This window comes from Hydractinia symbiolongicarpus, chromosome 5, assembly GCF_029227915.1.
Source record: "Hydractinia symbiolongicarpus strain clone_291-10 chromosome 5, HSymV2.1, whole genome shotgun sequence".
In the NCBI taxonomy this organism is placed as follows: Eukaryota; Metazoa; Cnidaria; class Hydrozoa; order Anthoathecata; family Hydractiniidae; genus Hydractinia; species Hydractinia symbiolongicarpus.
Genome location: NC_079879.1, coordinates 10,719,084 through 10,791,172, shown reverse-complemented (window position 1 = coordinate 10,791,172; position 72,089 = coordinate 10,719,084). Strand labels below are relative to the sequence as shown.

Here is a 72,089-nt window from a genome sequence, read left to right as displayed (position 1 = left end):
TAGAAATTAAGTGTTTTATTTAAACTTTCAAAGTCGTGGTAGGTAAAACCATACTTTTGACGAACACCACAATTTTTTTTTCAAAAAAACCCCCCAAAACAACACTTTGTGTGAATTTTGCTGATTTCAAGTTATCTTGCTCAAGTCAATATGCATTGACTCCTTTGATGCAGAATGTAAATGAAGGGGAATTGCGCCCTTTGAAATTTGTTTATATCACGCTGAAACTAGACTGATAAACGTATTGCCTATCCGCCTCTCATGTCTGGTTTGTTTAAAAATGTCATGATACAGGTCAAAAATTCAAAGTAGTCTAAGTTCTTATTGATCCTACGTTTTGCTTAAATCCATTACTTATAGTTTACGAATAAAAGTCGATGGTGATGCTTCTTTTTCATAAATGTTAAAAAAAGAATGAATTTTTAATAGAGGGCAAATTTTGAGTTTTTTTTCAGCTAAGATAAGGACGCTTTCATGTTACCAGGACTGCTCAGAGACAAAATAATTTGAATAATGGAAGCCATAATAATAATAATAAATGTTTTTACGAAGTTGATTGGAAAATGCTGAAGTGAAATTGGCATCTGTTTTAATAAAAGCACTATTTTTTTCAACAAGACAACAAGACAACAAGACGGAAGAAAAATATTTTCTTACAGTGCATTCAATGCAAATTACCCAAGCCGACAGATTGCCGCTATGATGTTAAAGTTTCATTCTTTTTTAAACCTGTACTCTCCTAATTTTGGGATCTCTTTTTTCATTCTACCCAACAAAAGTATGAAAGAATTTTTGCCTTCCAATGAATGCAGTGGCTAGTTTACGTATAAGATTAAATATTCTTTCCTAAAATTAAGTTGAATTTATTTAAATGGAATTGCACTGATGAAATGTATTTTTTTGAGCACTGGTATCAAATAATAGACAGATAAGAATCTGACAAGATAATTCGCTCACTTTATTTGTAATTATCAAAATTAAATCTAAATTTCGTACGGGTTTGCTCAAGTAATTTTCTGTCCACACACATTAGCAAATAATTGAAAAAAAAGGCTTCGAATGATTTCTGGCTTCTCACAATTTCGAAATTATCTGTTCTGTCACGAGCTTTATTTTATCGTTAAAGCTTTTCCTAATTGAAATCAACTTTAGTCCTGAAGCATAAAAATTTTGAGGAAAACTTTTCAGAATGCTATTCTACGAGTGACCTTTAGTAAACAAAAACGGGCCATCTTGCAATTTTAGAATCCTCAATTATTTGTAATTGCGTTCAATTGAAAAGGTGTTTGTTTTCTACAATTCATAATAAAAATTTTTAATTTCACAAAGATATATTCCTTCCTATCAAGGTTTCTTCACCATGCACAAGTCTTGCATGGGAGGTCATATTGAAAATGACATTTACCTAAAACCGCACTGGAGAGTGTGTCTGCTCGTCAAATAGTCCGGAAATTATATTATATACTAAATGCAATCATGCTAACTCAATAACAAGTTTTTGATAAACAAACAAATTTTGTATGACGTAGGCTTTCAATGCGATCTGACAGAAGAACAAAGGTGACTCGTTAATAACAAGAAGATGAATTTCCACGGTGAGTAAAAGTTAAGTCAGCGCATCAACATCAAAAGCTAAAATTAGTTTTAGGTCAAACAACCTCGCAGTTAATAAAAAATATCCGCGAAGTTCTTGCCAATCTGTAGAATAGAATGTTGTAATCGATAGTCAAATGAAATTTATTTTCAGAGTAAAAAAGTTTAACGAGTTCTGCAATTTAAATTTCAAGTTTAAATATTTCAATGTGAGCATTCTGGTATAATACTTTTTAATCTTATACGCTAAATTTTTTTAAACCGTAAAAAACTAAATTAAAAAGAAGGTTGTTAAAAAAACAGCCTTCAGAGAACCTCTTGATAGGCACCTCTAATTGAGTACCCAAGTTAAATTTCTAAACAAAACATTAAGGTGTTGGCACGTTCACTACACTAAATATATTCACACCACGAACGAATTGGTAAATGTTTGGTTCAATTCTTGGCTGCGAAGTTATGAAATGGAAATGTTATACGTTAGATCAATTTCTTTTCCCATTTTTTGTTTCTTTGCACACTACATTCGATACTCACTATGATATTTGCATCCAGAAAAAGTCTTTTTTAATTTTAAGATACAATACTGATTTTAAAAGCACTTATGCATTTTTTTGAAGAAAGACATGGAGTTTAAGAACAAAACAACTTTACCAGGTCTATGTTTTGCCACAAACAAGCAGATACAATTTTTTGAATTTAATATCACAGTAGGCAATTTAAAATTTGTAGAATATCAAAAGAACTGCGAACGTCGTGTAACGTGAAGATAATTTCCGCAAAGAATATATAATTTCTTTAAATTCAGTACAAATAAGCAGGATAGGTACAAATTTGATATGAATTCCGTCCTATGGTATCAAATTTTTTATTTTTCTAACATTTAAAAGTACCTTCAAGAAATTTGTTTATTTTCTAGTAATGGATATGACATATCATTTCTTTTCCACAAATGACAATAATTAATATCTTCTCGTGACAATATCAATAGGGGAGGAGTAATGTTGTAGTTAGTTTTAACCACGTATGATTCACACATATAATATTCCGTGTTCAAATTACATCATCATATCAGGTCAATATTTAGCAAAATTAAAAATTGAACATCATAAGAAGTAGTTTATATCTACTTTGCACTAACGATTGAGATAGAGGCGTCTAAAAGACAAGAAGGAGCTGAAGGGACAATATATATCTGTAAAAATTGTGTGTTTGTTCTTATTTAATGCTACATCAATTTTTGCACTTGCAATAAAATATTTTTTGCATTTTTGCATCATATTTTTGCACATCCCTGGAGTTGACCACAACATTACGATAGAAATAATAATAATAATAACATAAATATAAACATAACAACATCTATAACCACAAAAAATAATAATAAAAAATCACTAACAACAGTAACTATGACAACAAAAACAAAATAAACAGTAGAGGAGCAGCAAACAATAACAACAACAAAAAACACTAGGATTTCTTAATCTTTACATATAGGGTGTAGTTCTTAATTTGAAAATGGTTTACTTAAAACAAAATAAACTTTTTCAATCACACTAGAAACTACCGGTGGCCTTCAGTCATGCTAGAGACTTTAAAAGTTTGAATCAATACTTTCTGCTTAACGTTTCAGCATGAGAATAGAATTGATATCTTAGACGATTTAAGCGGCAGTTGTTCTTGCACGCCTTACGTAGCTCTAAAGGAAGCTTTGAATGCACTAGGATTTTCTTCTCTGGACCTTCATTGAAAACACTAGGAACTGAAGAGGATAACCTTGGTAAATAATAGTAATAATAATAAAAAAGGGAAAAGTCATTGTCGTTCAACAAAACAACCACAAAAATGTTACCTTTATATTTAAATGTCTTCACTGTTTCCCTAACCTAAAAGTTAGTTTTCTAATAAACTGTGCATGCCTTAAGTTTTTTAAAGTGAGTATTTTTTTATAGGTCATGAGAGGACAACGTGCACATTGCATATATTATCCTGTTTATAACTTTCACTGTCTCTTCAAGATGTTATTTATGTCCTTTTTTACTTACTTTCTTAAATGTCTCATATAAGTGCCAGCGAAGTTATCTGTTTTAAAGCTGTTCAGGCCGAAGGGGTGCAACGCCCTTAGGCCTGAACAGCTTTTTTTATCACGTCTGTTTTTATTGTGACTTATCGGTTAACAGGTGGTCGGAAATAAAACTTAGCCAACAAAAGTTTTTTTTTGAATATTTCACAAATCATATTAGATTTTTTATGTGACTGACAACTAATTTTATGAATGTTAAATGGTTAAAACAGTTTTTATTATTCAAAGTTTACATTCTGGGCTCGAAAATATGTGATGACTTTATTTTGCAAATTTTTTTAATGCCATTATCGTCCAATGTGCTATTAGTTTTGTTGCAATACGATGTCTACCTTATCACTCTTAAAGGGATGAATGGGGTTGAGAACTAGAGGAAATAATAACAACAAAGAATAATAATAAACAAACCAACATAGGCAGTCTGGAAATAGTTTTCTTTATTTTTTAGAAAAATAACGAGAAAAAAAAGAATTGAGAAATAATTTTTAGAAATGTCTCGACTGATAAGATTGAAAATCTTTCTCTGTAAGTATAAGAAAAAAAGTTAAAAAGTTTAAGGCATCAAACGATTTCTCTTTATATAAAGATATTTTAAGGTTATATAAAGGTAATCATTTCTGAATGACTCCTATAAAAGCTCACCAATGTCTCCTTTAAAGTTCTAATCTCACTTTAACTCCTCTAAAGGAATAAAAAAACTCCTCTAAAATCTTCATTGAAAGTAAGACCGGCAAAAAAATATGAACAGCATGATTTCCTTGAACTAGACACAAGTGTTTCATGTAGTTGTAAAATAAAAGACAAGACATAACAAAAAACAACAACAGCCAGAACAACAAAACAAAACAAACAAAACAAAACAAAACAAAACAAAACCAAACAAAACCGAACAAAACCAAACAAAACCAAACAAAACCAAACAAAACCAAACAAAACAAAACAAAACAAAACAAGGTAAAGCAAACAAAGCAAAACAAAACAAAACAAAACAAAACAAAACAAAACAAAACAAAACAAAACAAAATAAAACAAGGTAAAGCAAACAAAACAAAACACAACAAACCAAACCAAACCAAACCAAACAAAACAAAACAAAACAAAACAAAACAAAACAAAACAAAACAAAACAAAACAAAACAAAAACAAAAACAAAAACAAAAACAAAAACAAAACAAAACAAAACAAAACAAAACAAAACAAAACAAAACAAAACAAAACAAAACGTTTAGAAACATTTTCTGACAATTGCCTTTTTGTTTCCGTACTGCATTCAGACGACTGCAGAATATCCTCTTCTTAGCAAAACTTTCTACGAGAGAAGAGAATTTTTCAAGACAAAAGAATATTTTTCCCAACATATCCTTATAGGTGGCTTCACAATGTTTCAGCAAAAATCACATTAAATTACCTACCTATGGATATAGTTACCAAACACAAATCTTTTCACGAAGCGTCCAGATTCTCCAAAAGTTGACAACATATATGAATAAGAATACAACAAGCGCATTTCGTTTAAATTTTTTATGAGAAAGAATGATGTCAGAACAAGTGGCTTTCTGCCAAAAATTCTTCTAAAATTATAGAACATTCTAGGGTTTAAATGACTTTGTATCTAGGAAAATTAGTCAGTAAAACATAAACTTGCATATATGCTTGCTAATTTTGTTTTTTCCAGAAACATCTTTCGAATCCATTTTAAACTTTTTCAATGCTTTTACTAAGCATCTAAGTAAACGAACTGGTCGATCTTGGCCCCTTAGTATTATAAACGTTAGTAATCCCCTTTTAACAAAATATAAAGAATACCTGAAACATACTGTTTTTACTTTTGTTGTTGTTTCCTTGTTTATTACTTGTTTGTCTTACAATAAATGTGCAGTTATTCCATTGAAATCTAAATTGATTAAAGAAAATAGTTTATAGAAAGAAAAATTAGTTTTTGATTATCTATCTTTATAAAAAGTATTTGGATTGAGCTCGTTGCTTTTTGCTTTAAACAGGAAATAAGCGTTCACAATAACCAAACTCGAGGTGACCTTTGACCTTTACAGGAAAATAACAGAGCTAGTTATCAATCCAAGAATTATTTCATTACCGCGAACTATAAAAGTTAATTAGGAGGTTAAGTGTTATTTTCGTCTTAATATTTTTGTCATGGCATAAATTTCTTGGTGGTCTTATCACATATTTACTTTTGTGTCGTTTTTTACGGCTAACGAAACATCTCAGGAGCTCTTCTTGTGTAGCCTACAATTGTGTTTACTATTTACAATGCTGATATTATTTCCTGCCACTAAAACAAACAAATAAAAAAAACAAATAAATTAGGCATTTCATTTCCACATAAAAAATTATGCACTGAAGAACAGAAAGAAAAAATATCGATAGAATAAAAATATTATTTCCCAAACAACCAGTAAAACATACGTCTCCCACAGTTAGTTAAGGAAACCTTTGAAACGTGTGGACAATTACTGCAAGAATATGATTTTCCTTGGTAATACACTAAAGTTAAAAACAACGCCTATATTAAATACTACCGTAGTGTGAACATACTTGGGTGCAGTGAGATGCTAGTTAGTATTCTATATGCAATATTTATTAGTTGTCAATTGAGTTAAGTCAAAAAGGAATTTGTACCTATGTACTTCAGACGAGAAATTATAGTGTACAATTCTTTTTTAGAGAATTCTTATAGACAGATATCAATAGGTTATTGTTAAGGTTAGTGTTGTCCTCTAAGGTCCAAGAATATTTATTTGCATGTTTAACTAGGTTCACCACAAACAATAAATTTGCACAACCACATCAATTACTTTTCAATGAGCTCTTTGATTAAAACATTTTGTACCGACGTCGAACTTAATAAGAAATTCACCACTAACGGAAATTTGAATTGTTATGTAGTTACTATGTAGCTGGTGTTAGACTGCTATTATGAGTGCTGGAGAGAGATAGAGCGGCCATTTTAAAGTTTAAATTAATGTCAATTTGTGGTCAACATTTTGGATTTGTGTTGCCAATTTTGTGCGTGTTCTTTATTTGCTGCTTAGGTGCTGTAATATTTACCAGATAACTAACAGACTTCTCATTTTCTTTAAAGGTTTTGATTTAGATCAGAAAGTTAAGGTAAGTTCATATAACAACATAGAGATTTCAGACATCTTAATAGGTGATATTTTCAAAAAAAAGCAGGAACTGGGAAGAACAAATTAAATCAATTAACGTGCAACGTGGCAAAAAAGAGTTTGTTGACTTTATTTGGTATTTCCTACTCTTTCTTCAATATTCGTATTTAAAGGCTAAAAGCTACAATCCTAGAAAAAATTAGAGGTCCTACGGCTTGTGTTTCACAATAAATAACATTTCGTAATAAAGAAACGCTTCACAAAAAAAACTTGGTCCGAATCTGTTTTTTTTCCATAAGGCGCAACCCCCAGAGATGGTTTGAAATTCGGGAAATTTAATTGGCCGAAAAACAAACACTGCGCATTATAATTGGTCAGTTATTCTTAATGTAAAGAAAACATGTGGAAATCCCTATCACATAACGCATTGCGCAAAATGTTAGTTGAAGATGTCATTGCTGTGCTTTCTTTGTCATGTATAGCTAATATTAAAATTAAATGGATCAAAGAAAAACTTGTTTTTAAATGTTGCAAAAATGTGTTTCCTATTGACGACATTAGTTTTATATGCCACGCCTACAAAAAGGTTGGTACTTAAAAAAGATAAGGATCTTAAAGAGATTTATTTACATCAGGATATAAGTGGGTAAGTTGCATCGACTTTAGCTGAGGTCATAACTAAAACAGTTATGGAAAAAACGTGATACAAAACCTTTTTCGGAAAATGTAACCAGAACTTTGTCTTATTCCTGTTACCAAATAGCTCCTCCATTACACCAGAACTGAGTTAGTTCGAAATGGTGAGATCTCCATCAATTGATGGATTTCAGTTTCTAGAAGAAATTTTTGGGTTCATATCCACTTTAAGGGCTTTGTGCTTTGCATTTAAAATACCGTCTCGCAAAAATTAGTCAGCCCGTGGTCTGTACACTAGATAGTCATTAATCTGTCTTGGGTTTCAACATTCGCTGGACATTTCTACTGCGCGGTGTATCATGAGTGTTATTTGCTATAAGAAATGGCGATTTTGTTGATTGATGTTTAATTTTGTTTGTTTAACGCTCCCCAACCATCTGGAACACATTTCAAAATTCGCTTATCTTAATCACTTTCTCGGATCTTACATAATAACTTCCCATATAACTCATATCAAATGCACCAGTCTTGCCCAAAAAAATGCAATTAGGAAAGCTATTATGAAAAATAATACAGAAGACCAGTCGCTGTTGTCTGGCCAAACGCGAACACAAGTCAGGAATTAAAGCTGTTAACGAGTTGCAGTGTCACAACAAGGTAATTTTGTTCAAAAAAGAAATAGTTGAGCTCATATATATTTTTTACTCACCAATGGCATTCCGTGCTTTACGTGTCATGCAAATTTCACTGTTGTCTATAGTGCGTCACCCATTCTTGAGTGAGAGTTTCTCTTTTCGATTGAAAATATATAGTTTTTTTATATGGGTTTTCCTCGAAAGAGTTCCTCCTTCAAATGAGCGTTCCATCTCAAAGTTTAAAATGAACGCTCAGGGCAAAGTAAATGAAGTACTTTGTTTTAAACTTTACTTAGTAGGAAGCACCACTTAAACTCATTACCATGGATCGTTAGGAGTTTTCCTGCAAGGAGTCTTGGGGACGAAATATACATCCGTCCACACCCTGCTTGCAAAATCAAAATGCAATCTGCACACGTTTGTATCCTCTCGCATACTGTTGTCATGCCAACTTCACAACGCGTGTTTTTATCTTTTTTCTCAGCCCATCTATTTAAGAACAAAGCGCTTGTTAATTACATAATCTGCGCTGCAATTAACCTGTTAAGGTAATTACAAGTAAAAGTATAAATAAGAAAAAATAAAGCAAACACACATCTTTTATTTCTAAACACATTACAAACGACGTGGTTAGGTCAATTTTAGGAACAGACAAATTGTTGATTGAATTTTGTCATTGATTAATGACCAGTGAGAGAAAAATATAAAGAGGTTGCAGTTGTTGTTAGTCAATCACATTTAATCAAGATTAATACAATGAAGATGTACATTACAGTTATCTTTGTCATGGTTTTTGCTGTTCACAGTTCATATCAGTTAACATGTACCAATAAAAAAACTGGTAAATCGGCATGCGAGAGTGCAGTATGCAAGAAAGACTTAAAATGTGAAGGTAAGAATTCCATTTGGTCAATAATGTAATTTCCTAAACAGCTTCCTTGTTATTAGACGGTTGTTGATGTTTTTCGAAAAGGTTTCATAAGGCTTGCTTGAGAATGGAATTTGTCGAGAATAGTCGTAAAACAAATTGCGTAGGCTCAAAGGATGGGAATCAAGAATAAAAATGAATATTTAATCCCTCGCAATAAGTTTCATCAGACCTTGCAATCTTTTTAATGTAAGAATTGAATTTGAGGAGACAACCCTGAAATTTCTGTGTGTGTGATTCTATTAATGGCGAATACCTTTTGTTATGAAGAGTTAATAAATTATTTGCAATATGTTTTGTTTTCATATAATATAGTGTAATTGATTACTATATGCCAATATCCTTTTCAATTAAATTTGTTTGTCTCCTCAATGAGTTGTTTACTAATTACGTTAATTAATGACGTTTGTGAAATACATTTTTCATCTCTCAAGAACACACAGACTGTTTATTTTTTTTTAAAAAAGTTACTGGTCTAGTCTTTGAGATTTAACACGACTAATGTCGTCGGGATGATGGGGACAACTCATAGCTTATAAAAGCTTAACAGAAATAACATAGTTGAATATTTTATTTTGTAGGAAACGTTCAGAAAGATCCTTGTCAATGCTGTGAAGTTTGTTTGCTTAAGAAACATTCGCATTGCTCAGGATATTTGTATAATAATCCAGTTATACATAATTACTGCGACCATGGTGCACCCATATGTGCGAAAATAAAAGGCTGGTCAAAACCTCGATGTATTACTGTCCAAAAAGGTGAGTCACAAAATTGATTTTTTTGACATTTTCTCTATGGATGTAAAAGATATTGCACGTGTTTTAGGAAACATAATTCCAACCCATTTTATTGTCATAACCTTGTCTCTTTCAGACCTTCCGTTTTGGTTTTGTTACTTGTGATCGTTAATGCGGATAAATAAAATGACATAATTATTGAAATGGGAGGGGAAGGGGGGTGTCCCCTTTGCTTTTCCCCGGTTGTTACTGGCCTGTTTTAACTTAACAACTTATTATTTTAGCTTTAATCCATGATGTTAAAGAAGTGGTGAGAAGATCACTGACTCGATGTAAAAAATCCAAAAATTATAGCACGTATAATGACAAGCATCTGTTCCAATGTTACTTAAAATCAAAAGGACCCGAGTACTTTTGCAGGAAGGAGAAGCACCTAACCTTCAATATAGAGGAAGAGTAAGTAATAATATAGGTACAAGCGAACATGCTTTTGAGGCCCGATTAAAAACAGGTTTCACTTCCCTGATTTATTGAAGTACAGTAAATGTATTGGTAAAAAAAGTTCTCCTTAGTGGAGCTTTTTGCAGTCACCATGTGCATTCCATATGTGCATGGATTTGAAAGAATAACTTGAAGTTATCCTCTATATTTTAATCGCCTATCACTGATCCACTATCAGTTCCATAATTAAATAAAAATATAAAAAATTATAGTAAATCTATATTAGTTTATATATTAAAAAATCATTTTTTATAGGTGTTGTATGCACGTAAATGGCTGCAATCCAAATCCAGAGATCTATGTAAGAGTCCACAAAATAAGTGAATTTATTTACAAAAGACCAAAGAAGCTTATGAGAAGGTAAAACACATTTGTCAGTACCTGACAAAGAAACCATGATTCAAGGGTTTCACCTTCAAGAGAATCATTCTTTAACAGATGTACTTAAAGAAATCAGAGACTTTTCAAAACTATTCGCAGCTTCATTTTAAGAAGTTAACATTTATTAATACAAAAATAGAAAAACCTATTTATTGTGAAAAATATAGATTCGACAAATCCGTAATATCAAGCTACGGAGGATATCATATCAACGACATCTTAATGCAACAATTTAAGTAGTTAAGTTATTGTATGCAATCCACAGTGCAGTATAAACACAGAAGCAGTATCGACAGTGTTGTAAGATGTTAAAGAAGACGAAATAAATTGTAAATACTTTATTAGTTTGTACATTAAAATAGTTTTAGATTTTATGGTAGTTATAGAAGTTAAATATACTTAACATCTAAAATCGTCTTTTTTACCAGGTGCCGTGTCAAAATAAGTAGACGGTTGACAACTCCCTTTTCTACAGTCCCTGCTTTTGTATTATATTGTATACCGTAATGCTTCGAATGAACTCCCCCTTCTATTAAACGCCCCCCATCAAATAGACGCCCCCCTTTTCAGTCTTTTTTTAAATAAACGCCCTCTCGAAAAGACGCCCCCTCGAATAGACACCCCTCCCTCATAAGGGGCATTTATTCGAGGAAATAGTAAAAGTATATAAAAATTAATAACTGTTATTGTTTTGCTCTTTTAATTAAAAGACAATTTTTAAACGCCCCCTCTTTTAAACGCCCCCTCGAATAGACGCCCCCAAAAAATGTTAAAAAATTTAATAAACGCCCCGGGCGTTTATTCGAAGGCTTACGGTAATTAAAGGACTGCAAAACACTGTTTTAATTGAAATTCACTCTCGACAGATCAAATGTCAGTCTACGTCAATCTATAATAGCAGATGGTTAGTCTTGATAATTACTCAAGATGTACACAACTTCTCTGTTATTTCTAAGAGCGGTTGTTGCTATGAAACTTTGTTGCGCAGTCACACTCTTTATTTATTACATACGCAGGCTATATTTGCGCTAGAAGTTTTGTTTATGAGAATTAACAATGTTAGGTAAACAAAGCTTGGATGTGGATAATCCTAAAAACGCCTTACTGGCACCCTAAATTGGACCAACTTCTACCTCAGAGGGTATTTTTTAGTGGATTATAATTTGCTTTACATGCATTAATGAGAATCTTTTTTTCTTTAAGCTTAGAGTTGTTCTTAAACCTTTCTTATAGCGGCATTTTTCGCTGTTAAAGTTACACAGTACAAAAATTAGAAAAAATTTGGCGCAAATATCCTATCCTTTATATTAATAATATTTATATTAACCAAACATTTTAACAATGAAAGTCTCCGGGTAGGTTCAACACCCTTCCCAATGTATTTCAGAGTTTTGGGTCAATTTTAAATCAAATGTCATTGTCATTTATCTATGAACCACATATTGCAACATACTAACTCAAAGGTAATTAGTGTACTCTTTCAACTTAGACTTCTTAATTAGACAAATATTGATCGATCTAATATGTAATTAGTGAAATTTATCCTTGTCTCCATAAAACACATCTGTTTGCATTCATGAATAGCACAGCTTACTTCAAACTTTTTTAAAAAAGCTGGACATAATCTTTTTAATTCCTGCTGATTTCTACCCAGAGGCGTAGCTACAGGTTCTCATTTAGAGATAGGGACCCCATGGTTGTGACCGATCCAAAATATTTGAAGTTTTATTCCTGCAGGTTTATGCTCTTCAAATTTTAGGATTCAATAAGAGATTTTATCACAAAAAAGCAAAAACGAAAACGAACTATGTGTTCGCTACTGAATTTAAACTCTAAGCTTTTTTAATGTACAGCAAATGACGTTCGACTTTGGTCAGTTAATACCAAAGTTTTTAATGTTTCACTGTTGATGGGTGTAGTACAGATATCGATCTTTACGAGTTTTTTTCACCAACAAAAACAAACAAAAAAACAAGTTTAATTGGATTATTTTAAGGAGACAGAGCTAATTTTGGTTCATTAAAAAAGGCTGATTAGTTTTTTTTAAGAACTCACTCACATTGAAATTGAAATTAATTTTCTAAAAAAATCAAATCATAAAATATGCCGTATAAAAACACGATCATGATAGGTTTCCAGGGCTACTTAAGTTCTTTACATTGCCCCGGTATTAGTTGGCTGTGTCATGAAAGTAATTCACTATAATAGTCCGCATATTGTCTCCAATAAACGCCCCCTCTCTTTTAAACGCCCCTCTCTATTTAAATCCTCCTCTAAAAATAAAAGTATTATAAAAATGCCTTTCTTTCTTATTAAGTGCCCCCTTCTCCCTAGTGTGATGAAAGAGGGGCGTTTATTAGAAAAAAATAACTTTTATTAAAAATGAAGTTTGTTGTTATTAATTTTTTGAGCCAAATGATTCGGACGTTTAAGATGCTAATCGAATAGCATTTTATTGACTTAGCATTGCAAAAACTTTTTTTGGTAAATTAACGCCCCTCTCTTTTTAACGCCCTTCTTTAATAAACGCCCCTTTCTTCCCCGACCGAAAAAAAATTACAGCAATTAAAAATCCAACGGAAAATATTCTGCTGCTCACCTAAGTCACGCCACTGACGAAGTAGCACACATCCGTCTGGGACTGCGCGCAATCATTGTGAGCAGAAAGAAGACGGTTGTTATTATAGAGTATAGCTGGTGACTTGGCGTTGAATGCTAAGTTGAGCGCTTAGGGTGGTGCTTATAATAAAAAAATTATAGAATAAGTTATCGTAAAGGTTTCAAAAAATTGATTTTGAAAACCTTTTGCTTAAGTTTATAATACACTTAAGGGTGTAGCTACCTGACTAGGTTTAACGCTGGAAAGACTTAGCTTGCTAAACCATCAATAAATTTTCCACGGGCTAACGACTATTTGTTATATAAATATTTAGAAAAGAAAAAGTTACGACTTCCAAACTAAAATCGTTTTTAAAATTATTTTAGGATGCTTCGTCAGCACGTCTAGGCCACGAAGGACTTGGATTCGTTATTTAGGGAACAATGGGCCTTGTGATTGGTTCAGTACATACGAGCGGTCAAAGCACAGTTGGTAAGACATATCGCTTTTGATTTTTCTAGGTAAAACCTTTCTTAAGCTTAAACAAGATTTCTTTTGCGTGTAGAGGCACACAACGGGTAATAAATGAGGATTTATCTCCTTCTTTCAGGACCTTTGCCTCGTTGTTTCAGCTGTGTTCACATGAAGTGACTGAGGCTACGTACTCCGTTTATCAAGTTTATCAACTCGAAATTTCACCTATAGGCAAGAGAAATGATTAAAATTTTATATACGCCCATATTTTTGAAATCAGAAAATGGGCTTCGCAAACATAAGCAAAAAAAGTTCTCAAAAAACACCACTCAAGCCAGGGTGGTGCTGGATGAATTTAAAAATTCGCTCAATATTAATTACCAACCGAAGACAGATGGTGAGAGACAGGTGAGAGCACCATCGACAAATGTCTGACGATTGCAACTCCGTGTTGATGAAAAAATCTCGGGGTCGGCTATTTGATAATTACTCTCATAATTATTTGCTTAAGATCAAAGAAAAATAAGTTTACACAACATACTATGCAGCCATCTAGTTTCACACGAGTTTATTTATAGAGTTTCACAAATAGCTCGCTTGAAGTGTGCTGCAAATGACTTCCGTCCACATTTCATTTCCTAATCAACACTAGAAGCCGAAGAAGGCTACACTTTTTTATAAGGAACAGGAAATTAACAGGATTAATTAATTGAATAATATAAATATTGTCATGTCACGAACAAGCGAGTTTACTCTAAGCTACGTTTCGTCACCTACAACTATAGCTGTCATCGGACGGGCAATGATCGTAATCATCTTTGGCTATTTAGTATTTGAAGAGATAATTAGAGGAACCAATCAGATCACAGGCAATTAAAGTAGTTAACTTTTCCACGGACCCAGATGGAAGCAATAGATTGATTAAAATCTTTCCTTTTTTTCTAAAAGTTCGCTTTATTTAACGGTTTTTTTTTAAAAATTTCAGTGAAGGTATATTTGGGTTGATAAAAACAGACCCAGGCACTTTCTGAATAAGGGACCAGGGGTTAACATTAAGATTCCCTTTTTTAAAATTTTTCATTTTAGTTCATACCTCATGTGCTTTTGATGCAGTCACAATGTCCTTTCGAAATAAATACCATGCCTGGTTTTCTGATTGCCCACAAGTTAACTCTTCTATTTTTTTTCTGGCTTCTGGTGTCATTTGGCTATCTAGTTTACTTAGAAACGTGACCTTGTTATCACTAGATGAAATCATTTTATTAACATAATATACATTTCTTTGTTTTGGAACAGTTTTAACATTCTCTCTCGTAAAATCTTAGCTGTTGGAACAGATGTAAAAAATATGCTACCTAGTGTCTTTCAGCGCATTAACAATTTTTTGAAGTTCTAAAGGCTTTATTACATGTAGCAAGAGGATTATAATTTCTTTTCAGAGTTGCTACGAGCAGTCTTTTTTGCTTTTTAGATTCTTTCATTTCGTCTCTGTTTAAAACTAAATCTATCATTTTTTGTGGTTTGACTTTTTTTCTGTTAGGTAGCCATTCACAGCAACATGGTTGCATGTATCAGAAATTCCTGCCATGCAGGTACAGTGTGCTGACATAATCCGATTACTGTCTCCTTTCAGAACGCATGCCCATATTTTATGGGTTGGATCATTTTATCATTCTGAAGGCCTACAATCTCCTTTTAAAAAGTCAATCGGATGGTACAGTATTGGTCCTAGCCAACCATTTTTAATATAGCTATATGCTTTGAATGTTTTGTAATCGCTTAGGTCGTCACTCCCCAGTGTAATAGGATTGAAGGTTAAATAATTAAAAATATTTCTATATATAATCATTGGCCAAAACGATACACCGTCTTCCTCCGCTAACCATCCAGAAGTAATGCCCATTGGGTCAGGTATAACACCATCTTCAACTAATAATTTGCTAGCACACTCTTCGTTTAACTGCTTCTCTACCTGCGCTGCAGTTTGTACCACTTTTACATTGTTCTCACTAGCAGCAAGAAATACCCTTTCCACCAACTCACCTTTCCTTCTAGACACCTTTAAACCCCGCATTCTTAAATAATTTTTTAATTCTTTAACTTTCATCTTGCTTATCATATCAAACTCCACTGTAAATGAGCGTGTTTACTTTTTCTTGTCCCTTCAATACTAGTTACTAGTCTTTTCCTCCGACGCGGTTTCATAATGGTAACCGGATGGGGTTGATTGGTGTATTGGCTAAACAATTCTTTACAATTCTCTACAATACAATTCTCTGAATAGAAAAGAACATTTTCTGTCATGTGACGTAAAAATTGCTTGCTCAGAATTTTTTTTGTTTCTTTTCATTTAGTACTTATACTCATACCTGTATTCGGATTAAGGGGGTATTTTAAACAAGAGAAGAATCTACTAACTTTGCAACCAATTAGTTCTCGTAAAAATTCAAAATTAGTCCAAAAAATAGTTCTTGCAAAAAATAATTCTCCAAAACATCCCTAGCTACATCCCTATAGCTAGCCACATAACAGAATGTGTACGGCAAGCTATATTGTTATATCTAAAGCTGTTTACATATATCCAGAGATTAGTCTGACCTTCTCTTCACTACTTTTTCTCATAGGATTCATAATGCCACAAAAATAAAAACTTTCTCCATAAACTGGGGATTTAAAATTTAACAATGAACTATCTGAGTCATCATAGTTCAGTAAAGAACATAGCCTAGTTAACTAAGCTTTCTTCTTCGAGTTGATAAAATGAGTTTCTCTCAAACTAAAGCTTAGACGCGAACGAATTACTCAGCCCGAGTTTAAATCGAACAATGTGACTAATCGCTTCAGAGGACATTTTAATTTATCTGTGAGTTGTTTACCAAACTTGGACAAATCTTACTTTGGTAAAAACTTTGTAGAACACTAATGTTTATTAGGGTGAGTGAAACCACTCGCTGGAATATTCGGGATGAAAATGGCTTTCCCTGATAATAATCACGTGAGCAGAGAACAATAGAATTAGTCAATCAAAAAGCGTGGCCAGATTTTGGCCGCAGAACAATCGTTTGAGACCCGGCGTAATTTTTCCCACTTTAACTACTCCGATTTCCCGGTGGTAAGAAAAATTACGCTGGGTCTCCTGGCTATAAAGAACATCTTTATTCAGGAAAGTTAGCTAAACTATATTAAAGTATTATATAACCTGCTAATAAGACAACACATCTTATCTTAAAGTTGAAAGACGTTATTGCAGTTACCAAGATAATTTTTCTTGTATATTTTAGTCGTGAGACAATACAATATGTTAGTATGTTTTCTGTTGCTGGAACATAAACTTCCCACTTCAGCTCCGCCATTGTCCCATAAATTAACGTATGACGTGTTCGCATAATCTGGCCATATATTGGCCAAAAATCGCTTAAGGCTACCAGAGTATTTTTCGTCGTCTTCTCTCTTATCAAAAAGACAAAAAACCCTGGGAACGAGGGTGTTACCAGACCCTTGCGGACATTATCAAAATTTAAGTGACGGTTCTTTTTTGTTGTTGTGCTGCTTAAGTGGATTTTTTTAGTTCCAAACCGGGTGGACTGACACACCTTCAGGAAATTGGTCCCATTTTGATCCCTGGTAATTGTTGGTTATCCACACAGGAGATGACGTCAATTATTTCATCCAACCTCGTCCCCATGGTATGTTGTATCTTTTCTGAGATCAGGACGGTGATACGAACACGAACCTGGTACAGACCTGTTCACTTAACTATTTTAGAACCCAGGATCTGGTTTGTAATAACCATTTGTAATAAAGATTTCTCTTGATAACCCAGTTTTTTCTAAAAAGGAAGTCGTGATAAGTTGATAAGAATTTTTGAAGAGTTAAAGTTGTCCAGGATTATATTGGTTTTATTTGTTTTGTCATATGATTAAAAGAGATACTTTTAAAAAATGTTTCGGCGAAAATTAGCTTGGCTACATGTTTGACATTGAGGTAAAGCTATTTTTATTGAAAGAATATATTTCTAAAATTCTTGCTGGCTAGATATCTTAGACGGCTTCACAATTTATATTGTTGTCATATTTTTGTCTTGGTAAGTGTTCTGGTGGGATCCTGAGTTTTATGCTTTGGAATTACAAATATTTGACATTAGACTAACCAAACCAAATTTAATTTTTTTACTCAGGCTAAAAAAATAATACAAAAAAAATATTATTGTTTTCTAACTACAACTGAGATAAACTTAGGATTTAATTTCGAGTTCTTTGAATGAGTCAAAACTCATTTTCAAATCAGCTAGCTGTTGCTGACATTAGCATAAGAATTTTCCACACACTTTGGGGCACTTGAGGGACCTGTCGTGGATTATTTCGTAGTGCGGATGTGCTAGAGAAGGCGACTAGGACATTTTAAACACTGTCTGTCTAGCCTACGTGTGTGGAAAAGTAGCGTGTTTACAGCATGATGGCTGCGAAGTATTCACCGTGTAACTTTTTCCTCCATATTTCAAAATATTATCTTTTCATCAAAAATGCTGTCCACAAACAGCAGTAACTTCTGAACATAATTTTATGATTTTATGCTTACCAACTGACGAATTTAATTTTTAGTGCTCAAAGAATAAAATCACATACTTGTGACGCTCACCTAGCGGCAATACGGCGCTGAGCGTCGCACTTATAAAAGTCTTAAATTTTATGGCGTTAAATCTTACGATATCTTATGGTGCACCCACCCTAAGGTCTAAGTTTCGCACCGTCTCTTGCTATTCAAAGCGTACTTATACGAGAAAAATATTTTTGTACATTATGAGAGGGAAACGATCTATTGTAAAACTGTGGCCAAGTTGATACCTTGCTCCAGTTTCCGCAATTTAGAATATCTATATAAATATGCATATATAAAGCGTTAGATAAAGCCGCCGATCCTTCACAATGCCCCTAAAAACCGATGTGTCAAAACTTGTTGCTTGAAGTACCTCTTTTACCACCTTCCTAGGGTAGCTGTTGTAATACCTTTGTGAAGTTTAACAAAACTCAGAACTCATTTGTGCTTCTGAGTTTTCTTTCCTCCATTCTGCTGTCCTGTCTAAATAAGCTTTATTGTGTTGACTGGACATAGCATTTCGCCTGAAGAAATGAAGTCTATAGGATCTGGTTATTGTCCGTTTTGAAGCTAGCAAGATTTCTGAAGTTTTTGTTGATATACTCTATGCTTGCAGGGCCTCCCTGAGATACCAAATGCCGCAAGTTTGAGGTTTACTGATAGAATAAGTGGATGAGAGTGGACTAGTAGCTTTAAAACAGGTTTTGGTAGTAACATTGGATCTCAAATAGCAATTGCATTAAAAGTGGAAATAATGCTTGCCTGGTCCAAAATGAGCAATCAGGATTGCTTTGTTCACTGATTGGTATTGTAAAATGGGGGAAAGAGTCCTAATCCCATCTCTGAAAAAGCGCATTTGTTGCTAGGCAGTTCGGATCTGGATTAAGAGATATGTATCGTGCCAATTTTATATTGGTGTCCCCCATAAGCTTACAATTTTCAAAATCAATGGCTTTGCCAGCTTCTATTTGCTGGATTTCGGCTTTTGCAGGAATATCCAATCGACTATAATGTTCATCCTTATGGAACTAAGGCTGCAGAATCGTGATCCCACGGCGGTTTAGATAATCCAAAAACCTTTATAAAATTTTGATCATGGTAAGGCTTTTGGTCTCACCCATGTTTACTAAATATGCTAGGGCTGGGATATTGTGTAAATGAGATATTTTTAATTCTTTGTGAATGTTTTGATGTCTAACTCTGCTGCCAGGAGTTCCAGTTTGTTGGTGTCGTATTGTGCTTTTACCGGAAGTGTCCAGGTGTCTCCTGTTGACACTACGTTCTCTAAAGCTGCTCTCCACCCTATTTGGGACGTCGCGTTCGAATACATAATTATGTCCGGGTTTGGTTTTCCCTTTCGCAGTTTTATGTTGCTTACCCACCACCTTGGTCCAGCCTTCCTTCCTGAGACAATGGTTTTATTCAGTGGTAATTCTTCTTTGCTCTCTGGCTCCTTATACAGTCCTGTAGCAATAACCTTAGTTGTAGAGGAGCTGATGCTATCGCTGGCTGAGTTACATACAATTTTCCTATGAAACTTGCTAAATCCTTCGAAGTTAGACAACTTTCTAATAAATATTCTTGCACAGAGACTCCAGCTTTTCTTGTTTTCTCCTTAGAAGAACAGTTGTTATCTCCCTCCTGTTGACCATCATTCCTGGAAACTCCACTGTTTGTGTACGTTCCAAAAAGGAGATTTTCCCCAATTTATTGCAAAACCTACAATTGTCAACAGAAAAATTATCAGAGTCTCTGGCCTCAGGGTTTCCTCCCTTGTTTTACCAATCAATGGTATATCGTCTAGAGTTGCAACTATTAAGATCATTAGACGTCTGTTATTGGGATGTTATTATGTAGAAATTCGAGGACCTTGCCCTAGGCCAAAAGCAAGGACCAGTACCTGGCACAATTTTTGTTTCAACAGAAATCTCAGATATTTCGTGGCATGACATTTTTTTGTTTGACTTCTTCAAATTTATTATAGGCGGTCATTTGTTTTGTTTTCATTTTTGGGTTAAACCAAAATTGTTATTAGAAACTATCCTGGTACTGAACATAGACTGAGTCTCTTCGTTGATTATTTCCTGCTCCCTCATTGACATAAAGGTCTGATTTAGCTCCCTCACTTGGTGAGATCTGCCTTTGAGGGGAAGTCTCCACCCCTATACTATTTTCAAAATTAAGAGGTCTGAGGTGAGCAAATTTCAGTTGCTCAGGAAATTTTGAATTTTTCCTACTTTTTTTCTTTTTATTAGTAATAGAGCTAAAGAAAGTTGTTTTAGACTTGGATGAACAAAGTCAGATCTTCTGGACCATGAGTCAACTTTAATAAGTGAAAAAAATTGTTCCCTCTTTTTCCTGTGAAAAGTCCTCCACGATATGGTGGTGAAGCCCCTCCTGAGCCTCGTACTGGACTGCTAGTACTGGAGCCACTAATAAAAGGGGACCCAGAACAGGCTACTTAAATTTCTTGTTCGAATTGGGTTTTGTCAAAATCTTTTCAGCCGATTTCTGTGCTTTCGATACAACTTTCAACTGTTTTTGTAACTCTTCTCCAAACATTTATGTTTTCTCCTTCTCAATTGAGTCCTGGTGGTCCTTATGCCGACATTTCGCTGTTTTAGTATCGCCAGCTGGACCTGCCAGATAGGTCAGCCTTCTTCTGTACGAAATTTTATTCATAGCTTGCCCCAACAGAACCACAGCAAATTCCTCTGGGTCCAAATCTTCATCAGATACCCTAGTAAATTGCTAATTTAGCTATTTTGAGGACGTGTTTCTGCTCACAACTTGGATTGTAGGATATTATTTCGTAAGATAAAGCCTAGAGTTTAAGTGGTGTCGATATCTGTGAACTTATACATCGCTGTGAACAGCAAAAAGCTAAAATGTCCGTGTCTAATATCCAGGCTAATATGGAGTGTAAATTACCAAGTTTGACATTTTTGCATACAATTCAGCCAAGGAAGTCAGCATAATTTTTCTTATCACCAGAAAATCAGAATAGTTAAGGTGGAAGAAATAACGCTGGTTCCTCAAACGAATTTTCTGCAGTCGGACATCTGACCGCGCTTTATGATTTGTTAATTTTATTGTTTTTTGCTCACGCGGTCAATATCGGGAAATGTTTTGTTTTAAGCAAAAATAGCTTCACTCACCTAAACAAATATAATTAATTTTTGTATTGTTTAAGAGGGTAACATGTGACCACGCCGTCTTTGTGTTCAATGATTGATTGTAATTTGGGGTGAGGTGGATTTAGATTTTAGGGGTTTGCTCTGACATTTGTTTACGTCTAAGCTTTCGTTTAAGAGAAACTGAATTAGATATCCTCTAAGAAAGCTTAGTTAACTAGGCTACATACAACTGTAAATTATAATTTCTGTTCAACGAGGTTACAGTTTTAATTACAACAAAATATATATACTACATCCTAAAAGTGTATATTCGTAACAGAAAGGGCTACCACCAATAATGTTCATTCTTCATAAAGCAGTGCATACTACAAGATGTCTTTTTCAGCTCATAGGTCACGTGGGACATACACATCTATATTCTCATAAATATCGGGATCCGGGTTGCACTTATTCGGATGGACACAGCAGCTATAAACGAAATAAAATAGCAAAAGTTCAATGTAAATTAAAATCAGCATGACAACTCAAAAATGGCGTGTGTCAAACAATACCTTTTTTCATCTGGATTATATGTTGGCTTCTTTAAGCAGTAATATTGTGATCCAACCGAGTTTAAAAAGCATTTGAAAATTTTTTCCACATTGTAACCTTTGTATGATTTTGATTTTTTACAACTTGTTCGAATCTCTCTCATGTATAATCGAATGCGATGTTTAAGAACTAGAAAGGAAAACACACAACCAATTTAACGGGATATTTATATTTTTGTATGTTAATTGGAGCCATATTTGGAGCCATATCGACGAGACAAAAACACAATTCCTGGTGACGAGTTTGATTTAGACCTACCTGTTTTCATGGTAACGCATTTCTTGTGTGTACCTGGTAGTTTTGCACAAATTGGCGCCTTATAATCACACTTTCCTTCTATTACGCCACATGTCTCATTTTCTTGTTTTAAACAAACATCACAACAGTCGCAAAAAGTTCTTCCAACATTTCCTGAAAAAAAAAAGATTTTATTTCAGAAGAATAAATTTAAAGAATGATTTCAAAACCTACAACATAATATAAGAATGACACTATCCTCCTAAATGAGAAAAAAAGGAATCCAAGTTTTTTCCAATTTTTCTTTAAAGAAATGTAAGGGCTTCTTAAGCCCCTAAATATTGGGATTTGCAGGCCCCAATTGATATCTACTGCAATATTCTATAATAACGACAGTTTCCAGTTTCGGTTAGATTATCATTTCTTACTGTTTGTAAACTTATTTTTAAGCATGATTTAATTTTCTGTGAATTTTAATCAAAGAAAAAGAAAAAAGGAAGATTTCCAAACTAAAGTCAGCCATTAAATCCTTGAATATGGGAAATTTATAATCCAAAATAAAATGAAACTTGTGACAGCCTTAAAGAAGATGGAGACGAGGTTGCTATCTGCTTCTATGCGTCATTCCGGCTAAATCACTTTTTTTTTCAATGCAGACAAACTATGTGAAAATTTGAATAGCAATTGACATTTGACATCCACTGCTATGCCAAGTCATGGGAATTTACGTTCGCTTTCTCAAATTTCGAAGATATTAAGTTTCAAAGTTATTTTTAAAACTCAAACGTTGCATATTTTCATCAAAACAATGAGTGTTTTAAAATGAAACCATAGTGATACACGTATCTGCTTGTGTGACCGCAAGATGCATCTCTATAATAATAACTAGTCAATGGAATTTTCTATGGGTTAACGACAAGTATTAATAGCTCTGTTTTGTCTGCAATATGACTGCCAAGACCACTTCCTGTTAAACATGGCGGAATGCGTATCACAGTGTAACAAGGTTGTAGCTAGTTGTCACACCAGGGTTAGCTACAACGATGAGTTGCATAACTAGTCTTATATCGATTCATGTTTTTTGGCTATTTGCAACGTCTTACTGGAGTAGCAATAGGTCCTATAATTCTCTTGCTGATTCAACATGAAAACGGAGGTTTTAAACCAAAAAACTGCACTATTTAAGTGCGCTATTTCCAATATGAATCACCCGGATGTAAAACATTGATATTAAAATATTTGCGAACGATGGTCTGCTGTAGCAATAACCATTTTGAAACTTTAGGTTGCCCATTTTTTATTTATAAAGTTTTACTTTTCATATATTTTTCGCTTTATAAAGGAATATTCACCACGTAATTTGGACAAGATTTAAAACTTAATTACCTAAAGTATATTCAGTTTGATAGGAGGTGCTATCCTAGCCAGCCTTTATTTCTTAAGATTTTTACTTAGCATGATCCAAGTACATTTTATTTTAGCAAACATTCTATGCCAATTTGCCTGGAATTTGGTTTCAACAATGCTGCATAATTATGATGGTTATTGAACTTTTATATTTATCTATTAGACACCTGCATGCCAAATGTTTAGGTCCCATATCTCTCAAAACCTTAGCTTTTAGCTATTCATACCTGCAAGACTATAAGGGGGAGGGGATATATTAATTTTCGTTAGGATTATCCTTATAACTTGAAACGTAAACTTTGGAGACGTGATTAATCCGATTTCCAAAATTTTTTGAATTTTACCCAAACATCGGGGGAAATCGGATTATCGGGCAATTTTAGGCAGATTTTTTATCTGAATTATGGAATAATCGAATAATAAATAAATTTTATGTGGTTGTCAGAAATTCTAAATAGAATGTTAAAATTATTTTAAAGCTAAAGCAATTGAATTTCGATTAGTGAATTTCAGACAGTGGTATTTTGGACATATTTTAGGCTTTCTTTGACGTCACAGAAAAAGTAAGCAAAAATATATTGCTACTACTTTGATCCTTTCATGCCGTAGTATAAGTGTGCCAAGTTTGATCCAATTTTAAAAGCTTATCGATAGTTATAGAGGGGACGAAATCAGCTCCCCCCTCCATCCACCCCTGTCATAATACGATTAAAATATAGGGTTAGACTATGTTATGTAGTGAAGACTTCAGGTTAAAAACAATAGTTCTTATGATCAAATTAATCAGAATTTCGGTATTCTTTTCAGAAAAAAGTGTAATGTTAATCATTGCACGTTATGAAGACAATGCTTTATCAAAAGCATAAAAAATCTTCTTATTCATATTCGTGTTACTGAAGTTTAAGTTTGTTGCCTTTTAACAACCGATCCACAAGGAGCTACAAACTTTAAAAATAGTTTTTATACTAGCTAAATCTCCTAATATCTAATGATTGGTTCTTTATAATTCCTGAATAGGTCCAGAATTAAACATTTCGTCCACAGTTGAATTATTTAAAAAGTATATGTGTGTCAGTCTAGAAAAAATATTTACCTTTACATTTCAGATCTTTCACACAAGTTTGAAGTTTACAAAATTCCTTTCCGAAACCACAAGTAATACTTTCTAACGTACCCAGATTCACCAGCAAGAAAGCACCAAATAATACGTACTTCATTATGGTAGACTGCTTGACTGCTATGCAAATGTAAACACACCACTTGAGTTTCCTTTGAAAATGTAATTAGTAATTCCTAGATGTCAGCAGTATATTTATTACTCTTTATGACGTCATCGTACTATTTATTTGCAAATTCCAAAGTATTATGTTTCTAAGCGAAAGTGGAAAGTTTCCAACGATATCTTACGATGAACTGAAGTGTGGCATTGCTTTGAGTGTGATAACATAATAGTGTGATATCATAATTTTTTTGTTTGGCAATCGAATACGAAGTCAACAATCCTCCCTCCCCACCTCCAATTTTGGTCATATATGTTTACTGTATGACTGTTCCAGATCGTGGCACAGACTAGAATAGAATAAAGTTTAAATAGAGCTGCACTGAGTTATAATTTGTTTTTCCTGTTCCTTTGAATTGAATATTGTTATATTTCCATGGGGACTGTCAGACACTATATCCATTTACATATTCACTCGTTTCTTTAAATGCTGAACGGAAATTGGCATAATTTAATGTGGATCTAACTCTTTATTAACAATGTTTATTAAGACTCTGGTAGTAAAAATTAACTTTTAATTAAATTAGTAAAAATTCTTCTGATAGGTGTCTAAATAGTCAGGAGACCCAGCATAACTTTTTTTTACCATCAGGAAATCGTAATAGCTGAGGTGGGAAAAATTACGCTGGGTCTCAAACGATTTTTCTGCGGTCAGAATACTGACCGCGCTTTTTGAACCAATTTTATTTCGTAAATTTTATTTCATTTTTAACCAGTTACAACTTTTTTTTAATAATTTTTGTGTGAAACTTGGGGTGCTTATTTTTTGCTGAAATTGTTCTTATTATGTTTAAGCAAAAAGTGTAAGAAATTGTCAAATTTAGTTTTTTAAACGCTATTTAGAAGTGAAGCCAGCTTTCTTAATCTCAAACAAACCGTAGAATGTGAGAATTATTGTTAAATTAATTATTGTTATATGCATTTTGCGAGAGAGCGGCGTAACACTACTTTCCAAACACTATGGCCCAAAAAAGAGGAATGTGCCTATGAGTGTATTTTCTCAGGGACTGTGGCTGCTACAGTTTATTTTATTACAGATTCGCGATATAATTGCAGCGGCGAATTCCCGTGGATTGTCCCACGGGCTAACGATTAGTCTCTATAAAAATAGACGTCGTCTGTCTGTCTCTGCACGGAACATGGCGTCCTAAGTAGCAAGAACCGCAGAAAATACCCGCGGCCCAGCAGCTTTATTTTACATCCCAGCAGACCCCGTTCTTTTTACCGGCCTTGGACCGCTCACGCGCAATAGACAAATCACAGGGCAGGTTTTTCACTTATGACCAATCCAAGGGCTTCGCGGCCTCAACATACCGACGGAGGGAACATGCTACCTATACGAAGACCATTTTGGTTTGGAAGTGTTGGTGTGAAGTTTGGTAGATCTGCTTTCAATCCTTTTTTCTTCTAAGTGCTTTCTATCCTGGAGGATTATTTAGCTTTTGTATGTTTTCACTTGTAAAGGTGAATATTTTATCACGTTTTCTAGCCAAGTATAAATCTTAAACAAACCAATTTTAAGTTTTTTACTAGCTAGCTATAAACGTAGACTTTGAGAAAGCATCCTGTTTTAAGGCAGCTAGCTATCTTTATTTATTCCAATTCTTTTAAAGTTTTTATTCTGTTTGCTATATTTATTTATTTTTATGTTGAAGTTGGGTCTACCTAGCTAGCTCCTTTTAGCTACCTCTGGATATAAAAGTAAAATACCCAAATGCAGTTGGTTGCAATCCAATTCTTATGCTATACAAATGCAGTTAGGCAGCTACCACTTTTAATACTGTAATGAAAAGTTTTGCTGCCAAATAAAATTGCTGAGTATTTTTGTTAACTAACTTATTTTTTGAAAAATATAGAAATATAGAAAAATACCAGAAACACCATAAAGTTGTGTGCACTACACTTAATATACTACATACTATATATAGCTGTACTAAATCACTTTACCTGAATGTGTGGCACTGTTTTTGACTCTTTCAATGCTGTGTAACACGGTTGGTTGGGGCTTACTGCGCATTTCAATGCCAGGTCCTCCAACAGACTGTTTTCTGTGTTTCTATTTACACCGAAGCTGTTATATTTTTTTTTGAAAAGCGTATTACGCCTGGACTGACTGTTCAGCCCTGTGTTAACAATGGGCTGCTTTTTGTGTTTTTATTTAAACAAATTCTGCGAGAAAGTTTTTTTCAAAAGGGTGTTATCCCTACATGCCTGTGCGACATTGTTTAACTGTACTAAGCGGTCAGCCAGTGTCACAATTAAATTTTTTAACTTTCACAAACTCTTATTCCGCAAAATAAAATAATATTGACCGATTGTTTTTGCTACGATGGAGTAACAACTGTTTGTAAACTCTGTTTTTCTTTCAGCTATCGTTGCGGGAAAGTTATATTTTTTAAAATATGTTACATTCGCAACACTATAATGGTGTATGCGCACAGTTGAAACACTGTAATGGTGTATGCGCTTCATTTGATTTACGACATACACTGCGTACCTGTACTAAAGCGCTCCACCTGATCGTGTGGCACAGTTTACAGCTGTTATTAGGCGCTCCACAGAGTGCTCAACGCTGGGTAACACCTTTACAGTGGCTTAACCCGGTGGTTCGACGCCGGGTTTCCCAGCTATCTCGAAAATAATAACCGTATTCTGTTTGCCTCTAGGGGAAAGAAAGGGGCAAAGAAGGGTTAGCGGCACTAATAATTTTTAAAAATTAATGTAAAAAAAAAAATAAATAATGAGAATATTGTTTTCTTTCCCTCCTGAACATACTATACATATGTCCGAAATTCTAAAATCTTTTCCTCGGATTAAAACTATGGTTTGCCTTCGCGGAGACACAAAATCTGAGCACCCATCCTTCCCCTTCCTACGGCACGGGGATGATTTTGCGTTTCTTATGTTTAAACATATTCACATAGCTGTATAGTCTTGGCAACCTATGTTTCACTCTCGTTAAGTGATATGCAACTATTTTCTTGCTCTACATTCCTTTAAAATTTTTATGGAAAAATCACATAACATATCAACATATTAACTAAATTTTCCAGTTGATATCTTCCTAATATGCTTACATAACAATGTTTCACTACTTATTTTTGGCTTTCACTCAGTGAAATTTATTTTTATTTCGCAAAAAATTTTAGTACGGCATTTTTCTTAATTTTCACTCCTAAAGCACAGAGAACGTTAAAAACAAAAGAACTCAATTAAGAAAATTAATTAAATTTCTTTTAATACCTGCTGTAAAAAATATTTCAAATTCTTGTATTTTATATATAAATATATTTTTATTATATATTTAATATATATATATAAAACAATAAAAGATTGGCAAAATAAGTTAAATGATACAAAAATACAAAAAAAAACATCAAGTTTTAAGTCTTTAAGTATGTTTCGGCTGGGTAAATTCGAACTACCAAAAGAAACATCGCATATGTAAAACAAACAAAAAATAGTTGCTTAATTCAAAACTCCGTCAACAACATGGATGACGCCGTCAATTGCTCGGACGTCATTTTGAGTCACCTTTATCTTCTCGTTTAACGTAACGACGCCGTTATTATTACGCAAAGTGATGTCGTCGCCTGATAATGACTTTAACAGTAATGACTCTCCAACGGGTACCATATTGGTAAAGACCACACCTTTCACTACGTGTCGACGAAGAATCCTTCGCAGCGTCACAACATCGTGTAAGTTTCGTTCGCTTGTGGTTGTATTATCATACGGCAAAAATATCGTATATGGGCTGATAGATAGAAGCTCCTTTTTTAATAGAGTCTCTTCTAATCCCCTCTTCGCGATTAAAAAATTGGGACTAGATGAGATAACTGTTGCAATATAGCGTTCAGGTGGAATCATCAATTTATCGACAACGTGTATAATACCATTTTTACTGATGATGTCGCCGGATAGTATAATTGACCCACCGAGTGATTGAATCTAAAAAGGAAAAACGCATCATTGGGCAACACTAATTTTATAACCACACTATAGAAGACGATTCAACTTTCCGGGGGTGTTTATTATAAATAAAGACTATATGGTGGATTATATTTTTAAAACCTCTTGAAAAATTTTATTTAGGTAAGACAGATAGCACTAACTTGTTACGTAAGTCTTGAACTTTAGGGAACTCTTGATTGTTTAATTATCAATTACAAAATAAAGCTCTGTTCCCCCTTTATAAGAACTCCCGTCTGTATATAACGAACTCTCCCTCTTCGGAACTTTTACTGTGTTCCTTCAGGAGCTTGCATATGCCATATCGGTCAAAAAACTTTTGCATCAAAAATTTAAAACCACAATTTCGGTGTTTGATGACACCAAAAAATGAGAATCCTCTCCCATTAATTAATTTTAGATTTGTTTGCGAAAACAATCAATAAGAATATATACATTTATAATCCCCACAAATGTTTATTTTCGGTTAGGTAGGTTAAGGATGAAACGGTTTTTATGACGTGCCTATAAAATCGACTTTTCGAAATATTTAAACTGGACCAAACTTTTTATCAGCTCCTTGTTTCGTTTACTCCTGAAAATCTCTTTACTACCGAGAAAGCCGAGAACAAATTGCACTTTGGCTAATGGGTGGCATATCTCCCGTTAAAAATGGAATTCATAGCTATTATACTATTAAAAATAGTTTCGATCAAACTTAAATAAGATTATTAATCCATTTTTCCGATGCAAAGTAATCTGCCTAGCAGAACACCAACTTTGGGGTGTGGTAAACTACAATCATCGATAAACTAACCTTGCCAATTGAATTGTATAAGATAGGTTTATTTTTATCCACTGACAAAAGCAGTTGACTGCTTTTCAATTTCCTCAATGTAGTTATTTCTTTCGATATGTGAAACAGGAGCAATTTTCGTAAAAAGCAGGTGTCTTTCATTTGCATTTTCATCGACTTTGGAAGCTGTTTAAATGAGGAATCCGTCGGTACGATTAAAGTAAGCCTGCCAGTGGATGTTAAGATATCATTGGCTAATCCAGTCGCCCATAACAGGTCGACAAAATATCCAGCTCCGTTCTTTCGACTGGTGGCAAATAAATCGTCCTCTTCTAAAATATCAACACAAGATATTATGATCCACTCCTCAAACGTTAGTAACCTTCTTAAATTTTACCACTGAACACAATCACCATACCTTTGTCACTAAACATTCTAGACAGAAGATCATTTACTTGGCCAGATTTACATGTGGTTGTATAACTACTTTCAATAACAGTGTTTTCACCAAGCCTTGAAAAAGCTGGCCCCAATCTGCCCATTATTGTATTTAAGGTACGGTAATATCGTAACAACTCCTAAAATAAAAACACAGTGTTTTTATATATATGTATAATTATGTGTAGGTAGGCATAAATATATATAAACATATGTTTAAAATATTTTGAAATAAAAAATATTCTGATTGTGATGTGTACTTTCAAAAGGATCTAGTTTATTAGAGCGTGGAGACTGAGCTTTTAAACGTACTTATATGAAGAACGTACTCTATCTGGATTCCTTCAGAAATTTCTAAGAACAAAAACACGTAAAATTTTTCCTTTTTACACACACTTATGTACCTGTTTATAATGAGATCATCTACTTTAAAGAAAAAATACTCTCTAACTTTTTTAAGAGCAAATTAATTCGAGGCTAAAAAAGTGAAAAAAAAACGTATCCAGTTTCAGCTTCAATTTAGACGTTCTTGGACAAAGGAAAAACATTATCGAAAGGGTATCTCATACCGAGAGACTTCCAGTTTTGGCAACAAAATTCGCAATCCAGTCAGACTTCATTCCTGAATTCATTAAGCTTGTTATAAGTTGCATATCTTTTTCAATAGGACACATCTAAAAAAAAAGACGTAAAATGACGAAAGAAGCTCCTGATATTCTTAAGAAGACGGTTGTCTAGAAGAATTCTTTTTCCATAAACATCTAAAAAAAATATTAGAGTATATACAGGCAGTGTTTACTCGCATTCATCAAACAGAGGCTTTTGTGAACAATAATCACAAATAATCAATATCAATTTCAAACATTCAATTTTTTTAACTAACAAATTTTATGTTAGAAATTTTGTTTCGCATAATATCACGTAAAATAAAGCGAAATATGCTATAATAAAAAGCGTTTTTAAAAACCTCTACCTTTAAAGGAATAAAATTTCGCGGGTATGTTATTTCAGAATCGCGAAAATCGCGCACTTAAATACCACTTTTGCACTTGTATTCGATTGGCATCCGCATAAGTCTGATACTATTCTTGAAACTGTCAGTACCTCTTTATAGCAATTTACTTAACTGGCCACGCCCTTTTCACACGAGTTTCAGTCTATTTATTTCGCTTTAATGAAAAATGATTAAAAAATAATTCAGATAATATAACTAAATCACGAGAGAAGAACAGACGGCTTACCATTTTCACTTTTAGGCTGTCAGGTATAACATTATCTAAAAATATAAAACCACAACCTGCTTAAACATTGCACTCTGCTAGAGTTTTCAAATTACGCTTTTCGTCACATAATTAAACACCAGATAAAAAGGTCAGCTCGGGTGAAATGTGATTAGTTAAAATGTCTTACCATCTATTCCAGGTAACGTTATTCCAATATCCCCAGAACCTTTTGTGAACGGCTCACTAGCTCCTAGGAAACAAACCAAAACATGCAGAAGATGTGGAAAGAGAAAAAGCAAAGGTAAAAGAGAAAGGAGGGTAAAGGAAAATTAGAAGATGAAAGACAAACATAAAGGAGGATTCCGCCCCACCCCTGACGGTTTTTTTTTAATAACTCCTTATTGCTATGTTATATAGCTATGAAACTTACTGAGTTTCAATATTTATCTATTAGACACATGCATGCCAAATGTCTAGGTCCAAAACCGTTCAGAGGCTTTGATATTGGCCATTACTCGAAACTACCCCTAAAAATCTCTATGAAATCGTTATAATGGGGAAAATTGAATAACTTCTGTTAGGATTATCCTTAGAACTTGAAACTTGCAACACAACTTGCTTTATTAAGAAGAATCATTTTGCATAATTTGGACACGTGATTAACCCGATTTCCCGACTTTGTCGGATTTTACCCGAAAATCTGAAAAAACAGGATTTTTGGACAATTTTTGGCAATTTTTTATGCGTTCCACGTAAAAATCGGAAAATATGTGAAATAACTTTTATTTAGCTTTCAGAAACTTCAAACAGAATGGAAAAATTCGCTCTGGAACAAAAGCAATTAAATTTTAAGCAGATAGTGGCATTTTTAACAAATTTGAAGCTTCTGATGACGTCACAGAAAATGTGCTGACGCAAGCAAAAATTTATTGCTGCTATTTTGTTCCTTTTGTGATGTACTATAAGCGTGCCAAGTTTTATTCAATTTGAACAACCCTAAAAAGTTATTGAGGGGGGGGGGGTTTGGTCATAGTATTATAGTATTATAGGTCATATATAGATCATATATTATAGGTCATAGTATATCATAGTATTCCGATCATAGTATGTTCGAAAAACGCCGGACCGAATAGGGTTAAACTTACGTAAATTTGAGCAGGAATGATTCCATAATTTCTTTATAGTCTCTTCGGATGAAAGCTCGATAAAATTCTTGACAAAAAATACACTGTCATCACTCGAGGCCATAGTTTGTACCTCTTTTTTATTTACTGCTCCACCGACAGCTAACACAATGACGTGAACACCTAACTCATGCAACTCCTCTGCTAAATCAACTGGAGAACTGCCACTAACAAAACTGCTCTGTTGCCCATCTGTTACCACAAACAGTACCTTAGGTACTTTTGATCTACCACCAAATTTAGGGTCAAACAAGGCTAAACGTGATAAATAGAGTCCGCGGTCAAATCTGGTGTCCCCGCCTAAAAAGGGAAGATTTCGGAGCGCCTTAGTAAGTCCTGTCATATTGGCACCATCTTTTAATGTACCTTTCATTTGAGCTGTGTGACTGTAGATCAAAATTGTTGCGTGAGCACCTGCCGGCGAGATGTTGAACTTTTTTGCTAGTTTGCCTACAAACTCAGATTGAAGTTGATAATCATAAAACATGCTCGCAGATGAATCCAGCAAGAAGGCGACATCAACAGGTCCCTCGCAAGTGTAACTCACTTTTTCTAAAAAGATAAAAAACAGAAACATGCAGCTCGGGTTTTCGCTGCAAATGTGTCTAATAAACACACCGCATCAATTTTGCCAAAACAAATTTTTGCGCAAAAAATTTCTCCCAGGATATTTTTGCGAGAAATATAGCCTTTTTTAGCTACACCGTTTTTGGACGGCTTTCCTGCAAGAGACATTAAATATTACTTGAGTTTATATTAAAAACAGAAAAAAAAATTTTGAATAGCGATTTTTTAAATAATTGTCAGAGGAATTAACTCACGCGAAATTGACAAAATCACGCAAAATTCGCGATAATTACTTCCATTAACGTAAAAAGTATTCCATAAAATGCTTCTTACTTTTTGTAAATTTATGACATATGTCGAACCACACATCACTGATGTTGTTGCTTTTATAAAACTCGTGAACGTCCCCTTTATTATAGACTATCTCCCTTACATCTTTGCTTGTTTCATCAAATGCAACAACAACAATTTGAATGCCAAGATCGTGCAGTAATCGAGCAGCATCCCTTGGTAATACATCACCACCATTCTGGAGATGTTTTCCAGCAATGAGCACAACAAATAATTTATTTTTCACATGATTAAATTTATCTTTTCCTGCGAATGGTATTTGACTGTTTGAAAATGTTGAAGGCTGCCCTAATGAGTTGAATAAGTTGTTGGAAACAGACGAATCTATATTGTTTAGACTATTCTTCTTCAAATAAGTCAGGGTTCCAGAATAACGCGGTTTGAATAGATCCTCGTACGCTTTGATGATAGCATTGTCTAATCTTCTACCATTATCAATTGGAGTAATTTTATCAACTGTTTCAGAGAAAAATGTCGCGTTGAATGTATTTTGGAATTGAATTGAAACTTGAGCAATACCCCCGTAAGAAACAAGTGCTATATTATTGGATCGACTAGACGATGCGATAGATTCTGTCAAAACCTTCAGCAATCTCTTCTCATCATTATGATGGCTTAATGAACTTATAGACATATCCACTGCAAACACTGCATCCAAGTTTGAAAGGTCGCATCGAGCTAAAAAAAAAGCATAAAACATGTCAATAATATATAAAATACAAAAAATAGTAATAGACCTTTCCCGATTTTCATAAAATATAATAATTATGACGTCATCCAAAATTTCATAATGGTTCTTTGCTCTTCAAATAAGGATATTCACATAGAAAATTAAATTATCATGACAAAAATGAAGTTTTTAGAGCAATATAATATTTTGAAAACGAGATTATTCTTATGAAACTCGTCTATTTAGAGCGTTTAACCGTAACTTTCAGTTGGAGTTAAGGGACTTAACGAAAAGAAATATTTACGAAATTAGGTAATTTGTTCTACCTTTTGCAAAGGAACCTAGGGATAAGAATCATTTTTAGTATCGAATCACTGACTGTGAAAATATCATCACCTTCTAGTGACTGGTAATAGAAATGTCTTTCGCACACATATGCTGGATAGTGGTACACAAAAGTGTTTTGCAATACGAACCTTTGAAACCAAAACAATCAACTTTGCAAAATATGTGCAAAAATACAACAGTAGCATACTTACGTAAAGAAAGAGGTATTGCAGTGGTTGGTACAATAGAAGCTAAAATATCAAATTTTAAATAAATTAAAAACATATCTTTAATAATAGCCGTTTTTTGTCTGTCTCTGCGCAGACCCCCACCCCCTGACTTAGAAACACGTGCCACGGAAACTCGAATATCAAATGCAATACATTTTTATCCACTTTGTTGCCACAGGTAAATTAAAATGATGGGCGAACACGTGAATTTTCCACGAGAAAACGACTTGTTATATTATAATACCCGTTTACGTCTGTCTCTCACGCAAAATCGTGACCGCAGTCGTGAGACACAATACTACGGGACTAGTAGTAACATAAACAGATAAAACAGAATTAAATTATTCTCTGTTTCCTCTTGCACGTAGTCCGATTAAAAAACTCACCTGCTGCACAGCCTCCCTCTTTGATTTTGTCCACGAACTCATTGCCTACCAGTTGATCGAAGGAGGCAGCGCTAAACACGTTGTCTGTTTTTCCGGCAATGTGCGCCAACTCCGTGGAGTTAACTCCACTGCCAATGCCGACTACAAGGATGGTAATTCCCTGTTTCCTGAGTTCGTCAGCGATATCTCCCGGCTCTTCAGCGTCAGCGTCTGGAGTCTGTGAACCATCTGTCAAGAGGATCAGGATTTTGGGAACGCCTGGCCTGCCACCATTGCTTATGCTGAACAGGTCCTTTTGTGCGACACGAAGGGCCTTGTCGATCCTTGTTGTTCTGCCCATTAACGGGATGCGATCAACGGCTTCATTGAACCGGGCTAAATCTGTGTAATCGCTCAGCTTGATGCTATGCTCGGTGTAGTAACTGAATGTCACCACGCCAGCCCTGGATCCGTTTTCGCTTATTCCAAACGTGGTCGCCATACTCTTTAAGAAGTTCTTCTCCTTCCCATACTCGTTTCTAAGGCTACCAGAAGAGTCGAGTATGAAACCGACGTCCACGACAGCTTCACAGCTCGGTTTAGGTGGTTCCTTAGCTAAAATAGAAAGAAGCACAGTCAGCAAACTCGACGTGTCTACACGCTACGTCCAAAGTCGACAGTGAGAAAGACCTTCCGAGAGAACAGAGTGCGTTTGGCTGCGCTTGCACGTAGTCCGATTAAAAAACTCACCTGCTGCACAGCCTCCCTCTTTGATTTTGTCCACGAACTCATTGCCTACCAGTTGATCGAAGGAGGCAGCGCTAAACACGTTGTCTGTTTTTCCGGCAATGTGCGCCAACTCCGTGGAGTTAACTCCACTGCCAATGCCGACTACAAGGATGGTAATTCCCTGTTTCCTGAGTTCGTCAGCGATATCTCCCGGCTCTTCAGCGTCAGCGTCTGGAGTCTGTGAACCATCTGTCAAGAGGATCAGGATTTTGGGAACGCCTGGCCTGCCACCATTGCTTATGCTGAACAGGTCCTTTTGTGCGACACGAAGGGCCTTGTCGATCCTTGTTGTTCTGCCCATTAACGGGATGCGATCAACGGCTTCATTGAACCGGGCTAAATCTGTGTAATCGCTCAGCTTGATGCTATGCTCGGTGTAGTAACTGAATGTCACCACGCCAGCCCTGGATCCGTTTTCGCTTATTCCAAACGTGGTCGCCATACTCTTTAAGAAGTTCTTCTCCTTCCCATACTCGTTTCTAAGGCTACCAGAAGAGTCGAGTATGAAACCGACGTCCACGACAGCTTCACAGCTCGGTTTAGGTGGTTCCTTAGCTAAAATGGAAAGAAGCACAGTCAGCAAACTCGACGTGTCTACACGCTACGTCCAAAGTCGACAGTGAGAAAGACCTTCCGAGAGAACAGAGTGCGTTTGGCTGCGCTTGCACGTAGTCCGATTAAAAAACTCACCTGCTGCACAGCCTCCCTCTTTGATTTTGTCCACGAACTCATTGCCTACCAGTTGATCGAAGGAGGCAGCGCTAAACACGTTGTCTGTTTTTCCGGCAATGTGCGCCAACTCCGTGGAGTTAACTCCACTGCCAATGCCGACTACAAGGATGGTAATTCCCTGTTTCCTGAGTTCGTCAGCGATATCTCCCGGCTCTTCAGCGTCAGCGTCTGGAGTCTGTGAACCATCTGTCAAGAGGATCAGGATTTTGGGAACGCCTGGCCTGCCACCATTGCTTATGCTGAACAGGTCCTTTTGTGCGACACGAAGGGCCTTGTCGATCCTTGTTGTTCTGCCCATTAACGGGATGCGATCAACGGCTTCATTGAACCGGGCTAAATCTGTGTAATCGCTCAGCTTGATGCTATGCTCGGTGTAGTAACTGAATGTCACCACGCCAGCCCTGGATCCGTTTTCGCTTATTCCAAACGTGGTCGCCATACTCTTTAAGAAGTTCTTCTCCTTCCCATACTCGTTTCTAAGGCTACCAGAAGAGTCGAGTATGAAACCGACGTCCACGACAGCTTCACAGCTCGGTTTAGGTGGTTCCTTAGCTAAAATGGAAAGAAGCACAGTCAGCAAACTCGACGTGTCTACACGCTACGTCCAAAGTCGACAGTGAGAAAGACCTTCCGAGAGAACAGAGTGCGTTTGGCTGCGCTTGCACGTAGTCCGATTAAAAAACTCACCTGCTGCACAGCCTCCCTCTTTGATTTTGTCCACGAACTCATTGCCTACCAGTTGATCGAAGGAGGCAGCGCTAAACACGTTGTCTGTTTTTCCGGCAATGTGCGCCAACTCCGTGGAGTTAACTCCACTGCCAATGCCGACTACAAGGATGGTAATTCCCTGTTTCCTGAGTTCGTCAGCGATATCTCCCGGCTCTTCAGCGTCAGCGTCTGGAGTCTGTGAACCATCTGTCAAGAGGATCAGGATTTTGGGAACGCCTGGCCTGCCACCATTGCTTATGCTGAACAGGTCCTTTTGTGCGACACGAAGGGCCTTGTCGATCCTTGTTGTTCTGCCCATTAACGGGATGCGATCAACGGCTTCATTGAACCGGGCTAAATCTGTGTAATCGCTCAGCTTGATGCTATGCTCGGTGTAGTAACTGAATGTCACCACGCCAGCCCTGGATCCGTTTTCGCTTATTCCAAACGTGGTCGCCATACTCTTTAAGAAGTTCTTCTCCTTCCCATACTCGTTTCTAAGGCTACCAGAAGAGTCGAGTATGAAACCGACGTCCACGACAGCTTCACAGCTCGGTTTAGGTGGTTCCTTAGCTAAAATGGAAAGAAGCACAGTCAGCAAACTCGACGTGTCTACACGCTACGTCCAAAGTCGCCAGTGAGAAAGACCTTCCGAGAGAACAGAGTGCGTTTGGCTGCGCTTGCACGTAGTCCGATTAAAAAACTCACCTGCTGCACAGCCTCCCTCTTTGATTTTGTCCACGAACTCATTGCCTACCAGTTGATCGAAGGAGGCAGCGCTAAACACGTTGTCTGTTTTTCCGGCAATGTGCGCCAACTCCGTGGAGTTAACTCCACTGCCAATGCCGACTACAAGGATGGTAATTCCCTGTTTCCTGAGTTCGTCAGCGATATCTCCCGGCTCTTCAGCGTCAGCGTCTGGAGTCTGTGAACCATCTGTCAAGAGGATCAGGATTTTGGGAACGCCTGGCCTGCCACCATTGCTTATGCTGAACAGGTCCTTTTGTGCGACACGAAGGGCCTTGTCGATTCTTGTTGTTCTGCCCATTAACGGGATGCGATCAACGGCTTCATTGAACCGGGCTAAATCTGTGTAATCGCTCAGCTTGATGCTATGCTCGGTGTAGTAACTGAATGTCACCACGCCAGCCCTGGATCCGTTTTCGCTTATTCCAAACGTGGTCGCCATACTCTTTAAGAAGTTCTTCTCCTTCCCATACTCGTTTCTAAGGCTACCAGAAGAGTCGAGTATGAAACTGACGTCCACGACAGCTTCACAGCTCGGTTTAGGTGGTTCCTTAGCTAAAATGGAAAGAAGCACAGTCAGCAAACTCGACGTGTCTACACGCTACGTCCAAAGTCGACAGTGAGAAAGACCTTCCGAGAGAACAGAGTGCGTTTAGCTGCGCTTGCACGTAGTCCGATTAAAAAACTCACCTGCTGCACAGCCTCCCTCTTTGATTTTGTCCACGAACTCATTGCCTACCAGTTGATCGAAGGAGGCAGCGCTAAACACGTTGTCTGTTTTTCCGGCAATGTGCGCCAACTCCGTGGAGTTAACTCCACTGCCAATGCCGACTACAAGGATGGTAATTCCCTGTTTCCTGAGTTCGTCAGCGATATCTCCCGGCTCTTCAGCGTCAGCGTCTGGAGTCTGTGAACCATCTGTCAAGAGGATCAGGATTTTGGGAACGCCTGGCCTGCCACCATTGCTTATGCTGAACAGGTCCTTTTGTGCGACACGAAGGGCCTTGTCGATCCTTGTTGTTCTGCCCATTAACGGGATGCGATCAACGGCTTCATTGAACCGGGCTAAATCTGTGTAATCGCTCAGCTTGATGCTATGCTCGGTGTAGTAACTGAATGTCACCACGCCAGCCCTGGATCCGTTTTCGCTTATTCCAAACGTGGTCGCCATACTCTTTAAGAAGTTCTTCTCCTTCCCATACTCGTTTCTAAGGCTACCAGAAGAGTCGAGTATGAAACCGACGTCCACGACAGCTTCACAGCTCGGTTTAGGTGGTTCCTTAGCTAAAATGGAAAGAAGCACAGTCAGCAAACTCGACGTGTCTACACGCTACGTCCAAAGTCGACAGTGAGAAAGACCTTCCGAGAGAACAGAGTGCGTTTGGCTGCGCTTGCACGTAGTCCGATTAAAAAACTCACCTGCTGCACAGCCTCCCTCTTTGATTTTGTCCACGAACTCATTGCCTACCAGTTGATCGAAGGAGGCAGCGCTAAACACGTTGTCTGTTTTTCCGGCAATGTGCGCCAACTCCGTGGAGTTAACTCCACTGCCAATGCCGACTACAAGGATGGTAATTCCCTGTTTCCTGAGTTCGTCAGCGATATCTCCCGGCTCTTCAGCGTCAGCGTCTGGAGTCTGTGAACCATCTGTCAAGAGGATCAGGATTTTGGGAACGCCTGGCCTGCCACCATTGCTTATGCTGAACAGGTCCTTTTGTGCGACACGAAGGGCCTTGTCGATCCTTGTTGTTCTGCCCATTAACGGGATGCGATCAACGGCTTCATTGAACCGGGCTAAATCTGTGTAATCGCTCAGCTTGATGCTATGCTCGGTGTAGTAACTGAATGTCACCACGCCAGCCCTGGATCCGTTTTCGCTTATTCCAAACGTGGTCGCCATACTCTTTAAGAAGTTCTTCTCCTTCCCATACTCGTTTCTAAGGCTACCAGAAGAGTCGAGTATGAAACCGACGTCCACGACAGCTTCACAGCTCGGTTTAGGTGGTTCCTTAGCTAAAATGGAAAGAAGCACAGTCAGCAAACTCGACGTGTCTACACGCTACGTCCAAAGTCGACAGTGAGAAAGACCTTCCGAGAGAACAGAGTGCGTTTAGCTGCGCTTGCACGTAGTCCGATTAAAAAACTCACCTGCTGCACAGCCTCCCTCTTTGATTTTGTCCACGAACTCATTGCCTACCAGTTGATCGAAGGAGGCAGCGCTAAACACGTTGTCTGTTTTTCCGGCAATGTGCGCCAACTCCGTGGAGTTAACTCCACTGCCAATGCCAACTACAAGGATGGTAATTCCCTGTTTCCTGAGTTCGTCAGCGATATCTCCCGGCTCTTCAGCGTCAGCGTCTGGAGTCTGTGAACCATCTGTCAAGAGGATCAGGATTTTGGGAACGCCTGGCCTGCCACCATTGCTTATGCTGAACAGGTCCTTTTGTGCGACACGAAGGGCCTTGTCGATCCTTGTTGTTCTGCCCATTAACGGGATGCGATCAACGGCTTCATTGAACCGGGCTAAATCTGTGTAATCGCTCAGCTTGATGCTATGCTCGGTGTAGTAACTGAATGTCACCACGCCAGCCCTGGATCCGTTTTCGCTTATTCCAAACGTGGTCGCCATACTCTTTAAGAAGTTCTTCTCCTTCCCATACTCGTTTCTAAGGCTACCAGAAGAGTCGAGTATGAAACCGACGTCCACGACAGCTTCACAGCTCGGTTTAGGTGGTTCCTTAGCTAAAATGGAAAGAAGCACAGTCAGCAAACTCGACGTGTCTACACGCTACGTCCAAAGTCGACAGTGAGAAAGACCTTCCGAGAGAACAGAGTGCGTTTAGCTGCGCTTGCACGTAGTCCGATTAAAAAACTCACCTGCTGCACAGCCTCCCTCTTTGATTTTGTCCACAAACTCATTGCCTACCAGTTGATCGAAGGAGGCAGCGCTAAACACGTTGTCTGTTTTTCCGGCAATGTGCGCCAACTCCGTGGAGTTAACTCCACTGCCAATGCCAACTACAAGGATGGTAATTCCCTGTTTCCTGAGTTCGTCAGCGATATCTCCCGGCTCTTCAGCGTCAGCGTCTGGAGTCTGTGAACCATCTGTCAAGAGGATCAGGATTTTGGGAACGCCTGGCCTGCCACCATTGCTTATGCTGAACAGGTCCTTTTGTGCGACACGAAGGGCCTTGTCGATCCTTGTTGTTCTGCCCATTAACGGGATGCGATCAACGGCTTCATTGAACCGGGCTAAATCTGTGTAATCGCTCAGCTTGATGCTATGCTCGGTGTAGTAACTGAATGTCACCACGCCAGCCCTGGATCCGTTTTCGCTTATTCCAAACGTGGTCGCCATACTCTTTAAGAAGTTCTTCTCCTTCCCATACTCGTTTCTAAGGCTACCAGAAGAGTCGAGTATGAAACCGACGTCCACGACAGCTTCACAGCTCGGTTTAGGTGGTTCCTTAGCTAAAATGGAAAGAAGCACAGTCAGCAAACTCGACGTGTCTACACGCTACGTCCAAAGTCGACAGTGAGAAAGACCTTCCGAGAGAACAGAGTGCGTTTGGCTGCGCTTGCACGTAGTCCGATTAAAAAACTCACCTGCTGCACAGCCTCCCTCTTTGATTTTGTCCACGAACTCATTGCCTACCAGTTGATCGAAGGAGGCAGCGCTAAACACGTTGTCTGTTTTTCCGGCAATGTGCGCCAACTCCGTGGAGTTAACTCCACTGCCAATGCCGACTACAAGGATGGTAATTCCCTGTTTCCTGAGTTCGTCAGCGATATCTCCCGGCTCTTCAGCGTCAGCGTCTGGAGTCTGTGAACCATCTGTCAAGAGGATCAGGATTTTGGGAACGCCTGGCCTGCCACCATTGCTTATGCTGAACAGGTCCTTTTGTGCGACACGAAGGGCCTTGTCGATCCTTGTTGTTCTGCCCATTAACGGGATGCGATCAACGGCTTCATTGAACCGGGCTAAATCTGTGTAATCGCTCAGCTTGATGCTATGCTCGGTGTAGTAACTGAATGTCACCACGCCAGCCCTGGATCCGTTTTCGCTTATTCCAAACGTGGTCGCCATACTCTTTAAGAAGTTCTTCTCCTTCCCATACTCGTTTCTAAGGCTACCAGAAGAGTCGAGTATGAAACCGACGTCCACGACAGCTTCACAGCTCGGTTTAGGTGGTTCCTTAGCTAAAATGGAAAGAAGCACAGTCAGCAAACTCGACGTGTCTACACGCTACGTCCAAAGTCGACAGTGAGAAAGACCTTCCGAGAGAACAGAGTGCGTTTGGCTGCGCTTGCACGTAGTCCGATTAAAAAACTCACCTGCTGCACAGCCTCCCTCTTTGATTTTGTCCACGAACTCATTGCCTACCAGTTGATCGAAGGAGGCAGCGCTAAACACGTTGTCTGTTTTTCCGGCAATGTGCGCCAACTCCGTGGAGTTAACTCCACTGCCAATGCCGACTACAAGGATGGTAATTCCCTGTTTCCTGAGTTCGTCAGCGATATCTCCCGGCTCTTCAGCGTCAGCGTCTGGAGTCTGTGAACCATCTGTCAAGAGGATCAGGATTTTGGGAACTCCTGGCCTGCCACCATTGCTTATGCTGAACAGGTCCTTTTGTGCGACACGAAGGGCCTTGTCGATCCTTGTTGTTCTGCCCATTAACGGGATGCGATCAACGGCTTCATTGAACCGGGCTAAATCTGTGTAATCGCTCAGCTTGATGCTATGCTCGGTGTAGTAACTGAATGTCACCACGCCAGCCCTGGATCCGTTTTCGCTTATTCCAAACGTGGTCGCCATACTCTTTAAGAAGTTCTTCTCCTTCCCATACTCGTTTCTAAGGCTACCAGAAGAGTCGAGTATGAAACCGACGTCCACGACAGCTTCACAGCTCGGTTTAGGTGGTTCCTTAGCTAAAATGGAAAGAAGCACAGTCAGCAAACTCGACGTGTCTACACGCTACGTCCAAAGTCGACAGTGAGAAAGACCTTCCGAGAGAACAGAGTGCGTTTGGCTGCGCTTGCACGTAGTCCGATTAAAAAACTCACCTGCTGCACAGCCTCCCTCTTTGATTTTGTCCACGAACTCATTGCCTACCAGTTGATCGAAGGAGGCAGCGCTAAACACGTTGTCTGTTTTTCCGGCAATGTGCGCCAACTCCGTGGAGTTAACTCCACTGCCAATGCCGACTACAAGGATGGTAATTCCCTGTTTCCTGAGTTCGTCAGCGATATCTCCCGGCTCTTCAGCGTCAGCGTCTGGAGTCTGTGAACCATCTGTCAAGAGGATCAGGATTTTGGGAACGCCTGGCCTGCCACCATTGCTTATGCTGAACAGGTCCTTTTGTGCGACACGAAGGGCCTTGTCGATCCTTGTTGTTCTGCCCATTAACGGGATGCGATCAACGGCTTCATTGAACCGGGCTAAATCTGTGTAATCGCTCAGCTTGATGCTATGCTCGGTGTAGTAACTGAATGTCACCACGCCAGCCCTGGATCCGTTTTCGCTTATTCCAAACGTGGTCGCCATACTCTTTAAGAAGTTCTTCTCCTTCCCATACTCGTTTCTAAGGCTACCAGAAGAGTCGAGTATGAAACCGACGTCCACGACAGCTTCACAGCTCGGTTTAGGTGGTTCCTTAGCTAAAATGGAAAGAAGCACAGTCAGCAAACTCGACGTGTCTACACGCTACGTCCAAAGTCGACAGTGAGAAAGACCTTCCGAGAGAACAGAGTGCGTTTGGCTGCGCTTGCACGTAGTCCGATTAAAAAACTCACCTGCTGCACAGCCTCCCTCTTTGATTTTGTTTACGAACTCATTGCCTACCAGTTGATCGAAGGAGGCAGCGCTAAACACGTTGTCTGTTTTTCCGGCAATGTGCGCCAACTCCGTGGAGTTAACTCCACTGCCAATGCCGACTACAAGGATGGTAATTCCCTGTTTCCTGAGTTCGTCAGCGATATCTCCCGGCTCTTCAGCGTCAGCGTCTGGAGTCTGTGAACCATCTGTCAAGAGGATCAGGATTTTGGGAACGCCTGGCCTGCCACCATTGCTTATGCTGAACAGGTCCTTTTGTGCGACACGAAGGGCCTTGTCGATCCTTGTTGTTCTGCCCATTAACGGGATGCGATCAACGGCTTCATTGAACCGGGCTAAATCTGTGTAATCGCTCAGCTTGATGCTATGCTCGGTGTAGTAACTGTATGTCACCACGCCAGCCCTGGATCCGTTTTCGCTTATTCCAAACGTGGTCGCCATACTCTTTAAGAAGTTCTTCTCCTTCCCATACTCGTTTCTAAGGCTACCAGAAGAGTCGAGTATGAAACCGACGTCCACGACAGCTTCACAGCTCGGTTTAGGTGGTTCCTTAGCTAAAATGGAAAGAAGCACAGTCAGCAAACTCGACGTGTCTACACGCTACGTCCAAAGTCGACAGTGAGAAAGACCTTCCGAGAGAACAGAGTGCGTTTGGCTGCGCTTGCACGTAGTCCGATTAAAAAACTCACCTGCTGCACAGCCTCCCTCTTTGATTTTGTCCACGAACTCATTGCCTACCAGTTGATCGAAGGAGGCAGCGCTAAACACGTTGTCTGTTTTTCCGGCAATGTGCGCCAACTCCGTGGAGTTAACTCCACTGCCAATGCCGACTACAAGGATGGTAATTCCCTGTTTCCTGAGTTCGTCAGCGATATCTCCCGGCTCTTCAGCGTCAGCGTCTGGAGTCTGTGAACCATCTGTCAAGAGGATCAGGATTTTGGGAACGCCTGGCCTGCCACCATTGCTTATGCTGAACAGGTCCTTTTGTGCGACACGAAGGGCCTTGTCGATCCTTGTTGTTCTGCCCATTAACGGGATGCGATCAACGGCTTCATTGAACCGGGCTAAATCTGTGTAATCGCTCAGCTTGATGCTATGCTCGGTGTAGTAACTGAATGTCACCACGCCAGCCCTGGATCCGTTTTCGCTTATTCCAAACGTGGTCGCCATACTCTTTAAGAAGTTCTTCTCCTTCCCATACTCGTTTCTAAGGCTACCAGAAGAGTCGAGTATGAAACCGACGTCCACGACAGCTTCACAGCTCGGTTTAGGTGGTTCCTTAGCTAAAATGGAAAGAAGCACAGTCAGCAAACTCGACGTGTCTACACGCTACGTCCAAAGTCGACAGTGAGAAAGACCTTCCGAGAGAACAGAGTGCGTTTGGCTGCGCTTGCACGTAGTCCGATTAAAAAACTCACCTGCTGCACAGCCTCCCTCTTTGATTTTGTCCACGAACTCATTGCCTACCAGTTGATCGAAGGAGGCAGCGCTAAACACGTTGTCTGTTTTTCCGGCAATGTGCGCCAACTCCGTGGAGTTAACTCCACTGCCAATGCCGACTACAAGGATGGTAATTCCCTGTTTCCTGAGTTCGTCAGCGATATCTCCCGGCTCTTCAGCGTCAGCGTCTGGAGTCTGTGAACCATCTGTCAAGAGGATCAGGATTTTGGGAACGCCTGGCCTGCCACCATTGCTTATGCTGAACAGGTCCTTTTGTGCGACACGAAGGGCCTTGTCGATCCTTGTTGTTCTGCCCATTAACGGGATGCGATCAACGGCTTCATTGAACCGGGCTAAATCTGTGTAATCGCTCAGCTTGATGCTATGCTCGGTGTAGTAACTGGATGTCACCACGCCAGCCCTGGATCCGTTTTCGCTTATTCCAAACGTGGTCGCCATACTCTTTAAGAAGTTCTTCTCCTTCCCATACTCGTTTCTAAGGCTACCAGAAGAGTCGAGTATGAAACCGACGTCCACGACAGCTTCACAGCTCGGTTTAGGTGGTTCCTTAGCTAAAATGGAAAGAAGCACAGTCAGCAAACTCGACGTGTCTACACGCTACGTCCAAAGTCGACAGTGAGAAAGACCTTCCGAGAGAACAGAGTGCGTTTGGCTGCGCTTGCACGTAGTCCGATTAAAAAACTCACCTGCTGCACAGCCTCCCTCTTTGATTTTGTCCACGAACTCATTGCCTACCAGTTGATCGAAGGAGGCAGCGCTAAACACGTTGTCTGTTTTTCCGGCAATGTGCGCCAACTCCGTGGAGTTAACTCCACTGCCAATGCCGACTACAAGGATGGTAATTCCCTGTTTCCTGAGTTCGTCAGCGATATCTCCCGGCTCTTCAGCGTCAGCGTCTGGAGTCTGTGAACCATCTGTCAAGAGGATCAGGATTTTGGGAACGCCTGGCCTGCCACCATTGCTTATGCTGAACAGGTCCTTTTGTGCGACACGAAGGGCCTTGTCGATCCTTGTTGTTCTGCCCATTAACGGGATGCGATCAACGGCTTCATTGAACCGGGCTAAATCTGTGTAATCGCTCAGCTTGATGCTATGCTCGGTGTAGTAACTGAATGTCACCACGCCAGCCCTGGATCCGTTTTCGCTTATTCCAAACGTGGTCGCCATACTCTTTAAGAAGTTCTTCTCCTTCCCATACTCGTTTCTAAGGCTACCAGAAGAGTCGAGTATGAAACCGACGTCCACGACAGCTTCACAGCTCGGTTTAGGTGGTTCCTTAGCTAAAATGGAAAGAAGCACAGTCAGCAAACTCGACGTGTCTACACGCTACGTCCAAAGTCGACAGTGAGAAAGACCTTCCGAGAGAACAGAGTGCGTTTGGCTGCGCTTGCACGTAGTCCGATTAAAAAACTCACCTGCTGCACAGCCTCCCTCTTTGATTTTGTCCACGAACTCATTGCCTACCAGTTGATCGAAGGAGGCAGCGCTAAACACGTTGTCTGTTTTTCCGGCAATGTGCGCCAACTCCGTGGAGTTAACTCCACTGCCAATGCCGACTACAAGGATGGTAATTCCCTGTTTCCTGAGTTCGTCAGCGATATCTCCCGGCTCTTCAGCGTCAGCGTCTGGAGTCTGTGAACCATCTGTCAAGAGGATCAGGATTTTGGGAACGCCTGGCCTGCCACCATTGCTTATGCTGAACAGGTCCTTTTGTGCGACACGAAGGGCCTTGTCGATCCTTGTTGTTCTGCCCATTAACGGGATGCGATCAACGGCTTCATTGAACCGGGCTAAATCTGTGTAATCGCTCAGCTTGATGCTATGCTCGGTGTAGTAACTGAATGTCACCACGCCAGCCCTGGATCCGTTTTCGCTTATTCCAAACGTGGTCGCCATACTCTTTAAGAAGTTCTTCTCCTTCCCATACTCGTTTCTAAGGCTACCAGAAGAGTCGAGTATGAAACCGACGTCCACGACAGCTTCACAGCTCGGTTTAGGTGGTTCCTTAGCTAAAATGGAAAGAAGCACAGTCAGCAAACTCGACGTGTCTACACGCTACGTCCAAAGTCGACAGTGAGAAAGACCTTCCGAGAGAACAGAGTGCGTTTGGCTGCGCTTGCACGTAGTCCGATTAAAAAACTCACCTGCTGCACAGCCTCCCTCTTTGATTTTGTCCACGAACTCATTGCCTACCAGTTGATCGAAGGAGGCAGCGCTAAACACGTTGTCTGTTTTTCCGGCAATGTGCGCCAACTCCGTGGAGTTAACTCCACTGCCAATGCCGACTACAAGGATGGTAATTCCCTGTTTCCTGAGTTCGTCAGCGATATCTCCCGGCTCTTCAGCGTCAGCGTCTGGAGTCTGTGAACCATCTGTCAAGAGGATCAGGATTTTGGGAACGCCTGGCCTGCCACCATTGCTTATGCTGAACAGGTCCTTTTGTGCGACACGAAGGGCCTTGTCGATCCTTGTTGTTCTGCCCATTAACGGGATGCGATCAACGGCTTCATTGAACCGGGCTAAATCTGTGTAATCGCTCAGCTTGATGCTATGCTCGGTGTAGTAACTGAATGTCACCACGCCAGCCCTGGATCCGTTTTCGCTTATTCCAAACGTGGTCGCCATACTCTTTAAGAAGTTCTTCTCCTTCCCATACTCGTTTCTAAGGCTACCAGAAGAGTCGAGTATGAAACCGACGTCCACGACAGCTTCACAGCTCGGTTTAGGTGGTTCCTTAGCTAAAATGGAAAGAAGAAAAATGAGCAAAATCGACGTGTCCACAGGCTGCGTTTAAAATCACCGAAGCGAATATTTTTTGGACAAGGATTGTCGTTGTCTCACTTAACATTTGAAGGAATATATGAAAGGAGTAATAGAACTTGTCTGGCTGCTGTTGCACATAAATTGTGGAGAACACAGATCCGTGTAATGTTTTTAGCCTGAGCGGAACAGGCCGTAGTAAGTGTACTCGCCTTGGAGAACTGCCCGTTTCAGACAACCTGTTAATGGAAATGTGTTTGTAATGTTATTCTATGAGAATATAAGCAGTGGATAAATTTTGTTGATTTTTTTTGGAAAGAAAGTATACAAACGTAGAAATTGCTAAGAGTATACATGTGTAAAGGGAAAAGCTATAACAATCCTAATATTTCTAAGTGGCATTAGAGTTGTAGTTACGCATTCTACTAGGCTCCTAGGCTTTGGTTGCTAAAGTAGATCCAGTAAGGGCGAGTTTCGACAAATGTGAAAGTCAAATCAATTTTATTTACGGCAATTTTATGTTAACTTTCTCTTACCTTTCCGGCAACTTCCACTTGCCACCTTGGTTATAAAATTCGACGTGGTTATTTCATCAAAAGAGGCAGCTTGAAAGGTACTCTGCGAAGATCCAACAATGTGTTCCAATTCAGTTTGGTTAATACCTTTTCCAATTCCAATAGCTAAGAGGTTTATTCCAGTATTTCGGATTTTTTTAGCAAGGACAGCTGGATCTGTTGCATCGGATGAAGGGGACTGGGAACCATCAGTTAAAAGAATTAATATCTTTGGTACACCTACACGAGCTCCATTTTTTTCATTAAACATGCTATCCTTTGCCATTTCTAATGCCTTATCAATTCTTGTTGTATATCCCATTAAGGGTATGTTGTCTACTGCTTGAAAGAAGTCAGTCTCACCATCATAATCAGAAAATTTAATAGAAAGGGATGCATGGTAGCTAAATGTTACAACAGACATTCTTGCTTGATTTTGACCAATAACAAAAGTTCCAGCTATCCTCTTTAAAAGTTCTTTCTCTTTGTCATACGAATTGCGAAGACTACCCGATGAATCAAGTATAAAGCCAACATCAACTTCACTAAAACATCTAAACTCTAAAACATTTGAAAATAATAATACAATTTTCAGAAAAATTAGATGGGTGAAAAATATGTGAATCTATCTTTTCTTAAAGACATAATACCGAGGAACAACATATATATAGCGGGTATTTATCGGCCATGAAAATTTTTTTAACATCCAGGTTGCACCTGACTGCCACGAAACAAAGATTAAACTGCTTTTTATTTCCAATATAATTTTTCAGTTTGAAAGAAAAAAATGTCATTATTTAATTGCAATTGCACACCTTCTTAAAAAATAGCTCAAAATCATAATACCTTAAAGGTACAAATTTCGCAGGTATTTAATTTTGCGGATAGGCAAAATAATATAATTCGCGGGTATTCAATTTCGCGGATCGAGATTCTCGACAATTTCCGCGGGTATTTAATTTCGCGGGTATTTAATTTCATCACATTTGAAACGATGTGACAACCTTAAAGTTTTTAAAAGCATGATTAAAATGTGGGACGGATCTAAATGTAACTGTGATGAATGTAAGGTCCCTTTATAGAACTTTGCTGTTATTATTGTTTATATATATAAAAAAAATGATTTTATTTAATTGTAAACATAAAAAAAATTTAGTCGATTTAGATTAGTTTTCTTAATTACTTTTTTTTTGGAAACTATTGTAAATATGTGAATAATCGACTTTAAATAAATTGAAAAGAAAAAAGAAAAGAAAGAAAGCGGGTAAATTAGGTTTTTTTAAGTTATATTTTGTTTCACTTTATCATCAAAACATGCAAAAGCATTTCTGCAGAAATCAAAATCGTCTTCTTTATCTCCCCATTTAAATTTCTACACAAAAATCCTAGAGAAACATTTAAAAAAATAACAATAAAAATTTCGCGGGTATTTAATTTCGCGGATGAAGTTTTTAAATAATTTTTGTGGGTTAATAATTTTGCCGAATAAGGCCAAATCCGTGAAATCCGCAAAATTTTCTCTCTGCGAAAACTTGCACCCTTACGATAAAGGGAAAAAAATTTAAACCAAATTGTTGCCAAAAATGAAACTGTGGTCATATAACATAATAAAGATGTGAAAGATTAATTTCCACTTCACAACTAATTCTAGGAATCTTTTTTTTTTTGGAAAATCCTTATTAATTCTTGAGATATCATAAATTTTAGCTATATGCAAAGCACGATGCCTTCTATATAAAACCTCATCTTAATGTTTTGTCGGCACAACTAGCAAAACGTGTAAGTAAAAAATCTTAAGATTCAATCAAGATTTTCCTAAAAAAAAAGATTTCTTTTCAACTTTCCAAGCTGTTTCATTAGTGGGATAGCTTTTCAATTCACACAATAACATAAGGACTACACAAACTTTATATGATTATTGTTTTTCCACAAGCGGATTTCTTTTATTAAAGAGATAAATTTGCATTACCTGATGCTTTTAAAATCCTTTTCACAACATTTTCCGACTGTTCTCTATCCGTCAATTTGTTAAAATCTTCAATTAATATTGAGTTACTTGGGTTTCTTGGCAATTGGAAAAGCAAAATTGGGTTTATTGAAGATCCAGTGCCAATTGATATTAAAGACGTGCCTATAAAAAATTGATTATCTCAGTTGAACAAAACACGAGGAAAGACTCACCAACATATATATAACTTCTTTATTTAGGAAATATATCATACAAATTATGACACAGCAATACCCCAAAAAAGACCAGAAATCTTGCCTCTAATACTGACCATCGGCAATAAGATGTTGACGTTAAATAGTATTTTATACAACTGGCAATCTTCTAAGCAAATTTTTTTGGAATCATGTTTTGAGTTGATCTTCCTCAAAGAAAACATCATAATGTTGATTATCAAATGGTAATATATCCCTTCATACCCAGGCATTAACATTTTGAGGAATTACATTTCGTTTTCAAAAATATCTAACTCCTAATATACATAACATGCCAAAAAGTTGCTGATACTTTGGGATTTGTGACAAAAGGGGATAAATTAGTTTGTTAATATATAGTCTTGACGTGTAATCAAAACAGCATTAACTTTTCACAGAATTATTACACACTACCTAAATTATAACATTTCTTTTAAAAAAATTAGTTCCCACCAAATGGGAACGTTTCATAGTGACAACAACATCTCAAATTTTAAAAAAAATTTAAAAATTCGATTGTAAAAATTTACCCTATCAATTTGTTTGGTTCACAAAGTTTCTCTCACAAAGTTTAGGCAAACTTTCCGACTCATGCTTTTTATGAATGTAATTTAGAAAAATGAAACTACCTAACTGTTGTAACTTCCTGACGTAATCCATTTCTTTGCCAGTTTCATTGTTAAATGATGCCGTCAAAATGATTAATACTTTTGGCACGCCAGATCGGGCACCAGCTTGAGAATCAGACATCATTTCATAAGCTTTTTTCAACGCCGGTTCCAGTTCTGCGTGTGAATCGACTTTAAGAGGCATATTCCTAATTTTAGCAGTGTATTTCGGAACATTATATTCATCTGACAATGTAAAAACTGTGTTAGCAGACTGCCCTGCTGATATTAATCCAAGTCTTGTTTGTTGTTTTGACAAAGTAAACCTGGATATAATATTTATTATGAACTGTTTGATGATATCATAGTTTTGAGCCACGTTTGTGGAAGAGTCAATAATAAAAACGACATCAGAGGTGGTGTTGTGTTTTGTATCATCTTGTCCTGAAACAAAATAGACAAATAATATAATGTATTTTCAATATTCTGTAAAGGTATACTGGTGATATGTATGTACACGTCAGGTGCAATACATTAAACCACAGTGCAAGCTAAGACTTTACACTATATGTCAAAAAATTAATGGGTTTTACAGTACATGAATAACACACCGAACCATTTTTGTATCACTTCTTCTCTAAATGGTCAAGATTTTTCTGCTTTACCGCCCATGGCTCACTACCGTACATATAGCACTTCTAATGCAAGTCTTATACAACCTATCTTGCACCTTAATCAACAATACTAAGCTAGTCAACAAAGGAAGTAACTCTCTAAAACTCCAAACTGTAAACCTATCCTGCAAGTAATACTTTTTAACACCCCTTTTCCATACCCAACATATCTATAATGATCCAAAATCTTTGTTTTGTATAATCTCACCGGTTACATTGAACCATTGAAAAATTGAACATACATTGAAAATAATACTTGGGATTTGATCTTATATATACCTTAAAAAAGATAAAAAATATACAGATAGAATTGAATCTTTTCTTTCGGAGATTTTGTGCACTCAGATTCTTTCAGAATCCAGAAGAACATTAGTTCTTATAATCACACCAATGCATATGGCCACATTATATGTCCCATAGAAAAACCAATTTTTAAATGTACAATGAAAAAACAAAATGAAACAAAAACAAATGAAATAAAGCGTGTTTATTTTCTTTTTTGTCAATCAGTTTGTTGTAAACTTCATTCAAAAGAGGGTAATATTATTTTTTTTAACTGAAATGTAGATTTTTTTCAATTTTTTTAATTCTTGTTTTTAATGTAAATAACAGAAAATATATATTTTTTAACGAGGCAGACATTTTTGATGATTTCTTAACTCACTGTATGCAGTGCCACGTGTTTAGCTGTGTTCTCTCTTTGATTAAACAGTTTGCTTAGTTAAACTTTCTTTATTGAAGACTTTAATTTTTTATTGATATTATTTTAGATCAGATCCAAGACGTTATATGGTAAAATATATATATTCCAACGCTACAATATTGATATTGAAGACGTTATATGGTAAAATATATATATATATATATAATTTGCTGATCTTTACAAAAGTTTACAAAAGTTTTTTGTACATACGCACACATTCTTGTAGATAAAAAAAGACATGGTAGGGTAAAATAGTTAGGGATTATATATTGACTTACTAATATTTCTTTCATATCTAACTGATTTACTTGTGTCTAAAAGTATTTTTCACTTGTCAGAGTATGCAACAATGAAGTATAGTACTAGTCATGTTGAAGCTTTTTGAAGAAAATCAAAACACGAAAAACATTTTTGTTGTTGGTCATAACATATTTCAAAGAAGTTTAAACAAAGGATAAAAATTACTGCTACTTTGATAGTACTTAAAATATTTATGTACAATATGATTATCATGAGTCAAAGATTAAATTTTTGATTTAACTTGACTTGATAATTTAACACTGTTACGAAAAGCTTCGTGCATTTTGTATTTTGAAAATAAATTGTTTTTTTTTTAAATACATATAAATTTTTGATATTTCCTGCTAATTACATCCAAATCCTCCTTATTTTCACCTTATGCAGCCATGAAAATTCTGCAAAAATGTTGCTAGATGTATAGTTGTAATATATAGTTACTTGTTTGTTATTATAAGAGTTATCGTAGTAGATTTATGAATTAACAATTCTATAATTTGTTGGTCTCATTAAAATTTATTTTGTGGCAGCCACAAAATAATTTTTTGTTCACCTCTTCCAGGGTATCGAACCCTGAAGAAAGCTTTTTTATATTTTATGTTTTAAAAACTTAAAAAAGAACGGCGATAAAAAAATGGTAATTGATCTAAGGTATTCCCAGGCCACATCTAGATGGTGGTTTATTTCGTTACAGAGTGCCAAATCTTTTGCGAACCGGCTTTACCTTTCTAATTCGAACCCTGTCTCTTTTAAGAAATCTTATCTTCACAGTCAGATGTGGTAGCCTAGGTCAATATTAATACACCTTTCTGGGATTAGTGCAGTACTATTTAATTTTTCTTCAAGTGGTGCAAGTTGAACTTTATTTTAACACCTTATGTAGCCTTCGCTGCCGAGAACTGAAGTTCAAAGTCTAACTTGCTCTGCTTGTGGGAAAACTAAATGTGGCTTTGCAAATTCTAAAATAATGTTTAATCATTAAGTATAGACAATTTCCAATTTTATATATGCTTAACTAAACAGTTCTTCTTCAACAACTTGAGCAATAAACAAAAAATGATTACAGAGGTTTTGCATCTATTTTATTGTTTGAGGGGTTTATTATTGAGTATTGCTAATAACTAGTAGTAAAAGAAATCCTAGAAAAAGAAAGCCTAGTTAACTAAACTTTCTTCGAGGTAATCAAAAGTTAGTTTCTCTCATACCGTAATTATGCTGATTTCCCGATTGTATGAAAAATTATCTGGGTCTCCTGGCTATAAAAGAATATACATGTCCGCTACAACGCTTTCGGTTTCGATATTTCCACGGACTTAACGGACTCACTCCCCTCAGGGAAGTTTTTATTACTAGCCGTAGAAGAGCCTTGGGTCAGAGTTGTGGTGCCGGGGGCCAGTATACCCGTTTTTAAAACCTGCTTGTCTCATGGAGATGCTTTTGAATTAATTTACAACTTAAAAAATTGCTGGACAAGAGATCTTTAAAGACTCGTGCTTAAGTTTTCAACTCGTTGGTTGCGTCTGACGGATTTCGCTCTTTCTCCATAGCTTTCGTTTGGGTTTTCCGAATGAAATTAAACATATTATAGTCATAAAAGAATAAAATGGTTGTATTAAAATGTTGCTTATATCATCATTCTTTCTGTGAAATCATCGGATGTTTGAAATAAACAAAATACCTCTGTATGTTTAAAATCTAAATACTTAGTTCTAGAAAGAATTTTAAAGTTGTTAAAAGCCAATGTTATTTAACATATCTTCCGGTTTTTACATATTTTGCATTAAATTACATTTAGTCGCCAAAGAATTCTATTTTTTTCAATTTTCGGGTTATGTTTGAAAAAATTGGGAAATCGGGTTAACCACATGTCAATTTTTTTTGAATGTTGAAGAAGGAGGATTTTAATAATTGCTTGTTAAAGATTTTTTTAACCATCAAAAAGACTTTATCTAACGATTTAGAACAGTTGTTTCAAATAATTGCCAAAATCTAAGGCTCTGGGATGCATGGAAGCTAAGAATATCAAACTTAGAATTTTTTTTTTAAAAGTTATTCCCTCCCCTGGGTCAAATTGGTTACCCACCATTACCCTCGTTTTCGGGATTGCGGTTACCACAGAAAAACGAAGAATCCTAGCAGCGATTTTAAAGTTGCTGCAGGTCCAGTGATTAATTATGAAACAGAATACAAGCAAAGTATTCCTACCGTTATTACTCTGCTGAAGTTCCACATCAACAACAAAGAGAACGACAAGAAAAAACCACCAAACGGCTAATCTGTTTGCCACAGTCATTTCTCCTTGGTTTTGGTCCTTCTTTCCCACAAATATTAAAACAATCTACCAGTTAAATGAGCAGAGCAGCATTCTCTACTGTTACAATTTTACTTAATTTTTTTCTAATGAGTCTAAAATAGATGGATAATTGCGTTAAAAATGACTTACTAAATAAATTTGTGTATCTGCCTCGACATAAAGCCATAGAAAAATTACATGCGAAAAAAAAAACACTTTACAAAACATATGCACGACTAAGGAATATTTGTCAACGTAATTTCCTTTAGTGACTTCTTAATACTTTAGTACAAATCATTGCTTTTACTTCGCTCGTTATTTGCACTGTAATAAGAATAGATATCCTAATGTGTGATCATTGAAGATATCATTTGTTAGTATAAAGTATCCAACTTTTTCCATGGTGTCTTGTTGTTTTATGTACGTATTGAAATTACATGCAGCTATACTCAGTGATCGTGGTTCCGTTCGTAGTCACCAGTGGTACCATTCGTCACTGTTTTAATGACTGGTTCATTTTATCACTTTCTGCACATGTAATTCTGATCATTCTAGAAATTGGCAATGTATCTGTAACATGAATATAGAATGTTAAAAGTGATGTAACCATTACAGTGTCACATATATAAATTTTAACAGTTCAATACATTCTATTTTCCTTCTCCTCCTTTGCATTAATATTTTTCCTTCCGTCGAAGACATATTTCATTTTTGTTCTTGTGACAGAAAAGTATAATAGAAATTGAACAATACTTCTGTCTGGTCTTTAAATCTTATATGGGAAAATCTAAAAATATGTAAGCTCTATAAAATCTACTAAAATTTAATATTGAAAACACAAAAGCCATTATTAATGACAAACGCGGGTTACCAAATCAGAAAGGCTTCGAAATCAAATATTATAATAAATCTTTCTTTTTTCCTAACTTTCTTTCGGTCCATTTTAATTTTCATTAAGCTGCGCTTCCAATCAATTTTCCAAAAAACTGTTCTAAAATGACACTAATTAAAGAAAATATTACATTCTCATACATTTCAAAATCTTTATACATAGGAAAACAAGCTCATAAATCAGAGTCAACTATAAATTAACTGTTGATAAACATTATTACCTTTTTTCATTTAAAGATGAGAAAATGTTACAAAGTGTTACAGAAATTAAATCCTTCTTGTGATGTTTTCTTCCCGCAATGATAATTTTATGTAAAAAACCTCCGTGAAACGACTTCACCTGTTTGCTTAAGTTTACGTTGATTGATTGTATTTGTTTTAACAATGTTGTCTTTGCTGACGCAGATGACGTAAGAATAATAAAAAAAGCGCCAATTGTTAGCACGTAGAATAGTCACTGGTTCGCTGGTCCTCAGATTTTCGGCCGCCATCACCCCCGTTTCCAGAACTTTTTGTTTTTCATCGGCACTGCGCCTCAGATTTTCGCCGACATAATGTCTATTTTGTGCATTCTTGCCCACTTGTTAACATCAATTAATGTAATTTGCTTGGAGGTATTTAAACTATAGGAAAATGTCACAGTAATTTAAATTACCTTTTTGAAAAACAGACAAAATACTCATGTTGAAAGTTTTTAAGAAGATTTGTGGTCCATTCAGTATTCTGGTAATATAAGTTATGCATTTTTATCTAGACAAAAAAATTTTTGGTTCAAGTTACCTGGGCTATAATTTTACTTTGGCACAGCTTCATAATCTTCCAGCTTTACCAGTTTTTTGTCAGACAATGGATTCCAATGTTGTTGCTTAGGCGTGGCGTAAGTTGTCATAGTGAATCAATGTAACACTTTGTCTCCATTTTGGGATGAACTTTTGTGAGATAGCATAAGAAAGTGAAAGTTATAAGAGGTAAATATTAAATAGAGTCAGTGTTAAAATGTTGTAATAACACTAAGGCGCATCACGTGTTTAAACATCGTCGTGAAACATTCTTAACACATAAAGAACAGTGATTTGCATTGTTAATTTTAACACTTGATTTAAAGCTTCTTGGCAATGTGAAAGGTACTTGGACGGCTTTTACTGTTGCTATAAGTTGATGAGGTGAGCCGGCGTCAAGTTATCCTGGAACTAAACAAAGTAAATCCTGTTGCATTGTTGTATCGTTGTATTGTTGTATTGTGTGAAAACTTTCGTTTTACAAGCAGCACAAAATTTTAAATAAGGCTCGACATTGATGAGGTTTTTTGTCTTTTGTAGGCTCAGCAATAAAGTTGGTAAAAAGTATCTTCCAATAACTAATATTCTCGATTGACCAAACTTTTTCACCGACTAACCACTTTTACCGACTTTAACTGATTAATTTTCTATGCTTTCGTGTTCCCTTTTTCTTAGTCCAGTCCTGGTTGTCTTAAAAAATTAAAATTGTTATAATAAATGTAAAATTTCTTTGCATGTATTTTTTTATTTCATAAACTAAAAGATGTTGTTAAAAATTGTCATTAAATTTGATGCAAGTGACTAATATATTTACCGATTAAAATTTCTTACCAACCTATTTAGTTTCCCGGTTTTAATCCCGCAAAGTAGATATACCATCTAGTCCAATCGAAGTAAAAACGCACTTTTAATCATGCTAAAACTTACATAGACTATCTATTGCTGATCCCGTAACTCTTTTTTTACCCTTTTGTTTTTAAAATTTCTTACTAAGTGAAGTCGTTTCGCTAGTGTATCGTCCTTTTAAAGGGTCTAAACCTTATGTAACACAGAGTTACACATGTCATCTTATCAGTATAAAAATTGTTTCTCTTACGTTTTACGCCCACATTAATGAGTAAATTCTGTTTAAAATGATTAGATTTAAAAATAAAAGTGACCATTTTGCCATAGCAGGTATCACACGTCAATTATTCCGTCGCTTTGATTTGAGATGTTGTTTTTACATCTCAGTAATTTCTGCTCTAACGTGCGAATTATTTAAATGCGTCAATATGGTAAACCTTCTTTAATATTATTTGTTTTTTTTTAATATTGGACAACGATATGAGATTAATATTACTAAGCTATAAATAGATAGTACTTGAGAAAAGAAGGATATAAGATAAAAAACAAATCAAGGCGAAATTACGTAGACTTCAGCAAATAGAGTTGTGTAAGTATTTAGATATTGAACTTAAAATTGACGATCCTATATCGGACAGGAGATTTCCTAAAAGTACAATCTTTTTCGGCCTAAAAGTATCAGACCTAGGCGAAATAAATTTGGGCCGCCAAATATTCTAAATTGCTTCAAAAGAAATTCGACATTAAATCGCTAAAATTAAAAGCAAGAGGGCTATGATCAACATAATAACAATAATGGACAATTTTTAAAATCGAAAAACATGTAAAAAAATACACAAGAATGGATACTTCCTTCTTGCTGCACTTCTTATGTCTTTGCAACTGTTCCATCTTCATAAGCGCTTCCTGCTGCTGTAGACTTTTCAATTCTTCTTTCTGATAATTACAGTTTAGACGGTTTTACAAGACTGACTGAAATAGAACAAAAAGTTTGTTTTATATAAATATCACGCAAATAAGAAAGGATTAAAGTATTTTTTATTCTAATCCCTCACCACCTTACCAACAGTTGCTATGTCAACACTTGGTCTTTGAATAATACGCTAATCCCTCTAAGAGTCTTAGGTTTGTATAACAATGAGGATGTTAGTCGCAATTTCACAAGGTATGATTGACTTTAAAAGTCAACGTTCCTCCCACGTTTTTTTTCTTTTATTGATAACAAAGTTAATCTACTGAAAAGAATTTCGTACAGCTAGAACTTCGCGGTAACAACATGCTTATATTTGGCGATCAAATACAACGTTAGAAAGTCATCAAACAAAATTTTGTCTTATTAAATGTTGATTTTATATTAAGTATTAAAACCGTTTCTTATGATAACTTTAGGATGTAGATATTCTCGACAGGAACTTTATTGTGGTTTTCATTAACTACATGTGAAAAATAGAGGTGTTGAATATGATGGTTTTATTTTGATGCCTATTTCTAAAATGTCCTTATTTCTTCCTTATAAGGACATTTCTGGGAAGGCTAAGCGGGTCTTGTCCTTTTCACTAATTTCCAGCTTTAAGTGTTCTAAAAACAATTCTTACATAGCCAGTTACAATGCTTCTCATGACCACGGATCAATAATGACGTAACATATGGTCACTTCATATCTCTATATTGTGCAAGAAAATATTCTTGTTTGTTTTTAACCAATAAACGTTTCCATTCGTACTCCTCCTGTGGGCATATTTTAAATGTTCTTATCGAGCAATGTAAAAAGGATCGACGGGGTTTTGCCCGTTAGGGTTAGACAGGCAGTGAGCATTATAAAAGGAGAATAAAATAATGACGCAGAAATTATATAATCAGAGGAAAATATAATGAAGAATCTAATAGGTTATACAAGTGATTGAGCTGGTAATGGATTAGATACTTCACCATAAAGTTATAAAAACATAACGATGATGGCTTGATGACAGTAATACTTCTTAACACTGTTGACCTTAATAACCTAGAAAAAATTCTTGTTGTTGTTATTTATTTCGTATTCTAAAATATTCGCAAATCGCAACTCACACTCAAGCAAGGACAACTTAAGAAGGAAGCAATATTACGTGATTTTAAAAATTCCACTCTCCTCGCTTTTCTGTAACGGGGGAAGGAAGTAAAAATTGTTATTTGAAATTTGAATTCTCTTACTTGAAGCTCTACAGTAATAAAAGTAGACAAAACTGTGAATAATAATCAGACATCAACAAAGTTATTTTTTTACTCATCTGGTTTCCGCTGTTTAAAAAATGTGCATTTTATGTGTGCTATCTCCGTTTTTGGCTTAATACGCTTCAGCTCTTCGTGCCGCTTCAGAATAATTTCAAAAAAATGTTTAGGCTAAAAACCAAAAAAAGGTGGACCCTAAGAATCAACAAAAAAAAATGATATTCTTAAAAAAAATTGTAATACCACTACAATATTGATGGTAGAACTTCAGAATTGTAGAGCTTTCCTAAACAACCACCACCATATTTTCTCAATACCACTTTCTTTCATAATTCTATTTTCTCATTCACCCGTCCTTGTTCACGTTAAAAATATTCAGATACTTAAGCTGATATTATATGTATTGCCTTTTAAGCGACTAGACTGATCTATTTTTGTTGTTCGATTTGATTGAATTATTTATTCACAAAACTTGCGGTTTCATTCGCGGTTTTGATTGGCAGAAACACCAGACGGCAAACGAATTCCTAACATTCAGTATTTGGCCATACGTCAAAACAACTACATCGGTTTGCTTTTGGGTAACAAAAGGCTTTTTAAAAATAGAATCCTTTTTGATTAAATTTATTACGTGTTACTTTTTTTTATTAAATGCATAGGCAGCTTTTATCCGAGACTTTGCATTAGTCGGCGTGATCTGAAGTAACAAGTCTAGATTATTGACTAATAAAACACATACTGAATTTGGACAAACGTTTTTGTCCGCAAAAAATTTTCTGCACTTATATAAAGCATTTTATTTTTTTCTTGTTATCGTTAGCTACGAAAGTTTAAAAAAAATTAATAAACTTCGTAAATTATTTTTCATGTTTCCACTATATGTTTGAATCCAGGGTAAGTTCCCTCTTTTCTACCTATGCACAAAATTGATATTAATTTGATATCGCATGTGTCTTGCACCTTAGTAAGTTTGCTAAAATGTTGAAAATTATTTTTGCAAGGTCTCAGTAAACCTCTTTGGTCTCAGGTAGTGAAAAAATATTCCAAGAGTAGCTTACACGACGTCAAATTTGCTTCCGGCACTTGATAAGGTAAAGGACACCAGAAACTAGAAATAGAACATGATTAGTATGAGATTCACATAAAAAGATTAATAGGTCATATTGTTGTGGCTCTTGACGCAAGGACAGGGTTAGAAGTATACCCATATGCGTCTGGTGAAACTTGCAATATTTTACTTATATCAAATAACATAGGAAAATAGATTTCTTACACATTGAAAAACGATTTCTTTCTTGTTCAATTATACGCTACCAAGAATGGCGATATTAAAGGCATTGGATATCCGTTCTTGAGTTATGTTGTGATGGCAAACAGGCATTATGCATAAATACGAAAAAGGTTACTGCCACCTTAAACATCCTTACTTTTTAAACTGATTTTATACCTAGCTAAGTTTTAACGTTTTAACAAATATCTCGAAGTTAAAAAAGAATGTCACACGGCTCAACAATGTTTCCTGATTATATTTTGCATTTTATATATTCATATTATGTTTGGTGTATATTGGACGTCAAATCATACTGTGAAAGAAAATGACGAAATAAAAAAGAAAAAATAGATAATATTTTTTTTTGTGATATGGACACGTTGAATTGATTTGTCAAAGCAACACTTTCTCTTAGAAGTTTATTTTAGAAAGGAAGCTATGATTCTCAACTATTGACAGATAATTCAGTGTCAAATTGATCGAGTCTTCCTCTCATTAATTAAGAAGGAAACCTGAGCGAACATTTGTAGTATCTGAAAACAAGTTGATTCAGAACGAGCTTCTTCTTGTCGGACGGACTACCTTCTATGAGAACGAGTTTACGACAGGTCTGGCTTTTTTAATAACCGACATATGTCAGGCCAGACATCAGGCTTATATTTAAACAAGTTAAGCTCAAGCAGAACATAGGTTATATTGGTAAGGATATATTAAAAAATCAATTGGTAAATCCAATATTTAAAAGCATTAAAAAATATTATAAAAATTACATATTAGTTCACAAAAATATAGAAAGGTTCTTTGCACATTGTCAAACATACGACAGCGCTTACTGGTGGTGTTGTGGTAGAGAGTTCGCCTTTAGTGCGGAAGGGTTTGGGTTCTATACCCGGACTAGTCATGCCGAGACTTAATAGTGCAAACTGACCTTCTCTGCTTAACGTTTAGTGAGAGAATAGGTATCTTAGGTACTTGTCTAGTTCAATAAAAGATGTGCTTGCCAACCTTTTGTAGCCTTAAATTCACTAGGCCCTTCGCAGGGCCCTTATTGAAAACAGTAATCAGGAACTGAAGAAGCTATCCTGCCTAAATTAAACTTTACATCCATCACGTGGCATTTTGTTTGGAATAGCTTCAATAAAATCTACTAAAATTTATGTTTCGTAAGCTACTGAACCACTGTTTGCATGCTTAAAAGAGATATTTGTTGTTTTCACTTTATTAGTAAGCAGATAGTGCATGCCCATTCCTTAAAAATTATGATTTATTTACTCAAGCTGTGAAATATTGTCTGACCAAGACTGGATATCTTAACTGGTGTTCAAACAAAATCTATGCATGCACTATCTATTTTATTATACATCCAATTGATGACTGAACGATTTCAAAAATTGAAGTCAAAATGAAAATGATTTTCAAATTAAAGAGAAACAAAAATAAATTAGAGTCATAAGGATGAAATATCATGAATGATTCGATAGTTTTTCTCAAAGGTATATAATAATGAAACTTAACTTAAAGGGGTTAAAAAGGGCTCGAGTAAGATCTCCGACGTTAATGTTACTCTCCATACTCGCAAATTCCAAACAACATTGTGTGTTAACCACACTTAGAAGGTCAGATTCAAGAAATTATACCCATTGTTTTACAACATTAGGCTAGCTGCTAATGAATAATTACTTTTTTAGGATTTTTTAATGGTATTTTATGAAACTAGATACATTATCTTTAAGCATTTTTTGATAAGCTGTGGTCTGCAGAATTATAATACATAACGGTTAAATCAAAAGTTTGTTTTGATGGGGAAACAAGGCAATACGAGAAACTGTATTTTTAAAAATGTTAAACTAAATAGCCTTAAAAAGGTAATTAATCCCTCTAAAAGGTTTTAAAGTCAGTGTTGTTTCATAAACTGGCTTTGTATGATATAGTTTGATATGTTTCTGTGAAGAATTTAGAAGAAAATAGCCAGCTAGCTACATAAAAAAAATCCGCAACTTCTTTTACCAGAAAGCTCAATTAAAAATAAGTATTTCACAATACTTTTCTGGCGTTTTCAGTTATATTTGGGATCCAATATGTTTTGTAAGATGATTTAAGGCGTTTTCTAGTCTTCATTGCTTTTAGAGTTTTTCTCCGCAACAAGCTGGACTTTCGTGTAAGTCACTAAAGTTAAAAAACAACAGCTTGTTTTGTAGCCCCTTTGAAGTGACGAAATATATGCCAGCAGTATGTAAATATGACATGCAACAGACTACACATTGTCAACTCATTTCCTAAATAGGGTAGTGGATATCTCTCAAAAAGAATTCTCTGTTTTTTACATGTACTGTACATTTTTAGAGTAACGCATCGCTTTTCCTCGATAACTCAGTTCCCTTACTCTTAATCCATTGCGCGCTTTTTGAGTTGACACCAAATCTTGTTGTTGCTACTGTAAGCAAATGTTTACCAAAACGTAAACATTCGTTGGCATCTCATGTGCGTTTTATCTATACAAAGTTGATGAGAAAAATTAAGAGTAAAATAATTTTTGGACAGCGCAGAAAAATTAGAATCAAGCATTGTGTCAACTTAAAGAATTCTACTACTAGCTTCTAAAATGTTAATAGGGGTAAGGATGGCGGATATTATATTTTTTCTTTCTTTTTAACAGCTTTTTGCTTGATCTCTCCACTGTTATCGCATAGTGTCGTAGCTACTGATAATATTAAACAATTCAAAGTTATAGGATTCTATAGATGTGCAGGAGCAGGAATATCTATCTACGCACAAGGCGTATGTTCAAAATGGCCTCCGACGAATTTATTGTGAAAATGAAATGCAGTATCTATATTATAATGCCCGTATACGTGTATCCGTCCGTCCGTCCGTCCGTCCTGTCACGCAGAATGGTAGCTTAGCTGCGCAATAGCGAGAAGCACGCAATGCGGTGGATTTTCCACGGGCTAACGACTAGTTCTCTCTAATTAACGGACACTGTAAATGGCGGATACCTCTGATTAACGGACACTTTTGGCATGCACCGGCCATTTTCTGGTGAAAGTCTCATAAAAAAACTTTTTAAAAAGCGGACACTTAATTAGCGGACTATGTTTTTTGCAACAAAGAGCAAATATGGCTTTTTTTTTCTCTCTAATTAGCGGGCAGTCCAAAAAAATTAAAGGCGAGCAAAGAAAAAAAGACAAAAATGAATAGTTCTTCTAATACATTGATTTCAAACTTTTCTCAACTTTTGTGTCCAGGTTGCTTTTAATCTCGTCAATTTTCTTTATTGACCACAAAAGCCTCTACATCATCATTTATCCATCATTTATTAAAATTTGTTTGAAAGACTTTAAAGATCTGTAAAGATTGAAAGTTTGTTATTTATGTTAATATTATATTATGATTTGTTATTTTTCTTTTGTGATACAAAAAAACAGTTTTATTTTCTAATTTGCGTGTTAAAATGTAAAACTTTCCAAAAGGCGGACACTTTTAATTAGCGGACACTTTGGTCATACACCAATACTTTTACTGAAAGGAAATAACGCTACATAGTGAAACAGCTACACAACGGACACCATCACTTTTTTCCGTCAAAGAAAGGCTTTCTCTGGCGAAAAAGGTTGCTCTTTAACCTTAGGGGGAAGGGGGCAGCAAATGTTAAGACAAAGAGTGGACAGGGTGGCGGGGGTTTTCAGATGTAAGCATCATTTACAGAGAAATTGTGTTTTACTGATTTTCTCTTCATTTAGTTTGTCGTTTTAAAGAAAGAAAAAAACATTTGTGCATGATAAGCATTTTTAGTATAAGTAAAATTAGTTTGTTGTATAAGGATAATTACTGCACATGTATGCACAACCTACGAATAATAGAAGTCTCTTGTTAACTAATAGATATTGTTATTTGAGGTTCACAATATCTGGTATACGGAACTTAATTTGCTTTAGTTTCAAGTAGGTCCTTTCAAAAACAAATATGCACTATGAGTGCTTACGACTTTTTTTTAAATCAACAGGAAATTGGTTTTAAGAAGATTAAGATTAAGGTTATTGACACAACGTAGTCTCAAAATCAATAAAGTGAGTCAATTTACGCATTTTCCTTTTGAATGTCCTCGTATTTATGTAACTACTTAGACCTACTAGTGAAAAATAAAAAAAGGAGAAATTCATTGTCGCCGTTAAATCCATAAAATAGCAGTTGCATCGTACACCAATTCCATGTTTTTAAACATGTAATACATGTAATCGACTTTGCTGATGTCAGTGCAACAACTTGGCCTAAGTTCAGACACGATTTGCGGTATCGCATAGGTACCGTCGGAAGAAAATTGCGCTTGCGTGAAACTGACATAAATAAGTAACAGTTATTATACGCTTTGTCAACCAAACAATTATTTAGAAACACAAGCCACAAACTCAAACTCAAATCATTGCTTTTAAAATTAAAAGCAACTTGTATCTAAATTTCGACATAAATAAGAACTATACAGGATGTAAATTCTTTCGTGTCTTTTACTTTTCATGGATGTAAGTGTATTCTGTATGGACACAGTTCTAGAGTTCACTTAGCAAAAGAAAAACAACTACTTTATATTTATAAACAAAACAACGATGAACAAAAAATTCACACATGAGAACAAAATAGGGCTAAATTCTAAAGTTTTGTTGGGACTATTTAAACAAAATAAGAACAAATCAGACTGAAAAAGACAGAAGCATAAAAACAACCACCTTCTAGTATTACTTACATAAAAAAACATGTAACCTTGTCTTGCCAAAGAATCAGGTTAATAAAACCTTAGTTTGATTATCTATATCCGCTCAATGGATACCCTATTATATAGGGTATCTATGTCCGATATACGTTATAAGATATATTCAAGTTTTCTAATACGTATTCTGTCGCTCTGACAGTCAAGAACTAAAAGAACAGATGATATAAACCCCACTTTTGTATATTTACCGTACTGTTTACAATGTAAGAAAGCTTTTAAAGTTCGCAGCTTTTTTTTTGCTAATAATAACATTCTTACCCTTGAGTTACAATATATCATTCCTGACTATCTTCGTGTAAGGCTATTTCTTCTTTTTAGCTTTTAGTTTTGCGGATAATAGTCGTTGCATCAACAGTTTGCACCACAGCTAGGAGGAGATGTTGTTATTGACATTTCATTACACCGCTTACTCGCGTCTTGTGGCTCTAACTAAGTTTGGTAAACCAGATTTGATAAAAAAAATTTTCAATGTTGGACAGCCCTCATGACAATAAAATTGCGCACGTAGCGATAGATGGATTTTCAAGGGTGAAGGGCGAAACACTGTTGTGAATAAATAGTAGCGCTGTTTCGATACGTGCGGCAAAATAAGAGCCGACTTGATGACCATTGACGCTAAGTAAATAATGGTCAAATTGATAGCAAAGAAACACAACAGTTGTACATCTCTTTCCTAATAATTGTCATTAATCCCCGTAAAAAAACTTGGTCAGACAATTTGGCCTCATAAAGATGACAAAAGTCTTTTGTCATGTGGTTTGAGAGAAAAAGGAACAATAAAAATTTCATCAACAGTGGTTTCTATCTATCTGAAACAATCTCAACACAGGGCCGCAAATAAACCCTTAATTTGTTCCAAAAAGAGGAATTTGAACTTCACCCACCTGCCGATATATCTTGTCTCAAAACATATATTTTGGTCTCTTAAGGGGGATCTTCACAAAGTGAATTGAGCGGCGAATTCGCCGGCGAGATGTAGCTGAGAATGCGTTTTGTTTATTTTAATTTTGCCTCGGAAATTCGCTTTGCCGAAAAGTAGAAACGGATGCTACTTTTTAGCGGTGAAATATTTCTCTCTAAACTTTTATTTCATCAGAATGCAATATTCAGTGTTTATTCTTAGAGAAACTTATTGTTGGAAGAATTAGAAATAACTGTTTTGTTTTTAAAAAGAATGCTTACATTCAGTATTTTAAATTCGCCACTTTTTTTTTTTTTTTTAGTTTTACATGAAAATCAAAAAAATATTTCGCAGCCAAACCCCTCTTTACCGGTTATTTTTCCTTATATCCATTTTGTCTCCACTTTTTACTATCTTGAACAGATTTTTTAATCCCTTGGTAGTTTGAGGTAAAGAGAGTACACTGCTTCATTTGACTTTTCTATTTAAAGTTACTTTTAAGCTACATCCAATACCATCCTATTTTACACCAACTCGCAAATTATAAATCGGGTGACCTCGATCTCCGGACATGCCAGTGAAACAGAATCCACAGATAGGAGCAAAATTAAGGACGTAAAACCCCTGGACTGAAAACCTATATGGATAATCATATCAAACTTAAAAAGGGTAAGTTGCAATTTGTAATTCAGGGAAATTTCTAAAAAATAAAATAGTCATTTTACTCTTGCGCATGCGCAACCTAATAATATGTTTCCATATGATGCTAAGTCCCGATATTTTTTCAAGACATGAAATTTCTAACTATTTAGTGTCATTGCGTGAATTCTACAGGAGGTTGTACTACGCTTAAAGAAGGTATTAAAATTTTGTCTCTCCTGATGTTAAAGACGTGATAAAACGTATGGAATTCGAAAGAGGAATTTTCTCCTTATACAAAACAAACAGGAAAAACCCATTTCTTTGCATAAAATTATAATATCAAACATGGAAATATGTTTGAAATCATGAGAAAAATGACGCAGCTAAAATGACCAGAACGAGATTTTTTTGAAATTTAAGCTGAAAGAACTTATCATATGATGATGATATCTAGAAGGAGAATAAAATAAGAGGCTTAATGCTAATAGAGAAGAGGGTTAGAAAATAAAAATATGACGTGTTTGCCACTTTTTGTAATTTTTTTTGCATGCATAGAGCAAAATATGTAAACACATTGAAACGTTTTTACTAAGTCAACTTTAAAAGTTGCTCCTTATTTTCCAAAATCATTTATTTGTCTGCTCAGTAGAGAGAAATCTAGTACCTATTATTTGTTGTAATGTGTAGCTACAATATGGTAACTTTTGAATCGTTTGACTCGGTTTTTATACACTGTTATGATGTTCTCCGTCTTTTCGTTCTCCAATTTACTGGTGGTCTGTCTAGTTTTCTTCTTAGAGTCTTCAAGTTGATTCAAATTACCAGTCTGGTCAATAGTTTAAACTAACAGTGAAAAACAACAAGGAACAAAGAAAACAACAAACGAACCAATAGGATTATTGGTTAGGATTATTTGGAAAGTGTTGATCAAAGAATATTTTTAAGCTGGAACTTACTACTACTTTCTTACTTAATATGTGCTATGTAAAAACAATCCTTTTTAGGCCAGGCAATATTGGGACTTCACAAGGCTCTAAATGGAGGCAAAAAAATGCTCTACTCTCACCTCCGAAGGCGACGAAGAAAACATCGTATTGCCATAAAACTTTGGACAAATATTTCTCCATACATTTCAAAAACAATAGGATAAGGAAAATTTGGATGACGTCATTCTGTTCAAGTTAAAGTCATTAAATATTTCCGATCAGGTAAAAAGGTTAAAATGGTTTAAAAAAAAAACGTTAGGAAAAATGATTGCAAAGGTTGTAAATGTGAAAATTGACTTGATATAAAGGGTAGAAAGGTTAAGATACTGAAACAATTTAGCTAAATCTTGTTACCGCAATATGCGTTAAGAACCTGCAATCTATCTTTAATGTTGTTTTTAGTCAAAATCAATAAATAAAATTTCACATGCCATTCTTCGTGAAATTATTTCGACGTTTCGTTGTTGACACCATCCTTCGGATTTTCTTAATCCTATTGTGTCAATATGCCTCTCTGTTGTATGAAGAGACTAAAAATATGTTTTAGCCTCTACTGTGTGAAAGTCGTGACGTGTTTACAATTTCGTGCAGACATTATTTATGTCTGTTTTTTTTTATTGTTTACCGTCATGTAAGAGAAAGGCGTCAAGCAAGTACGTTATAACAGCAAATGCGATTTATTTACATTGCTTATTTTCACCAAATGGCGGTAGTTTTAAGTTTATCTTCGTCATAACAGCCTTTCTTGGTTCTCTCTTTAGGGTTTGCTTTTAGTACTTCAAAAAAAAATTACCGACAATTTTTGTTGTACGGTCACTTGATGTATACCGCAAATACTTCATTAAGCACCCAAGGCCTTTATATCAGAAATGATTATAAGGGCGGGGCTCATTAGAAGGGGTCTTTAGGAGGAAAGAGAATTAATTAAATTAACAAGTTACAAGGCTGTGATTCATACATATTTAAAATCAGAAAACAATAACGTGTTGAAATTGTCTAATGTATTGGAGGGAAAGTTCAAAACAAAACTCAAAATAAAGGGAAAATTTCTCCGTTAAATTTAGTTCTGGAGTTCGCTTCGTAACCACAGGGTTTGTGGCTCGGTCCACAGCACGGGAATATTTAGCAAATGCCTTTACCACAGCTCAGTGTCAGTCTATGCCGTGTGAGAAAAAGTGGATAGGCAGTGTCGGTGCATACTTAATGTATACATTCAGAACATAGAATCGACATTGATAACCGTGTTCCCGAGACTAAAACGGCTGTATCCTGTATAAATAATAATGATAAAAAATAAGTATGTTAGGTCAATTACTCGTGGAGAGGGTTACCATGAAATTGGTTTTCACTGTAAACCTAGTACTCAAATCAGTTAAACCCCAAGGAGAATTATTCCAAATGGTTCCTTATTTGTCAAAAATTATTTTAAGATGGAGGCTTATTTGAAGAAGGGATGGCTTAGTAGTAGGAGGAAGCTTAATTGAGTATTCACAGTTAAAGCTTTTCATGTTCATACATAACACAGTGTATGTATCACGTTTTTCAGAGAAAATTCTTACCTTACCAAAGCTTTTAAATTCAACCTAATTTTTTGTAAAATAAGAAATAAATTTGACAAAGCAAGCCATCTCATCGGCTTCTGAAATGTTCCTAAATCTTTAATAATGTTCGTGTTAGTGAGGATGGCCTCTGCAGGAAGACATTGTTCGGACTTTCCTCGGATACAGTGTGCGTGTTAGAGGGAAAAAGCACCAGCTTGATAGCGCGCTTGACAAAGCAATCACACGACAAGTGAGAAGAGATAATGAATCAATTATCACCCTATCCATATCTTTTGCAACATCTTGAAAGCTAATATGCAGGTTTATCTAATTAACAAAAAAATGAAACTTGCGGTATTTCTTTGATCATACGTGGTTTCATTTTTACGCCGCCGTTTTCACTTCTACTTTCAATAATATGTACTGAATCACTTTTGATCAGTTAAATTTTTTGATTACGTAAAATGATCTAACTTAAAAATGGAATATCATAAAAAAATAAAGGCAATTACATTCATCATGTCCTGGCTTGTTTCATTAGTTTCTTACAAAACTTTCATTCTTTTTCCGTGACTTTGCAAGTTCGTACTTGAAAAACCGTGCAATAAAACTTATACAATAATGAGAATGATATATCCACGGTCCAGTCAAATAGTCTCCTAACAATATGTTAACTGTATTTGTCCTTCTGTGACTGGCAATATCGGTATGTTAATTTTTCTTTAAACTAGCTGAAAGTTATATTTCAATTGTTAATTTTTTTGGCGTCACGGCGTGATGTTTATCGCATTAGACTGATGTCAATACATTAAAAAGCAAGGGAAAACATTGCATTGCACTAATAACTTTAAGGTCAAATAACGCCAACTCCTGTGTAGGTAACTAAGGACCACCTTGGAATAAAATTGAGCGAATAACCTAAAACTGGATCACACAATCCAATCTTTACCAGTTAGTCGAAAGCATCTGATCATATATAAATTATAGCTACATTGTACCTTCATTACTGCCGACATGGAAGTCTACCGGTTCTTCAAAACCAAATGATCTTATGCATTTTCTTAATCAGAATTTAAGCTCTATGTAGTAGTGGAAACAGGTTAAAAAATTTCGTAAAAAAATGTCAGGAGAGAATTGTGGATGATCCTAATTATCAAAATTAAACTATAAATAATATTCTGAATTAAATGGGTTTTTTCATAGGTGTTCTCCTGGCAATACTAGGAATAACTGGGAAAAACGAGGATATTTTTTAGAAGGTCACTTTGGCGTTTATTATACTGTTGGTGGTTCAAAAGTCAGTCACGAAAAATTTAATATTATAGTACAATCCTACTTTCTCCTGTGAATGACTATACATGAATAGACATGAGCCAATTCAAATTTATTTAAGTTTATTTTCTCTTTTTCTGTTGCTTTAAAGTAAGCTATAGCTAAAATATTCTGCTGAGAAATTAGGACAAAATTCAATTTTGTAAAATCCGTATAAGTTTATTATTTCATAGTAAATTAACCAACTTCTCAAGATCTTAAAGCTAAAAGGTATTAGGCTAGTCAAGTAGATCAAGGCTAGCTGGTCTATTTTAACTAGAAAATCCCTGAGATTAAATCTAATGCTAAGGATAACAACAGACGCACTACAAGGCGGCGTCATAATTCTGTTCTTGAAAATGTGGTTCGAAAACGCAATTACATCGAATACAAACACAGGACAACAACATCATGCCCGCAACATCTGTTTTAAATGAAATGCTTAAAATTTCATTTATTTGGAAAGGCATTAAGGGTAGAGACGTTAGCGAATTAAGGACCAGAAGAAAATAAATCAAGAACTTGTATTTCGATATTATTTAATCCT

At 36.2% G+C, this 72,089-nt stretch overlaps 3 protein-coding genes, 1 long non-coding RNA gene and 1 pseudogene across 5 annotated transcripts in view; all 5 read right to left on the bottom strand.

The window, feature by feature from the left end:
- Positions 1-21,649: 21,649 nt before the first annotated feature.
- On the bottom strand, positions 21,650-25,342 carry LOC130646273 (uncharacterized). Its single transcript, XM_057452450.1, has 4 exons — positions 24,754-25,342; positions 22,275-22,427; positions 21,977-22,145; positions 21,650-21,893 (listed from the first exon to the last, which is right to left on the bottom strand). Exons 1-4 carry the CDS (start codon positions 24,875-24,877, stop codon positions 21,812-21,814), a joined length of 528 nt encoding a protein of 175 aa, XP_057308433.1. The 5' UTR covers positions 24,878-25,342; the 3' UTR covers positions 21,650-21,811.
- A 2,623-nt stretch (positions 25,343-27,965) lies between these two features.
- LOC130645958 (uncharacterized) lies at positions 27,966-47,207 on the bottom strand (annotated as a pseudogene).
- Positions 47,208-47,347: 140 nt separating this feature from the next.
- On the bottom strand, positions 47,348-55,515 carry LOC130644730 (collagen alpha-5(VI) chain-like). Of its 2 annotated transcripts, none has more exons than XM_057450451.1 (5): positions 55,315-55,515; positions 51,457-51,879; positions 50,595-50,756; positions 48,608-49,186; positions 47,348-48,049 (listed from the first exon to the last, which is right to left on the bottom strand). In XM_057450451.1, exons 1-5 carry the CDS (start codon positions 55,400-55,402, stop codon positions 47,367-47,369), a joined length of 1,935 nt encoding a protein of 644 aa, XP_057306434.1. In that variant the 5' UTR covers positions 55,403-55,515; the 3' UTR covers positions 47,348-47,366. The 2 variants fall into 2 exon arrangements, with proteins under 2 accessions (XP_057306434.1, XP_057306435.1); XM_057450452.1 differs by lacking the exon at positions 55,315-55,515 and adding an exon at positions 54,315-55,268.
- A 4,299-nt stretch (positions 55,516-59,814) lies between these two features.
- LOC130644731 (uncharacterized) lies at positions 59,815-60,539 on the bottom strand. The gene is made up of 2 exons (XR_008982627.1): positions 60,370-60,539; positions 59,815-59,920 (listed from the first exon to the last, which is right to left on the bottom strand). It is a non-coding gene; the product is annotated as an uncharacterized LOC130644731 (long non-coding RNA).
- An 11,513-nt stretch (positions 60,540-72,052) lies between these two features.
- LOC130644729 (uncharacterized) overlaps positions 72,053-72,089 on the bottom strand; it is a 3,257-nt gene continuing 3,220 nt past the window's right edge. Inside the window, exon 4 of the mRNA XM_057450450.1 lies at positions 72,053-72,089. This exon is cut by the window's right edge and continues 302 nt beyond it. The gene's annotated coding sequence lies outside the window, so the exon portion shown is untranslated.

What these genes read in the sequence shown, in the direction of transcription:
- LOC130646273 (XM_057452450.1), bottom strand. Translation starts at nt 24,877, where the DNA reads ATGAAGTACGTATTATTTGGTGCTTTCTTGCTGGTGAATCTGGGTACG. An exon ending in GAAAGATCTGAAATGTAAAG is followed by an intron (nt 22,428 to 24,753) that starts GTAAATATTTTT and finishes TTTTTTTTTCAG; the next exon opens with GAAATGTTGGAAGAACTTTT. An exon ending in ATGCGTTACCATGAAAACAG is followed by an intron (nt 22,146 to 22,274) that starts GTAGGTCTAAAT and finishes TTTCCTTTCTAG; the next exon opens with TTCTTAAACATCGCATTCGA.
- LOC130644730 (XM_057450451.1), bottom strand. Translation starts at nt 55,402, where the DNA reads ATGACTGTGGCAAACAGATTAGCCGTTTGGTGGTTTTTTCTTGTCGTT. An exon ending in AAGGATTTTAAAAGCATCAG is followed by an intron (nt 49,187 to 50,594) that starts GTAATGCAAATT and finishes CAAATGTTTTAG; the next exon opens with AGTTTAGATGTTTTAGTGAA. An exon ending in AAGTGGAAGTTGCCGGAAAG is followed by an intron (nt 48,050 to 48,607) that starts GTAAGAGAAAGT and finishes TTTCCATTTTAG; the next exon opens with CTAAGGAACCACCTAAACCG.